Source organism: Erinaceus europaeus, chromosome 19 (genome assembly GCF_950295315.1).
Source record: "Erinaceus europaeus chromosome 19, mEriEur2.1, whole genome shotgun sequence".
In the NCBI taxonomy this organism is placed as follows: Eukaryota; Metazoa; Chordata; class Mammalia; order Eulipotyphla; family Erinaceidae; genus Erinaceus; species Erinaceus europaeus.
In genome coordinates, this window is record NC_080180.1 from 27,765,121 (window position 1) to 27,837,209 (window position 72,089).

Genomic DNA, 72,089 nt, shown 5'->3' on the forward strand with positions numbered 1-72,089 from the left:
ATCTCTCATGTTATCTGTGCTAGCAGGGCAGTGCCCTCTATTAGTGTGAAGCCCTAGACTGGGGTGCATTCCTTTTCTTTCCCTTCTTCCCCACCCTTCTTATGTCCCATGTTTGCCCCAAAGTTTTCTTCTGCCTGTCACCTTCTCCAGCACCTCAGCCTGTCACACTCTAGTCTACACTGATCCCTATCCCTGAAACCTTATGGACCATAGGCTTCCTGGTGGTTTTGATTCTCTCTTTACCTCTCTATACATTCCTGTCTCTTGCCACCTAAGTATTAGCTTTATGCACCTAGAATTTGAGCGCAAAGCAAAAGGGGATATTTGTTGCTTGTTGAGGTAAATAAGGCAGGCTGGCACTGAGAAAGCTGGACAGATGGCAGCTGTGGTGACTGTACCTTCCTAACTGTGAAGCCCTGGGGTCATGGTAACAATAGCCACTCTGATTCCTTGCCAGGAAGCCATATGCAATAGATCAAGGAGTTGGCTATTGAAGTGAGCAGCTGGAGGAGTGAGGCAGGGGAGGCCTGAAGAGTGGGGGAGGAGTTCTCTCATGGAGAGGCTCTCCTCTTGGTTTTCTTTTTGCCTTCCTCAGTCAGCCCAGGAATGATTCTCCGTTAAGGTCACTGGACTAGTGGGTGTCAGGGACTAGAATGAAATCCCCTTGATGTTAAGACTTGTGTTTTCCTACCTGCCAAAAGTGCCCTTACCAAGACTGTCCCCACCCTGTTTGTTTCATAAAGGAAACTTTTTTGCTCCCAAAAGACAAAATACACACCACAGTCAGGGTGGATTTGGTAGGTCAAAGTGGCTATGGAGGGCATGAGCAATGGCATTCTTTATTCATAAATAAAAACATAAAGTTACTAGAAATAGTTTACATAACAAAAAAGGGAAACAAGGCTATTAAAAGCAAAGCAAACCAAACAAAAAATCACTAAGAGAAAAATAATTCTATACAACTCTTCCAAATGCTAGTCCATCCAAAGTCAACCTCAGCTGGGGTTCAAGCTCTGCTTGGAGACACAGACCAAGGTCAGACACAGAGAGGTGAGAGCATCAGCTCAGGTAGGTGTGCAGGTTCCTATGTAGCAGCACTCACCTGGACACAGGGTCTATGGGAGAACCTCTCCCGTAGTTTCTGCTCTACAGCCCTACAGGGCTCACTCCTGGATAAGGACAAAAGTAGAAATAGGAAAGGGGTTCCTCAAGTGCTAGTCAAAGGTCTCAGTGCACATGGGGATGTATGTATGCCAGATAGGAATTCACCTGAATGGCATAGCAACCAGAGGAGATACCTGTGTGTGCATCCTGTGAGGATCTAGTCACTCCAAGATCAAGAGGCAGAGTCCCCTTCTTGATGGTGCTCTTTGAAGACAGCCAGAATGTTTCTAGGCCAGACATTCTTGGGGAGCAAAGGGGGTGGTTGTGATAAGTGAACAGGCATGCTGATAGGAGTGTTCAAAACGAAAGGGAGTGAGCACATACTGGCCTTCTGCCAGGTTTGCCTGTTCTGGGACCCAAGTTGGCCAACATCCCTTGCTCAGCTCCTGTGGTTCAAAGCCTCTTTCCAGAGGACTGGGTCTGGCATGCTTCAAGAACAGTTAAGGATGCTATTCCACAAGGAAGGAAAGAAAAACCTCATGATGAGAAGGTAACTATGTTACAGGATAATGTACTCTGCTGTTACTGGGCCGGTGTTATTCCAGAGGATATGAACTATGGCATGACCTTAGGGATGCAGGGCAGAGTTACACTTCAGTGAAGTACCCTCTCCTTGTCTTAGCACCTAGATCTTCTCAGATGAGGTCTCTAGAACACTGCCGGTCTACTTCTTGTGGAGAGGATGTTAGAGAGCATGTCCAGCTTGGGGAGTGGGCAGTCAGCCCCTTTATCCCATGTGGCAGTCTCACTGGGGGAAGAACTCAAACAAGGCACAAACAAGGCACAGATATGGAGAGATCAGGGGCTATGGCACAAGGAACAAGACATCTTTGATCTGAAGATTCCAGGTCTATTCTAACTGGAGGGCACTGCCCTTCAGGAATGTAGGGGGGCTTTTGGCTTGCTGATTCTAGATTTAAATCTAACCAACAACTAAAAACAGTAGTTTGAAATTTCAGAATTCTACTTTTGTCAGGTAAAATCAAATGACATGAGAAGTCAGAGCCAACTGCAGGGAAGGCCACCTTTCCCTCAGTCCAGATAGGAAGAAAGGAAGGAAGGTGGGGTGGGGGGTGTAGAAAGAAGGGAAAGTGAAAAGACAAATATGTAGTGCCCTGCTCCCTCACTAGAACCTAAGGACTGGAGTGGGAGACCAGGAGGCAAAGCCTCTGATTCTCCAGTTGTTAATTTTCCAAACTTTTACATCCTTCCTGCTAACTGTACCCCTCTTAGTAGGCAGGCAGGCAGCTCATTAATCCAGTAAGGGCTGGCTATCCTAAGAACAGCAGCTGTGCTAGATGCAAAAATAGAACATGGAACATCCTGGCTGCCTTCTAAATCTGTCTTGCTTTTGAACAGTCAAGAAATAAAGTGAAAAAGAAAGGAAGAAAGGGGGAAGGAAAAAAAAAGAGAAAGGGGGAAGAAATAAAATAAAAAGAAAGAGGGGAAAATTCCCTAAACAAAGCAACTAATACACTTCACCATTTTTCTCCTCTATCTCTGCACATCTCCTTAAGAGAAGTCCCAATTCCAGGTAGTTGCAGTTCTCTGGTTTCTTTAGGAGGAGAGATCAGGTAGAGGAGGACCAGCTTTGGGCATGCGCCTGGTCAGAGACTATATCTTGTTGCTGACTCTCCCTACCTGGAGCTCTGTCCCACAGGCTTGTTGAACTTAACACTGGAGATGCTAAGGAGAAGAACTGTCAGCTCACCCCTGTGCATCTTAGTGGAAATAGATTATTCTGTATCCAGAAAAATTATGATTCTTTGGAAAGAAAAACAGTTCAGAGTAGCTGCTGATCAACTTCATCCAGGTAGGGAAATCCCAACCTGTAACTTCACCAGGAAAAATTACGAAGTTCTTCCCGGAACAGGTGGAAAGTCACACTCTCCCTTATAATGATATTTTTGGTTTTCTCTTCCTAGCACCCACCCTAGGGCCTCAGTATCTATGGCTTAGAAAAAGTGAGTCACTAAGGTCAAAGGCCATGAGCTGTCCAGAGACCAAGCACCTCCAGTTAGCAAGACTCAGCAGGTCTGGCATCACTACCTAGCTACTACTCCTGAGTCCTGTCTGTTTCAATGAGTCTGCAGATTCCCAAACTGCCCAGTTTACCCTCCACTCTGTGGCTTGCCAGGGTCAGGACAGCTCTCAAGTTTCTTAGCCAGTTCTCCCTACTTTACTCTGAGCCCAACATATTTTCAGTCAGAGGAAGACAACAACTCAAATGGTAACTGGGCCAGATTCCAAGGTTCTCATCACAAATGGTTTCTTCCTATTCCCAGGGCATCCACTGTGTTCAACTAAGAAAAGAGGTTGTGGGAAGAGAGGTGAGAGGGAGTATCTGTCTTTAGGGTGGCCTTTGCCTTTTCAGTACCATCCCTGGGAAAGGGTATCTTTATACCTTCTGAATAAAATCCATAATTTAGAGAGCCCCTAAACAAACAATAAAGAGTATGGGCCTGCTTTTTGGAACAGAGAAGTCAGAGACAGGTCTGGTGGGCTACAGAGACACTAAGTACTGGAATATCAAAAGTGGTGGAGATGCTGTATAGTTCCTTCCTTCTTCTCTCCCTCCCTTCCTTCCTTCCTTCCTTCCTCCTCTCCTCAAAGCTCAAGTTTGTGCCCAAGGGTAGGCTCCTCACAGAGAATCCAGAGTAATTGAGTAAGGAATATGAGGAGACCTCACTACCCTCATCTCCCAGTAACAAGTCCTTGGCTTGACCACTCCCTAAATGCTCCTCAAATCTCTGTGGCTATGATGTCTTCATAAGGGATATCAGCCCCTTGAAGGTCAATCTCAAAAGGCTCCCCAGCACCTTCTCCATGAGCCAGCTGCTTGAGGGTCTTCTCCAGACACTGGTTACGTTGGTACATGGCCAGGTAACTCTGCTGTAGCTGCTTCTGATACTGGATCACTTTCTCTTTCTCTTCCTTCCACACCAGCCGCTCATGCTGGAAGCCTGAGGATATCTGGTCATGATCTTGTCGCTCCTCCTTCAGCTCAGCACGGAGTCGCTCTAGCTCCCGTCGCAGGGCAGGGATGTCCTCAGGGAATGTAGGCCCTAAGCTGGCACCATCATGCTGCATCAGGGCTGCCTGGGCCCGAAGCTCCAGCAGATCCTGTTCAAGCAGGTTCACCTTCTCCCGCAGGAGCTCTGACTCATTCTTTTTGCGCTGTAGTTCATTCTCACAGACCTCCAGTTCTAGCTCCTTAGTTCGCAGAGCACTCTCTAAGTCCTGGGTCTTCAGCTCTAGGGCCTCCAGCTTGCTCCGTGTGTCCTTTAGCTGTGCCTTCAGGCTGAGGATCTCACTGGCCTTGGTGTTGACTTCCATCTGAGACTCCTTTAGTTGCTGCTTCAAGAGAGAGATCTCACCTGACTTTTGGCACACCTGCCAGGTGGGGGAAAAGAGAGTCCAGAGGTAAGGCTTTCATCCCAGGGGAAAGAGCTCTTTAACCTAAAAGAATTAAGTTAGTTGTGATGTGGGGCCACACAGAAGTTCCCAAGCATGGCGATTTGGTGCTATTCTTTATCTTCTCTTTTACCTCTGACCTCACCACCTTCCCTCCCAAGTAGAGAAAGAACAAGTTGGCTCAGGTGCAGTGGTACATGCACAAGGCCCCCAAATTATAGTTATATATATATATATATATATATATATATATATATATATATATATATATATGACAAGTAGAATCCTGGCTCAGGTGATTCTGGATGTGCTAGGTGTAGTAGCAAATGACACAATGATGTGAACTCTCGGTTCAAACAGGATCATATTTTTACTTTGGTTTTTAATTATGAGGTGACATTGCACAAGTCACTTAGCTACTTATTTACTTTTTAAAAAAATATTATATTTATTTATTCATGAAGATAGAAGGAGAGAGAAAGAACCAGACATCACTCTGGTACATGTGCTGCCGGGGATTGAACTCAGGACCTCATGCTTGAGAATCCAAAGCTTTATCCACTGCACTACCTCCCAGACTACATGCTACTTACTTTCTATTATAACTTATTTTCTTCAGTTTCCTTAACAATAAACTGAGGATTAGTTGTACTGATTTCACAGGTTTGTAAGGATTAAATGAGAGAAACTAGGGTCTGGCACTCTATACATTATAATTATTGTAAATATATTTATAATGAATTTATGTATTACTATGAAAAATTGACACCTTACTTTCTTTTTTCTTTTGCTATAAAGCTTGACTATACAGCTTGGGAACAAGGTCACAGCTATGTCTAATTCAGCTTCAGATTGAACATAATGAATGCCTGCCTGATGCCAATACTACCTTGTATTTCTGAGATGCCTGTGGTGTTACTGAGCACTGGCTGAGACAATGGCAGGGGTACAGTCTCTGTGCTAATATCCATAGGAAGGAGGAAAGGTTCCTTGACTAATGGCCCATCTTTTTTTGAAGCCATATGAAAAGAGAGCATTTCCCCCTCTAATGTACCCACCCTCCATGTCTCTCTTCTGCTGAAAGTATCCTTTTCCACTATTTCCTGATAATACTGATCATCCTAATATCCTGGGTAAGTATAGGAAACAAGAACAGTGTCTTTGAGATTGTATCACCCCTATCTTACATTTGATCAGTCAAAAGAATCGTCAAACCTTTTCTAGAGTAAGAGTCTTTGATTGGAGTGAATAACAACTGTCCTGTACATGCCCCCTCCTGCCCTATACAGGGAGGATATGGGAGTTGGGTTGGTTCTCCAAAACACCAGATCCAGATGCTTCACTGCCAGTATGTCTGAATAAGTCTCTGTATCTGGATGCATATTGGTGTGAGTGTCTGCCTCATTGTCTCTGTTTATGTGAATATGAAAACCTTTATTCTTCCTCACCTATGCTTTCATCTCAACTGACCAGACAGAAGCTACTCTTACACTTTTGATAAGAGTAGTCAATTCCATTACTCAGACCTGTCACAAATGGGGTCACTTGGAGGCCAGATGGTGGTGCACCTGGGTGAGTGCACAGATTACCATGTGCAAAGATCCAGGTTCAAGCACCTGGCTCCCACTTTCAGAGGGGAAGTTCCATGAGCATCATGAAGCAGGTCTTCAGGTCTATTCTTTCCCTCCTCTCTCAACTTCTCTCTATAGATTCTTTGTGCTATCTCTGAGCCCCAGTGATAATGCTGGCAACAAGAACAACAACAAAAAAAAAAAAAAAAAAAAGAAAGGAAGGAAGGAAGAAAAAGGAAAAGGAAAAAAAAAGTGGGGATAGATAGCATTATGGTTATGTTCCAAGGTCCCAGGTTCAACTCCCTACACTGCCATAAGCCAAAAAAAAATTGCAGATGGAGAAATGGAATCAAATGAACTCAGCAAGACTTTAGAGCTTCCCTTCTCCAAATAAATGAAATGAGTAGGCTCTCATATAACATGGGAGATCGTACCTCTCAATTTTAGCTTTTTCAGCAATATCTCAGTTAGCAAACTCAATTTTGAGAAAGAATAAGAGAGTAAAAAGCTCAGCCTAAGTGTACCTATTTACCCCCAAATTTTCTAGGAGGCCTTACTCTGGAGATGAGGGCCACTAGTACCAAACACCTGACTACCACAACCCATGTACAGCGACCTCACCTCCCACTGGGTCTCCTCCAGTGCGGGGGCAAAGCTGGTCTTCTCCTTCTCATAGGACCTGAGCTTGGTTTCCAGGAGGTCCTGCTCCTTCATGAGGCTCTCAAGCTCCTGCTGAAGCTGCCGCTTCTCCTGCTGGAGCTGGAGCACCTGGAGGTGCAGTACCTGCTGGGTGCGCTGGATTTTCTGTGAGGCCTGCTTGGCTCTGCTGCTGCACTTCTGATCAATGCTCTCCAGCTCTTCCTTGCAGCGCCATTGCCGTTCCTCATAGACCTGGCTGGTGATCAGCTCCTTCTCTTCAAAGCTGCATTGCAGCTTTTGAAGCTCTCCTTTCCTCTCTAGCAGCTTCTTCTCCAGCTCTTGGATGGTGCATTCATCAGTGGAGATAGGGGAGCGAACACATGAGGAGCCCTTATCTGCCTTGGCTGGGTGGGCCAGCTTGCTGCCCCCATCAGAAAAAGACAAAGCCTTCAGACTCATCATGTTACTGTCATGGAGGATGATGCTCTGGGTGATGTTGTGGGCTGAACCCCCAAAACGGCTGGTGGGTCCCATGGGAGTGACCAGTGGATCCAGCTGGTAGCTGCTGCTGGTGCTGTGTGTAGGCAGGCTGGACATTGAATTGCGGCCAGAGTCAGATAGTGCCCCAGAGCACAAGCCAGGCTTCAGATCTTGCTCCTTGAGTTTCTCTGAAGGGACAGGGTGTAGCTGATGACTTGTGCTCTCTGGGGATGAATGGAGGATGGTTCCTGATCGTGGTAGCACAGGTTTAAATGCTGTGGGTCTCATGACACCTTTCTCAGAGCCCTGGAGAGAAAGAGGAATATATATATATATTATATATATTAATATATTATATATATTAATCCAGGGTCATCTCTCAGCAAGCTTCCCCACCCCCACTTTATCTCCATGTGTGATGGCCACATGGTCCTTGTTCTGGTTATGGCCAAAGGTAACCTTGCCTGTTGATATGAACCAATGATATGGTGATTCTCTCTAAGAACAAGAAATTCCCATGTTGTTGGGTGATAGCCATAATGATTTCTTAGTTCCGTGAACTAGCAAGCCCATCCCAGTTCTCTTGAGCTGATGAATCACTTTAAGATTCATGATTGAGAGCTCCATATCTGGATTCAGCTCTGGGTCTCTGAGTGGTATGGAATAAGTACACCAACGTGGGTAAGTGTGGCATCATTGAAAGAGTCACTCCTTCTTCATCTTCACTTCCCATTCTAGTAGGTTGAAGTAGGAATAGTGACCATGTCTTTCTTGAAGGTCTGGGAATATCAGTTGAAATAACAAATACTGAGCTGGAGAAATAGCTCACATGGTAGGACTCATGCTTTGCTATGTGCATGGCTCAGGTTTAAGTCCTGGAGCCATGTGGTCTTGTGGCATAGGGTAGAAGAAAGACTATCCCTGATGTCTCTTCCTCTCTCAATCTCTTTGTATTAGGGAGTGAGAATTTTTTTTCCTGCCAAAGCTCATTTAAATATTTATAACATCATTTGCAGATGACACAAAATTGTCAGCTTAAAAATGAGCACTTAATGCTACCATGAAAAAAAATCTCTAGTTGCTTTGACAGAACCAGACTAAATGATTTCATGGGTTAGATGTTCCCCAGCCCTGGTCTAGCTGAATGAAAAGGCAGTGAAATCATGATTGTGTGTAAGGCCCTACCTCCATAAAACAAAACACACATTAATAATGGCAAAAAAAAAAAAAAAACCCAAAACAAAATTTCTTGAAATTGTCATTTTCATTGATACTTTTAGTATGAAAAGCTTAAAGCTCTGTGCAGACACTGTTATTCATTGTCTAGTATATCAAAATATCAAAGCTGTGAATTTATTTTCCCAGGGGACAGGAAACTAAATAGGGAAATTGCCTGATATGGCATGAGTGCTAGACTTCTGAAGACAGAACTCTTTTGCCAGCATCCTGAATGAACTGATTCACTAACAAATTCACAGTCCTCATCTAATCAAGGTTGCCTGGGGAAGGCCCACCTTCATGAATCTGCTAGTGAGAGAGGTTGTTAGTTAGCTCTTTGCTGGGGACTCTCCATCTGCCCTTCGAAATGATAACAGACTTCTCTTCCCTTTCCATGTGCTTGCAAATACTGCTGTTGATCCTCTTGACAATCCAGAACTACATCCCTATAGAGCTCAGAAAGGCTTTTACTCTTTAACTCTTTGCATAAAAACTCATTCAAATACTGATTACACAAATTAACCAATGTTTTAATTCTTTTGTCCAAATTTAGATTTCTGTGGTGACTACCAGCACTTCTGTCCTAACCTACAGTCTTGTCTGTTGAAGATTTAAATGTTTACATTTCCAAGTCATCCCCTCCTCCACACCTACCACTCCCACCCTGCTTTCTCTTGACTCTCCTCCAACCCATTCACTCTTGCCACAGCCGCCCCCCCCCCCCCACTTACCATTTCCAGCTGATTGGAGAAGGGCATAAGCTTGGGTGGAGTGGATGGCCCAAAGTCCAGTCCAATCTGGCCCCCCATGTCTCCACTGGACAATGCAGAATATTCTGGGTGGTGGGAACCCCGGGCCTTTTGGGTAACCTTGATATAGAAGAAGTCTTCACTTTTGCCTGTTTTGGAGCTGGACTTGCCATGTCCTGAGTCTTGGGAGAAGCCAAATCTCAGCAGCCCATCTGAATACCTATTAAGCTTCTTGAGATGGGAGGACTTGCGTAGCTTGTACTGTGAAGCCCGGCAGTGCTTGCTATGGAAACTGTGGCCAGAGATGAGGCTGCTGACACTGCCCATGGTGACTCAAGGCCAAAAAAAGGTGGAAAAGAGTTGGTACTTGGTGTGGTTGTAGCAGCAAGGGGCAATCCTGGCTTTGAGAGGAGGGTACAGTCATAGCAAATGTCTTACAAAGCTTGGGAATATCATAGACCTGGAAGGAGACACAAGGCAGAAGTCAGCCTGGATAGGGCCAGTCACCACATTACCCTCAGTGGTAACCCGAAGAGGAGTCATTCTGACTGTTGGATCTGGGCAGTGGAAAATGTCTGTGGTAAGCCTGTTCCCATCTCTACTATTGAACTGTCAATTCATTCTTCCTTTGTTTGCTCATTCAATATTCACTGAGCATCCCTGTCCTAAGCACTGAGAAAGAGTAGTGACTAAACAGTACCAGTGTCTGAATTCACTGAGCTTGTGTTTAGTGTAGTGTGGATGGATTATCAATCAATCAATGGAATCTATGTAAGAGAAAGTAAGGCAGAATGGGTAGAATTGGATAGAATGCTGGCAGGGGGGTTGTTCTATATAACAAATGTAAGAGTGAGCTCTCTGCTTGGGTATCATTTTTAAAGGGATTTCAGGAAAACATGGGAGAAAGTCATGTGAAAATCAGAGTGGATAAGAAGCCCCAAGGAGTGCAAAAGTTCTGAGCCCCTATAGCAGAGTATGCTTACATGAGAGCACCAGGACATCAGGAAAGTAAGAAATGGAAGTAAGAGAGACACAGACACCAGGCAGCATAGACATTAGTCATTCAAAAGTACTTTGGCTCTTACATTGATTGAGATAAGGAGTTCCTGGCTTTCAGCATCCAAAAAGTTGTCATATGTAGGCTATGGCAGATCCTTCTGGTTGCTGGGTGAACAAGTTAAAATTATAGCATATAACTGGCTAGCATGGCTATTAGGATGCTAGGTAGTGATTAATGCATTTAAAATTAATGCATTTAAAATTGCATTTAAATGCAATTTTAAGGTGAAGTTCATGGGATCTGATTTAAGGATTAGATGTAGGGAGTGAGAGAAAGATAGGTAGCAAGATCACTTGAATTTTTTTTTTAATCCAACAAACTGGAAGAAGAGAGTTGCCATTTGAAATGAAAAAGACAACAAAAGGAGTAAGTGTAAGATGAGGTGGGGGTGGAAAATTGAGTTTGCCTTAAAACCTTAAATGTGAGGTCTGGGCTGTGTTGCACCTGCTTAAGTGCCCATATTACCATGTACAAGGTTGAGCCCCTACTCCCTACCTGCAGGGGGGACATTTCATGAGTGGTGAAGCAGGTCTGCAGGTGTCTCTTTTTCTCTTTCCCTCTGTCTCCCCTTTCACTCTCAATTTCTAGCTGTCCTTTCTAATTTAAGAAGAAGAGGGAGAAGGAGAGGAAGAAGTGGTGAAAAATAAAAACATTAAATATGATCTGGAGATGTTACCATGAGCTTTGGATTCTCCAGGCTCTGCCTCCTTCTCTGTCTCCACTCTCTCCAACCCAGACCCTCTTCATCTCCCACCCCTCTTCCTATGGAATGGTCCTGGGGAGAGTTAGATGGTCTGTGCTTTCAAGGATACCAGCTACACTATAAGATATTTTTGTGTTCTTCCTGAGGTTGTTCCTAGTGTGCACACAGGAAGGCCATAGAGTGTCAGGGAGAGTGTGGATAGGCACTTCCTCACTTGCAGTCTGCTCTGGCATGTGGGGCACACCAGGTGCTGCCCACTCCCAGAGCCTACCCAGCAGTGCATACTAGGTAGCTTCTAAACAATGCTGCCTATTGGCTGAACACAGTGACTGCAGTCAGATGAAGTTCTTTTGATTATTTATTCAATGAATATTTATTCAGTATCTAACATGCAAAGTACAGGGGGAAAGAAAGGAGAACACTAGGGAAAAAAACTAAAGAGACAGGGAAGGGCTTGTGTATGCATGTCTCTCAAGAGGTAGGTGTGTGTGTGTGTGTGTGTGTGTGTATTATCTGTATTGTATGTCTCTATGAGTGTATCTAGTATTTTAGTTGCAGTCATGTTACCTTATGCAATGACCCAGGTTCAAGCCCCAGTCCCCACCTACAGGAAAAAAGCTTCACAACCTATGAAGCACTGCTGCAGGTGTCTCTGACTCTCTCTCTCCCCCTCTCTACCCCTTCTCTCTAAATTTTTCTGTCTTATCAAATTATATAAATAAAGTTAAACAAACAAACAAGTTTTTTAAAAAAGTACAAAAGCCAGGGGGCCGGGCAGTAGCACAGTGGGTTAAGCGCACATGATGCGAAGTGCAAGGACCTGCATAAGGACGCCAGTTCAAGCCCCCAGCTCCCCACCTTCAGGGGAATAGCCTCACAGGTGGTGAAGCAGGTCTGCAGGTGTCTGTCTTTCTCTCCCCGTCTCTGTCTTCCCCATCTCTCTCAATTTCTCTCTGTCCTGTCCAACAACAACAACAACAATAATAATATTAACAATAACAATGATAGAAAACAAAAGGGAAAAGGTGGCCTCCAGGAGCAGTGGATTTGTGGTGCAGGCACCGAGCCCTAGCAATAACCCTAGACGCAAAAAAAAAAAAAAAAGTATAAAAGCCCTGGGGTAGGAATGGGCATGGTTTACACTAATGGTTACCAAATGTGGTAGCTGAGACAAATATGAAAAAGACACTTAAAAATATTTATTTGTGGGGGTTGGGCAGTAGCGCAAGGACTGGTGCAAGGACCGGTGTAAGGATACTGGTTTGAGCCCCTGATTCCCCACAGGTAGTGAAGCAGGTCTGCAGGTGTCTTATCTTTCTTTCTCCCTGTTTTCCCCTCCTCTCTCCATTTCTCTCTGTCCTATCCAAAAACAATGATATCTCTAACAAAAACGATAAAAAAAACTAACAAGGTCAATGAAGGGAAAAATATTTATTTTTACATTTATTATAGAGCATGGAAAAGGACCTGAGTCCTGGTAAATGCCAAGAATCAAACCCAGGACCTCATGTTTACTAACACTTTATCCACTGCAGCAACTCTAGGAGACATTTTTTCTGTCTTGACTATGGATACGTCTAATATCTAGTTAGGTAGATGTTAGAAGCTGTCAATGACACAAAACCCTCTGTTCCAAATTTTCAATAATGCTGAGTTTAGAATGTCTTTGAGCAACTAACTTAAGCTCTCTATAACCCTTTCTCCTTTTCCCCCTTCCTCCCTTCCATTCTTTATGAATTAACAGCATCTTACAGAATTATAAGATTCAGAAATATAATTTCACACCCACACAAAGAGTGTGTAAGTCACTGAACTTTCTATAAAAGTTTTGAGCCCCTTCCCCATTTTACCCAATAATCACCATAGTTCTCACAAAGACTGAGTCGGGTTATATTTTTTTTCTTTTGAAAATTCATTTACTTTAGCCATCTGTATCACATATATGAGTGAAACCATCTGATAGTTATCCTTTGTCTTTTTTATTGTTGAGTAATATTTCAGAATATTATTTCATTGAATGGGATGCATTGGATCGACCTTCTCGTGGTGCATCCCGTGAGTACCCATTCATTGGGGAAACTGACGATCCTTCCTAGCCGACTGAATCCACATGGATCCCAGTCACTTTCAAAGCCATTTAACTGGCTACGGAAGAAGGGCAAACGCTAGAAGAAGAAGAAGAATTTCATTGAATATATATCAAATAAAATCTTATCTAGTCATCTATTATTGGGCATTTTGGTTATTTCCATAATTTGGTTATTGTAAATAGTGCAGTTATAAAGATAGAAGTACATACATCCTTTTAAATTGATGTTTTCAGTGTACCTGCTTCTCTACTGATAAAATGTAGGTAACCACATCTGCTCTGCTATGAGCCTCATTATGAAAATGAAAAGAAGAGCTCAGAAAGTGTTGGAAAATCACTAATTCTGATTTTAACACTTAACAGTGTTAGTATTATTTTTCATTTTCCATAACACTTCTGAAACAGTCAATAATACAATAGATGGTTTGAGAAATGACCCAAGGCTGTACTCTCAAAATAGAAATTGGCCTTACTACAAAGGTCTCAGTCCTGCTGTTTGTCCTGTGACCTCTCTGAACTAGGGGAGCAGACAGACTGGGTTGCAAAATGTTATTCTCCTCACCAAGTTGCCTTTCCCAACTACATTATGAGGTTGGTTACCAACTATTTTGGCCTTTCTTTGAGATCTCTTTAGAATTTAATGAAAAGTATTGGCTTCCTTCCCATAAAAAGGTTGCTCCTCACAGTGTATGATATAGCACAATGAATAAAGTGTCAGACGAGAGGTCTGGAGGGCAGTGCATGTACCAGAATGTTGCCTGGTTCTCTCTCTCTCTCTCTCTCTTTCTCTCTCCCCTTATCTCACTAAATAAAAATAAAATATTTAATAAAAATGTATTGCCGCTCTTATCATTTCGGATATAACTTCTTAGGGTTCCTTTACTCTGAAATCTGTTGACCCAGTTTGAAAAGATAAATACATCATGCTCTTGGTGATCTCAGATGAGCTTTGGGACTGGAGGAGGAACAAATAACTTGGCCTTAAATTGTTGACTGAGCTTGAATAATGGCAGGCTTTGTTAAAGGGATGAGGAGGTAGGAGTGAGTAGAGGATGTGAAAGCAAAGAAACTGTATGTCATTTTAGTGCAGCCCCACTCTCCATGCTCAAACTCCAGGGTTGGCTGTGCTATTTCCCAAGATTTAGACTGATTTTAACCTTCTTCAAAGGGAGTTATAAGGTGAAAGGGGCCCAAGAAGACTGGACTGTGATAAACATGTTCCCTGCAGGAGAATCACAAATACTAAGTTCCTGACTTTCATATTATTGCTTTCTCCTTTTTTTTTTTTTTTTTTTTTTTTGCCTCCAGGGTTATTGCTGGGAGGTTAATGCCTGCCCTAAAAATTCACTGCTCCTGGAGGCTATTTTTCCCATTTTTGTTGCTGTCATTGTTATTGCTGATACAGGATAGGACAGAGACAAATTGAGAGAGGAAGGGAAGACAGAGAAGTGGAGAAAAAGACAGACACCTGCCGACCTGCTTCACCACTTGTCAAGTGACCCCAAGGCAGTGGGGAACCAGGGGCTCAAACCGGGATCCAATGCACGCTTAACCTGCTGCACTACCACCAGCCCCCCACTTTCTTCTACTTAATTCTGGTAGGTTTATAAAGTATATATTAGGGAGTCGTGCAGTAGTGCAGCGGGTTAAGCACATGTGGCACAAAGCACAAGGACCAGCAGAAAGATCCCGGTTCGAGGCCCTGGCTCCCCACCTGCAGGGGAGTGGCTTCACAGGTGGTGAAGTAGGTCTGCAGGTGTCTATCTTTCTCTCCTCTCTCCATTTCTCTCTGCCCTATCCAACAACAATGACATCAGTAACAACAATAATAACTACAACAGTAAAACAACAAGGGCAACAAAAGGAAATAGATAAATTAAAAAAAATAAAAAAACACTAAAAAATAAAGTATATATTAAAATGCTACAAAAATGACAAGGTAATAAATATATAATTCATAATTGTTTAACATGTTGTCACATATGTTTCAGAAATAAAACATCTCAAATTTAAGATTCCCACTCCCCAGTCTTTCTCCTTTCCCCCAAAAAATTCCTGTCATGAATTGTGTGGGCATACTCTCTAACCATTAAGAATATTTTCAACATAAAAGAATACTATTCTTATATGTGTTTTTTTAACCTTATATAAAAGGTATATATTGTTTTAAGAACCATACAAAAGATCAATGAAGCCAAAGGTTGGTCCTTTGAAAAATTAAACAAGATTGACAAACCGCTAGCCAGACTCACTAAAAAAAAAAAAAGGGAGAAGACTCTAATTAATAGAATTGTAAACGATAGAGGAGATATCACAACTGATACCACAGAAATCCAGAAAATCATGCAAAACTTTTATGAAGAACTATATGCCACCAAGCTAGAAAATCTGGAAGAAATGAAAGAATTCCTAGAAACATATGCCCTTCCAAAATTGAAGCAAGAAGAACTACAAAACCTAAATACACCAATCATAGACAAGGAAATCGACACAGTTATTAAGACTCTCCCAACAACAAAAGTCCTGGACCAGATAGCTTCACAAATGAATTCTACAAAACCTTCAGGAAACAGTTAATACCCATACATCTAAAGCTTTTCCGTAAGATCAAAGAAACAAGAACACTCCCTTCCACTTTCTCTGAAGCCAACATCATCCTGATACCAAAAGCAGATAGGCACACAGCAAAAAAAGGAAAGCTACAGACCAATATCTCTGACGAACATAGATGCCAAAATATTAAACAAGATATTGGCCAACCAGATACAGCAGTATATCAAAAAGATTGTTCATCACGAACAAGTGGGATTTATTCCAGGAATGCAAGGCTGGTTCAACATACGTAAGTCAATCAATGTCATTCAACATATCAATAAAATCAAAGCCAAAAACCACATGATTATCTCAATAAATGCAGAGAAAGCCTTTGACAAAATCCAACACCCATTCATGCTCAAGACTCTACAAAAAATGGGAATAGACAGGAAATTCCTCAAGACAGTGGAATCCATATATAGCAGACCTCAGCCAACATCATACTCAATGGACAGAAGCTGAAAGCATTCCCCCTCAGATCAGGTACTAGACAGGGCTGTCCACTATCACCATTACTCTTCAACATAGTATTGGAAGTTCTTGTCATAGCAATCAGGCAAGAGAAAGAAATCAAACAGATCGGAAGGGAAGAAGTCAAGCTCTCACTATTTGCAGATGACATGATAGTATACATAGAAAAACCTAAAGAATCCAGAAGAAAACTACTGGAAGTTATTAGGCAATATAGCAAGGTGTCAGGCTACAAAATCAATGTACAAAAATCAGTGGCATTTCTTTATGCAAACACTAAATCTGAAGAAGACATCCAGAAATCACTCCCATTCATTGTTGCAGCAAAATCAATAAAATACCTACGAGTAAAGCTGATCAAAGAAGTGAAAGACTTGTATACTGAAAACTATGACTCACTATTCAAGGAAATAGAAACTGATACCAAGAAATGGGAAGACATCCCATGCTCATGGATCAGAAGAATAAATATTGTCAAAATGAATATTCTCCCCAGAGCCATATACAAATTTAATGTGATACCCATCAAAGTTCCACAAAGCTTCTCTAAGAGAATAGAATAAAAACTACAATCATTTATCTAGAACCAGAAAACACCTAGAATTGCCAATAAATGGTGCTGGGAAAACTGGGTTGACACATGCAGAAGAATGAAATTGAACCACCTTATCTCTCCAGAAACAAAAATCAACTCCAAATGAATCAGGACCTGATGTTAGACCAGAAACTATCAAATACTTAGAGGAAAACATTGGTGCAACACTTTACCACCTAAACCTCAAGGACATCTTTGATGAAACAAACCCAACTGCAAGGAAGACTAAAGCAGAAACAAACCAATGGGACTACATCAAATTGAAAAGCTTCTGCACAGCCAAAGAAACTATCACACAAACAAGGAGACCTCTCACAGAATGGGAGAAGATCTTCACATGCCATACATCAGACAAGAGACTAATTGCCAAAATGTTAGAGTTCAGCAAACTAAATTGCCAAAATAAAAGAGCTAAATAAAATTAGAGCAAAATAAAATTATTTTGGCAAAATAATTGCCAAAATAAAAGAGCTCAGCAAACTTAGCACCAAAAAAGCAAATGACTCCATCCAAAAATGGACGGAGGATATGAACAAAACATTAATTTCAGAGGAGATCTAAAAGGCACATGAAAAATTGCTCCAGGTCTCTCATTGTCAGAGAAATGCAAATAAATACAACTTTGAGATACCACTTCACTCCTGTGAGAATGGTATACATCAAAAAGGACAGCAGCAACAAATGCTGGAGAGGCTGTGGGGTGAAAGGAACCCTTCTGCACTGCTGGTGGGAATGTAAATTGGTCCAGCCTCTCTGGAGAACAGTCTGGACATAGAACTTCCATATGACCCAGCAATTCCTCTCCTGGTGATATACCCCAAGGATTCCATAATGCCCAATCAAAACAATCTGTGTACTCCTATGTTCATAGCAGCAGAATTCATAATAGCTAAAACCTGGATGGAACCCAGGTGCCCAACAACAGATAAGTGGCTGAGAAAGCTGTGGTATATATATATATACACAATGGAATACTATATAGCTATCAAGAAAAATTAACTCACCTTCTCTGACCCATCTTGGACAGAGCTAGAAGGAATTATGTTAAGTGAGCTAAGTCAGAAAGACAAAGATGAGTATGGGATGATCCCACTCATCAACAGAAGTTGAAAAGTAGAAAAGAAAGGGAAACTAAAAGCAGGATCTGACTAAATTGAGAGTAGGGCACCAAAGTAAAAACCCTGTCGTGAGGGGGAGGGTAGACATTCAGTTGGTGGGGAGCGGGGATGGGTGGATGGAATGGGAGACAGTCTTTTGGTGGTTGGAATGGTGTTTATGTACACTCCTATTAAAGTGCAGTCATATAAATCACTAATTAATATGAGAGGGGAAAAATTGATTGTATGTCTTGAACTTTTTAAAACACAGATTGAGTCTTTTAATACATAAGCTGTGTCTTTGATATGTTGACTCTCTCAAAAGCCTAGACCAGGGAGAACAGAAGCAGCTGGTGGCACAGCTATATACAAGATGCTGGATATTAAACAGCAATCCCTAACAAAGGGACTTTTCACAGTTAACACAATTACCAAGTAATGTGATGATAACAATAACTATGCATTGTCTTCTTGAATGCTAAGACAGCAGGAACCTCACATTTCCACTTTAGAGCCTATATTTCCCCTAGTCCTGGAACCTTATTGTGGGGCACACTTTCCTGCATGCTTCTCTCAATTCATACCAAATAATATTGTATCTGCCGAGCACAACCTAATCAACCCAACGAGTGCCACTTCAGCATGCTTCACTTCAGACTATGTCCACAGACTTCAGGTGTGGAATGACAACCCTTTAGCTTCATTACTCGGGTGAGAACTTTCCTTTCATAGTATTCTCTAATTCCATTCCAGATGGTTCACTTACTAACAAAGTCCCAAAACCTAGATACAGACCAGGTCCCCTGAGATAGAGCATATGTTCACACGTATCTTTAACGCAGGGCAAAATATGTACCTGAAAGCAGAAGTACACAAGAGTCTGCAGTGAGTACCCCCCAACACTTCATCTGCACTATTCCAGCCTTTAGGTCCATAATGGTTCAACAATTTGTTTGGCTTTGTATGTTAACTCTTTTTTCAGCCACCAGGTTCCAGATGCCAGCATGATGCTGACCAGACTGCCCTGGACAGATGACCCCACCAATGTGTCCTGGAGCTCTGCTTCCCCAGAGACCCACCTTACTAGGGAAAGAGAGAGGAAGACTGGGAGTATGTATCGACCAGTCAATGCCCATTTTCAGTGGGGAAGCAATTACAGAAGCCAGACCTTCCACCTTCTGCAACCCACAATGACCTTGGGTCCATACTCCCAGAGGGATAGAGAATGGGAAAGCTATCAGGGGATGGGATGGGATATAGAGATCTGGTGGTGGGAATTGTGTGGAGTTGTAGCCCTCCTATCCTATGGCTTTGCTAATGTCTCCTTTTAAAATTAATTAATTAATTAAAAAGATATAATATTGTATGTTTTATTCTGAAATATTGATATTCATTCAGTATTTCCTATTTAGGATCTATTCCTGTTCCTTCTTTGAACTCCCCTTTAGTACTCCATATATATACATATATATCCTATTTCATATCTAGGTGCTTCTATTTTGTTGCTAAAATTCTCTTGTATAGGATTACTTGTCCACAAGTGTGATACTTTTTCTAAGATATTCTTTGGTCTTGTTAGATACCTACTTTCTAAAGGTGTATCCCTTAAATTGAATTCCCTAGAAGGTGGCATCTTATTGGCTTGTACACCAATGAAACCTTCTAAGTCTGACTTAACCTCTCCCTGCTTTGGGAACTTTGGCAGAAGAGGCCTCTTCTCTGACTCACAGCTGTTACTTGTGTTCATACAGTCCTCCTGTCTGCATAGTCCGAAAACAACTCTTGTTTTATTTAATTTGTTTGGGGGCATGGACTATCTCTCCAATTACCTTTAAATCTCTTAGAATGCAGAGGAAGTTCTTTGTATTCTACATACTGTTGAGTGCAGTGCTAAGACCAACAACACTTAAAATGTTTTTTAATAAAACCTCCTCCCAGAGAACACAGAGATTACTGATCTAATTCACAGAAGGAATGAGGGAGCACATGGAGGACATGCCATTTAAACTGGGGTCCCATGCAAGTAAGAAATCACACCAACAAAACCAGAAACCAAAATCAGCTTTCAGCCTAGACCTTTTGTCTCATAGAGTAATTAATCACCTTGGGGAAAGAAAACTTTCCATCATCTCCCTCGCTTCTTCCAATTCTACTCAAGTTCACTGGCATAAGTAAAAATAGAAGAGTCTTTGTTCTAAAGTTTGATTGGCAAGACAAGCACATACCTAAAAAGTTTCAAAAGCAGCACCAACGTAAGTAGGCAGCATGAATTAGCAGAAATTTGCTAAATTAGAGCAGCTCTCTGTGTTCCCAGAACATGAAAATTAATATTTTCCTTTGTACAGAAGTAAAAGCACCTTCTCTGTTCTCTGCCTATTATGGAATGAATGATTATGTCCCTTTAACACTCATATGTTAAATCTCTAGATCCCAGTGTGGTGATATCAGGAGATGGAGTCTCTGATGATATCAGAGATAGGTGGGCATAAGGGTGGAATCCTCCTGATGTGGTTAGCACCCTAATAAAAATACTCTACCTTTAAAAAAAAAGGCAAACACCAGAGATTATCTATTCTCTCTCTCTCTCCACTTTGCTCTTTCTCAGCTCCTAATATATGAAGACACAGCAAAAAAAAAAAAAAAAAAAAAGGCAGCTGTCTACAAGTAGGATGAGAGGTCTCACTAGACACCCAATCTGCCAGTACCTTTATTTTGGAGTTTCAGCTTCCAGATTATGAGAAAGAATGTGTGTTGTATCCCAGTCTGTGATGATTTCCTATGGCAACCTGATCCGGCTAGAATATTTAACATCACCACTACTACTACCCTGAAAAAGATGCTGCCTGCCTCTTCTGCCTGTTTCTATAATTATCCTTACATTATTTTTAAATTTTTATTTATAAAAAAGAAACACTGACAAAAATCATAGGATAAGAGTGGTACAACTCCACACAATTCCCACCACCTGAACTCCATATCCCATCCTTTCCCCTGATAGCTTTCCTATTCTTTATCCCTCTGGGAACCGAATTGAGACTTGCAGCACCATGTTAGGAGCTTCGCGGGGTCCGTGGAGTAGTATCGCGAGACCCAGATTTAAACCTGGATGACACTGGTTCGACCCTCGTGGGACCTGGTTTCGAGGTTGGCAGGACCCAGGTTTGCTCTACCTTTCCTCCTTTCCTTCATTCCTTTCTAGAGCACTGTTCAGCTCTGTCTTGTGGTGGTGATAGGATTGAACCTGGAACCTTAGAATTTCATGCATGAAAGTCATTTGTATAAATATTATTCTGTCTCCCCAGCTTGTATCTCTATTTCTTTTCTTATTTTTTGTTTTTATTTATTTATTTATTTATTTATTTTTTATTTTATTTTACTTTTTTATTTAAGAAAGGATTAATTAACAAAACCATAGCGTAGGAGGGGTACAACACACAATTTCCACAACCCAATCTCCATATCCCACCTCCTCCCCTGATAGCTTTCCCATTCTCTATCCCTCTGGGAGCATGGACCCAGGGTCATTGTGGGTTGCAGAAGGTAGAAAGTCTGGCTACTGTAATTGCTTCCCCGCTGAACATGGGTGTTGACTGGTCACTCCATACTCCCAGTCTGCCTCTCTCTTTCCCTAGTAGGGTGGGTCTCTGGGGAAGCGGAGCTCCAGGACACATTGGTGGGGTCTTCAGTCTAGGGAAGCCTGGCCGGCATCCTGATGACATCTGGAACCTGGTGACTGAAAAGAGAGCTAACATACAAAGCCAAACAAATTGTTGAGCAATCATGGACCCAAAGCTTAGAATAGAGGAGAGGAAGTGTTAGGGAGGTACTCACTGCAAACTCTAGTGCACTTCTGCTTTCAGGCATATATTTTGCTCTCTATTTCTTTATGTGTCAGGCAAGTACAGAAAATGCCTATCTCGGGAGTCAGGCAGTAGCCCGGGTTAAGCGCACGTGGCACAAAGCGAAAGGACCAGCCTAAGGATCCAGGTTCAAGCCCAGGGCTCCCCACCTGCAGAGGAGTCGCTTTACAGGCGGTGAAGCAGGTCTGCAGGTGTCTATTTTTCTCTCGCCCTCTCTGTCTTCCCCTCCTCTCTCCATTTCTCTCTGTCCTATCCAACAATGATGATATCAACAACAATAATAACTACAACAACAATAAAAACAAGGGCAACAAAAAGGAAATAAATATTTAAAAAAAGAAAATGCCTATCACAGAGCAATAGAAATCATATATGAACATTCTTGACTATAGTAAGCGAATGGAACTGGCTAGATTAATTTAAACTAAAGCTTGTATGAAATTATAAAGCAGTATATAAAGATGCTAGAACTTTATGTGTCTTGATGTTAAAAGAGCAGGTCTTTATGCAAGGATTAGCACTCTTACCCACCACCATGTCCCTGGATCCAGCAGGACTAAGTTTCTCTCTCTTTTTAAAAATTCTATTCTGCCCCCCTTTTTTTGCCTCCAGGGTTATTGCTGGGGCTCAGTGTCACTGCTCCTAGTGGCCACTATTAATTTCTTTTCTATTTCATTGGATCTGACATAGAGAAATTGAGAGGGTATGGGAAAATAGAGAGGGAAAAGAATGATAGACACATGCAGAGCTGTTTTACCACCTGTGAAGTGAACCCCCCTGCAGGTGGGGAGCTGGGGGTTCGAACCAGGGTCCTTGGGCAGGTCCTTGCATTTTGTACTATTTGAGCTTAATCCAGTGTGCCAGCACCTGGCTCCCAGAGGCTACCCCTCTCTTTAAAATATTTTATTTTATTTTATTTCTTTGATAGAGACAGAATAAAATCAAGACAGAATGGGGGTATAGAGAGGGAGAGAGATACCTACAGCACTGAGCTACCCCTCATATATTTTCCTCTTGCTAGCAAGCTGGAGGTTTGAACTGGGTCCTTGTACGTTGTAATGTGTGCTCAAACCAGGTGAGCTACCACTCAGCTCTGGGTAGGGTTACCTCTCTACCTCTAGAAGGGAAGATGGGAATTGCAAAAATGTGAGAGCAATCCTCTGTCATCTACCATCTGGAACTGGGGTGTTGGGTGGAGATTTAAGTGTATTAGGCCTGTAGGTGGGCATTTAGCCAGCTGCCCAGCAGAAATTTTTCTATAGCTAAATGGGGTATGTACCCAGAGTAAATGGCATTGATCTTTCTTTCCATTTCTTTTTTTTCTTCCTCTCTTTAAATTTATTTGTTTACTTTATAGGACAAAGGAAAAAATGAGAGGGGAAGAAGGATAGAGAGGGAGATAGAGACACCTGCAGCACTGCTTCACCTGAGGTGGTAGGGATGGGGGCTAGAACCTGGGTCTGTGGTAACATATGCACTTAACCATGTATGCCACACCACCAGGTTCATTGCGCTCCTCTTTCAAGATGCTCCTCTCCATGCCCCTTTATTCACCGCCACCACCCCCCCGACATTGGTTCAGCTTTTCTTATCTGCGATTTCAGTCCTTGATCTGTCCTCCCATTTGCTGCTCCAGAGAGGGTCAACGGGGTCATCAATGGGACAGGGGTAAGCATTGGTGTTAGTTAATCATCTCAGCCCAAGGTCTGCTTTGCTAGTGTTTGGAAGGCTCTATGTGCAAAGCTCTATACATATTTTCCAAGTGAATGGATGAATGAAAAAAAGGCGAGAATGGAGGAGGAAGTAGGTAGGGAGTGTGGGGAGCACGAGGAGAGGTTGAGTGTGCTGAAGTGCTTAGGGGGAGCTAGGGCCCACGCAGTTCTCAGTTAAGTTCTCCGTTAAGTGGATTCTGTGGAGAGGCAGAAAGTGAAAGGGAACTAGTTGACAGGTTGAGTCATTCTTTGAGATGAATAATTGGAAGAAATTGTGCTTCCCACTGCTCAGAAGTGATCAAAAGCCATTGTGCCTGGCAGCCCTTTATGTGCAGATTCAGTGTTCAGCTGCTGGCTGTGCCTTCTTTCATCCTGGGGGCAGTCTGCATCTCAGCAGAGCTGATTGACATTTCTCCTCAGGAACATGATTACCCACCAATCTCAACATGCCTTTTCCCCTTCCATAAAGAAAGCTGACCCTTTATACAAGCAAAGTTTATGCAAATTTAACCCTGCTGTTGTTAGTGCAGTGCTTCTCCCACCAGAGAGAGCAGAAGGCAAGCAAGCCACATCCACATTCATGAATCAGGTGCCACCAGACACCAGGGCCCACTTGAACTGGGTAGTACCAATGGTGATGGGAGCCACTTCTGCACATAGCAAGGGGCAGCAGCTACCAATCAGTGACTCATATCTTTGAGGAGAGTGAGGGAGATATCTAGAGGAGGCTGGGAATCTCAACAGACATCTCATCTGGTGATAAGGAACCCAGGACCACATAGGATTTTGGAGGGCAAAATGCAGGGGGCAAATGGGACAAATCCTAACCACACTGAAGTGTAGGTTAAATATGGCACACCTTGGGAGGATGAATTTAAAGACCTCAAAGACTTCAGGTTTTCATCTGAGACTGATAGAACCAGTAGGATCTTCGACAAGGAGAAGCACACCTACTTATCATATTGATAAGGTATTCTGCCTAAAAAAATCTGAGGTTAAACTGAAGTTCAAAATATGAGAATCTATACTAAATTGGTTATGCAAGTCACAGGCTCAGGAAAGGGGACTATCAACCCACTGGTCAAGGTATCAATATTGATATCAAGATAGTGTAAAGAATGAGGTAACACTGAGTCATGGCTTCACTTCTCCAAAAATTGACCCTTCCTACCTGCCTTCAGCTCTACACTGTGGTCCTCTTCATCTTCAGACCAGGTTCCTTGGTCAGAGAAAAATACAATAGAGAACTACTTCACCTTTCATTTCATCTCAGAAGTCAAGAAGAAGGAAATGGTAAGGGAGGCTCTCACTAATGGTGTGTCATTTGAAAACAGAAAAAGGGCTCTAGGATTCCTACAACACTATCACAGGGAAAACCACATAGCTATTCCAAGTGTGCATAAGGCTCCTAAAAGGGATGAACCTGAGGAAAAGCAGTAGGATTAGAATCAAGTGGCACCAGATAGACCAGTATAAAGGAAAGCTCCCAAAGCCCAGAGTTGCTGCTCAGTCCTTCATGATAAGAGGCCCAAAGAACTTGGGTAATTCTAACCTAGATATACACCAGTTTCTGTGAGAGAGAGCTTATGTGCACACGTATCCATAAACTACTGCAAAATATATACCTGAAAGCAGAAGTACACTAGAGTTTGCAGTGAGTACCTCCCTAACACTTCCTCTCCACTATTCCAAGCTTGGGATCCATGATTGCTCAACAAATTGTTTGGCTTTGTATGTTAACTCTCTTTTCAATCACCAAGTTCCAGATGCCACCAGGATGCTGGTCAGGCTTCCCTAGATTGAAGACCCCACCAATGTGTCCTGGAGCTCAGCTTCCCCAGAGACCCACCCTACTAGGGAAAGAGAGAGGCAGACTGGGAGTATGGAGTGACCAGTCAACGCCCATGTTCAGCGGGGAAGCAATTACAGAAGCCAGACCTTCTACCTTCTGCAACCCTCAACGACCCTGGGTCCATGCTCCCAGAGGGCTAGAGAATGGGAAAGGTATCATGGGAGGGGGTGGGTTATGGAGATTGGGTGGTGGGAATTGTGTGGAGTTGTACCCCTCCTACCTTATGTTTTTGTTCATTAATCCTTTCTTAAATAAAAAATTAAAAAAAAAAGAACTTGGGTAATTCATTCAAGGACATATAAGGCAGGGGGATCACTGATACTAGAAGTTTAGCCTCCTGGATCCCAATCAATATTCTTTCCACTTAAAGCTTTCTCTAAGAAGAAAGGAGAAAGGGCTGAAGTTGAAATATCCTGTGTTATGAGGTACTGCTTTAAAAATACTAAGATCAAGATAGACTGACCAAAGATGAAATAAAAAACTTGATGTTACATTTCAGAAAGTTAATTGATAAGTTATATATATATGTATATATATATATATATGGCATTTAAAAATATTTATTCCCTTTTGTTACCCTTGTTTTATTTTTTATTATTGTAGTTATTATTCTTTTTGTTATTGATGTTATGGGTGTCAGATAGGACAGAGAGAAATAGAAGAGGGGAAGACAGAGAGGGAGAGAGAAAGACACCTGCAGACCTGCTTCACCACTTGTGAAGCGACTCCCCTGTAGGTGGAGAGCCAGGGGCTCGAACCGGCATCCTTACTCTGGTCCTTGTGCTTTGTGCCACCTGCACTTAACCTATTGTGATACCGACTCCAAGTTATATATTTTTATTTTTTCCCCTTTTTTATTTAAGAAAGGATTAATTAACAAAACCATAGGGTAGGAGGGGTACAATTCCACACAGTTCCCACCATTCAATCTTCATATCCCACCCCCTCCCCTGATAGCTTTCCCATTCTCTATCCCTCTGGGAGCGTGGACCCAGGGTCATTGTGGGTTGCAGAAGGTATTTAAAAAAATAATCAATGAATTGGGATTGGGTATTGAAGCACCTGGTTGAGTGCACACATTATCATGTAAGGACCCAGGATCAAGCCCTTGAAATTTCATGAGTGGTGAAGTTACTGCTGCAGGTATCTCTATGTCTTTCTCCATTTATTACTCCCCCTTCCTTCTCAATTTCTCTCTGTCTCTTTGTCCTATCAAATAAATTTAAAAAAAGGAGGAAGAGAAAGAAAAAGTAATAAAGACAGAAAGAAAGAAAGAAAGAAAGAAAGAAAGAAAGAAAGAAAGAAATAAGAGAAAAACAAATTAGCTGCTGGCCATAAAGTACTTAATCAAATAGTTTCTACTTAGACCTAGATACCCTCATCACCTACTTCTTATTTCACTTCCCTCAGTCACTCTAAGACTAACCTTGTTAAAGTAAGGACTACAAAAGCTGGATTTGGGCAAGAGACCGGCATACTTCAGTGATGGCTGTCTTGGTCATTACCAGGCCACCCCAACATCTGGGCCACCCCAACATCTGGGCCCATAGATATTATGAGCCTACACCTCTAACACAGATCCCTCTCACTACCACTGCTGGTCACCTCCATCAGGAACAGTATCATGGACCCTCCTGTGGGCCTGTATAGGACCTTGCCCTCAATGCAGATCAACAATGGTAGGGACTGCCCCACTCTCTGAAGGGAGACTGGGTCAACATACTCTGCCACTAGAGGAAGACTGGTCCTGAAATGAGTGCAGCCTAGAATTTTCCTAGCTATAATCATGGAATGCAGGCTCAGACCTACAGGGATGCAGAGGTTACAGAAGCTCTTGTGCTTAATATGGGCCCCAGATTAGATCAGTGGGGTTTACAATGAACAATATTTATATTATTTTCCTATATCTGGGAGCTATTCTTTGCCATGATACAGCTTTCTAGTTCTATTCCCAACTTTGATACCATCTCCATACACAATATCTTTAGACTACTTGCATATTAGTTGTGGGGCTCAGGCAAAAACTGGTGAAGTCATAGACCCCTTGGAATATACCTAAAAGAGACTTTCTAGCTTCTTCTAAAATGGAGACCACAAATTTCATCTTCTATATTCTTGCCTTAAGGTTCTTGATTAATAAACAATTTGTTCTGCTTTATATTGTAATGCTTTTCAACCACTTAGCTGCAGACTTGACCATGATGCCACTTGACTTCCCTGGACAGAGCATCTCACCAATATGTCATGGAACCCCACCTCTCTAGAGTCACACTAGGGAAAGACAGAAACAGTCTGGGAGTATGAATTGATCTGCCAGTGCACATGTCTAGCAGAGAAGGAATTGTAGGAGCTAGACCTTCTACCTTCTGCATCCCATAATGATCCTGGGCCCATACTCCCAGAAGGATAAAGAATAGGAAAGCTTCCAATGGAGAGGATGGGATGCAGAATTCTGGTGGTGGGAATTATGTAGAATGGTACCCCTCTTATCCAATGGATTTGTTCATAATTAAATCAATAAAAAAAGAAAAAAAATTAGTTGCTAGGAGTAGTGGATATGTTGTGTAGACACAAAGCTCAAGCAATAACCCTTGTAATTATTTTCATAAAATAACAATGAAAAACTGGAATTCATAAGTTTAGTTGGAATAAAGGTATGACAAATGACCAACATAGTAAGACAGAGTAGAAAGAAGCATACAGAACTGAAAGTAGAAAGAAGCATACAGAACTGAAAGCCCCCTGCCACCTTAAAGGCACCTGGATGAGCTCTGCTTTGAATGGATAAGGGACATCTTACAGCAAAGTCACTTACTTCCCTAGGAGTTAGGTGTGTGAGGGAGAGGAATGGAGATGGATGAAGGGCTGGGAATAGGTGAGAGTTTGTCTTAAAGAGTCTGACCTCCCCTCCTCACCTCTACACAACTTGAGTTTTATAAACCCTAAGTACACAAGTATACGTATGTAAAAGGTTTGACAGAAATTCTGGTAGATTTCAGAATGCAGAAAAAGATTGGGATTGGGATTGATTAAACCCTGGCAGGGGGCAAGGATCAGGCTCTTAACTAACTCTCAATCCTGAAAATACCCTAGAGAATTTTGAAGAGTTGAATGTGGCTCCTCAGAAAATACTGCTTTTGGTTTTTGGAGTTGACCAGGCATACTTGAGTGTGTGTGTGTGTGTGTGTGTGTGTGTGTGTGTGTGTGTGTGTGTGTGTTTGATGGCATAATCTGTGGGGTCTGCTTGCATATTACAGGAACCCTCTGCTTGATGCACTCTTCTCTTAGTACCATCTGATGTGCCTGATTTTTGTGTCACCACTGCACTCTTTTTCAACCTTTCTGCTTGTGAATACAAGTAATTGCAAAGAAATTTCTAATGAACTTCAAATACCCCTTACCTGGGGGGTCAGGTGTAGCACAGCAGGTTAAATGCACATGGTGCAAAGCACAAGATCCTGCAGAAGAATCCTGGTTCGCGGCTCCCCACCTGCAGGAAGATGCCTCACAAGCAGTGAAGCAGGTTTGCAGATGTCTATCTTTCTCTCTCCCTCTCTGTCTTCCCCTCTCTTGATTTCTCTCTGTCCTATACAACAACGACATCAATCATAACAACAGTAATAAGCACAACAATGATAAAACAACAAGGGCAACAAAAGGGAAAAAATAGCCTACAGGAGCAGTGGAATCTTGATGCAGGCACTGAGACCCAGCAATAACCCTGGAGATAAAAGAAAAAAAAAAAAACCTTACCTGTCCTTTCAATCCTAATCTCTCTTCAGAAGCCATAAGATTCTGTAGGGTTATAGCATGACTGCCCCTTGAGTCCTGCTTACTGTTCCATTCACCTCTGTGACACATTCCTGGCAGAGGTTACCAGATTTCAGAATCAGAGACACATGGAGAGGCTCTGAAATACCAGAAAGAAGTGCTGGGGCTTGAGGATCACTCTAACTTCACTTCTACACTTCTTTGCACCTCCTACTACAGCTATGGTGCAACTCAGCTCAGTGATTTTCCACAGGCTCTTCCCTCTCTCTGGAATAACCTCTTTTGATTTTAGCTGCTTCTTGGGTGTAGAAGGGAAGCACTTTTCCCTCTTCCTGCCTTCCTTGATTGTGTCTAGACGAAATAACACTGATCATATACATTGCTAGGAAATCATATCCAAGACCATGAATTTCTCTCTGTACTCTGAGGGAGTAAGAGGAGTGGACACATGGTAGCTTCAAAGGATTTTGGAGATGAAGCTGAAGTCTTACCAGAAGGGAATACCAACAGAAATCAACAACAAGGCGTTGGGTCCTAATCCAACACATGAGGCCAACTAATCCCCAGTGCTTCTGTGGACCACAATTGTATGCACTTTATTTTGATTTACATGAGGATTAAATGAACATATGTCTATAAAGCATAACCCCCAGACCAAAAGTTTCATCAGGGATTCTGTTAGAAATAAGCAATCTCTACAACAAAAAACAAATCAATGGGACTACATTAAATTGAAAAGCTTCTGCACAGCCAAAGAAACCATCACACAAAGAGACCCCTCACAGAATGGGAGAAGATCTTCACATGCCATACATCAGACAAGAGACTAATCACTAAAATATACAAAGAGCAACAAAACAGCAAATGACCCCATTCAAAAACGGGCAGAGGAGATGAACAGAACATTCACTACAAAGAGATCCAAAAGGCTAACAAACACATGAAAAATTGCTCCAGGTCACTGATTGTCAGAGAAATGCAAATAAAGACAACACTGAGATACTACCTCACTCCTGTGAGAATGGCATACAACAAAAAAGACAGCAGCAACAAATACTGAAGAGGTTGTGGGGAAAAGGAACCATTCTGCACTGCTGGTGGGAATGTAAATTGATTCAACCTCTGTGGAGAGCAATCTGGAGGACTCTCATTAGGCTAGATATGGACCTTCCATATGAACCAATAATTCCTCTCCTGGGGTTATATACCAAGGACTCCATAACACCCAACCAAAAAGAGGTGTGTACTCCTATGTTCATAGCAGCACAATTTATAATAGCTAAAACCTGGAAGCAACCCAAGTGCCCAACAACAGATGAGTGGCTGAGAAAGCTGTGGTATATATAGACAATGGAATACTATGCAGCTATCAAAAACAATGAACCCACCTTCTCTGACCCATCTTGGATGGAGCTAGAAGGAATTATGTTAAGTGGGCTAAGTCAGAAGGACAAAGACGAGTATGGGATGATCCCACTCATAAACAGAAGTTGAGAAAGAAGTACAGAAAGGGAAACTCAAAAAAGAATTAGACTGAGTTTGGAGTTGGGCATCAAAAGAAAAATATCTGGGTTGAGGGCAAGGTTGGATGTTAGGCTTCAATGTGGGGAGGTTGCAGTGGGAGAGAATGGGATGGGACACAGTCTTTTGGTGATGGGAATGGTGTTTATGTACACTCCTATTAATTTGTAGTAATATAAATCACTATTTAATTAATATGAGAGGGGAAAATTAATTGAATATCTCAAACTTTTTAATGCAAAGACCATAGGATGAGTCTTTGAAATGTTGACTCTCTTAAAAGCTTAGACCAGGTAAAACAGAAGCAACAAGTGGCCTTGCTCATATTATTTGTATAAGACAAATGATATACAAATAATGTCAAAGTACATAAATAAGACAGTGATATACAAATAATGTCAAAGTACATAAATTGTATAAGACAGTGATATACAAATAATGTCAAAGTACATAAATAAGACAGTGATATACAAATAATGTCAAAGTACAGTGATATACAAATAATGTCAAAGTACATAAATAAGACAGTGATATACAAATAATGTCAAAGTACATAAATTGTATAAGACAGTGATATACAAATAATGTCAAAGTACATAAATAAGACAGTGATATACAAATAATGTCAAAGTACAGTGATATACAAATAATGTCAAAGTACATAAATAAGACAGTGATATACAAATAATGTCAAAGTACATAAATTGTGGAGATGTCCCTCACCTATGGACATCTAATCTTTGATAAGGGGGCCCAAAGCATTAAATGGAAGAAGGAGGCTCTCTTCAATAAATCGTTCTGGGATAACTGGGTTGTAACATGCAGAAGAATGAAACTGAACCACTTTAACTCATCAGAAACAAAAATAAACTCCAAATGGATCAAAGACCTGGATGTTAGGCCAAAAAAATCAAATACTTAGAGGAAAACATTGGTAAAACACTTTCCCACCTACACCTCAAGGACATCTTTGATGAAATAAACCCAATTGCAAGAAAGACTAAAGCAGAAACAAACAAATGGGACTACATCAAATTCAAAAGCTTCTGCACAGCCAAAGAAACTATTAAACAAAGAGACCCCTCAAAGAATGGGAGAAGATCTTCACACGCCATACATCAGACAAGAAACTAATCACCAAAATATATAAAGAGCTCAGCAAACTTAGCACCAAAAAAGCAAATGACCCCATCCAAAAATGGGCAGAAGATATGAACAAAACATTTACCTCCGAGGAGATCCAAAAGGCTAACAAACATATGAAAAACTGCTCTAGGTCACTGATTGTCAGAGAAATGCAAATTAAGACAACACTGAGATACCACCTCACTCCTGTGTAAGAATGACATACATCAAAAAGGATAGCAGCAACAAATGCTGGAGAGGCTGTGGGGACAGAGGAACCCTTTTGCATTGCTGGTGGGAATGTAAATTGGTACAGCCTCTGTGGAGAGCAGTCTGGAAAACTCTCAGAAGGCTAGACATGGACCTTCCATATGATCCAGTAATTCCTCTCCTGGGGTTATATACCAAGGACTCCATAACACCCAACCAAAAAGAGGTGTGTACTCCTATGTTCATAGCAGCACAATTCATAATAGCTAAAACCTGGAAGAAACCCAGGTGCCCAACAACAGATGAGTGGCTGAGAAAGCTGTGGTATATATAGACAATGGAATACTATACAGCTATCAAGAACAATGAACCCACCTTCTCTGACCCATCTTGGACAGAGCTAGAAGGAATTATGTTTAGTGAGCTAAGTCAGAAAGATAAAGATGAGTATGGGATGATCCCACTCATCAACAGAAGTTGAGAAAGAAGATCTGAGAGGGAAACTAAAAGCAGGATCTGACTAAGTTGAAAGTAGGGCACCAAAGTAAAAACCCTGTGGTGAGGGGTAGACATGTAGCTTCCTGGGCCGGTGGGGGGTGGGGATGGGTGGGTGGGATGGGACACAGTCTTTTGGTGGTGGGAATGGTGTTTATGTACACTCCTAGTAAAGAGTAGTCATATAAATCACTAGTTAATTAATATGAGAGGGGGAAAATCAATTGTATGTCTCGAAGTTTTTAAAACACATACTGAGTTTTTTTTAATATATAGGCCCTGTATTTGATATGCAGACTCTCTCAAAAGCCTAGACCAAGTAGATCAGAAGCAACCAATGGCACAGCTACATACAAGATACTGGGTACTATACAGCCAACCCTAACAAAAGAACTTTTCAAAGTTAACCCAATTACCAAATAATGTGATGATAACATTAACTATCCATTGTCTTTTTGAACCCTAAGACAGCAGGAACCTCACATCTCCACTAGAGAGCCCCTACTTCCCCCAGTCCTGGAACCTTAGGATAGGGCCCACTTTCCCTCATGCCTCTCCCAATCCATATCAAATAATATTGCATCTGCCGACCGCAACCTAATCAATGCAACGACTGCCACCTCAATATGCTTCAGCTCAGACCGTGTCCAGAGACTTCACGTGTGGAATGACAACACTTTAGCTTCATTACTCGGGTGAGACCTTTCCTTTCATAGTATTTTCTAATTCCATTCCAGGTGGTTCACTTTCTAACAAAGTCCCAAAACCTAGATATATACCAGGTTCTGTGAGAGAGCATATGTTCACACACATCCATAAACTAGTGCAAAATATATACCTGAAAGCAAAAGTACACTAGGGTTTGCAATGAGTACCCCCTAACACTTCCTCTCCACTATTCCAACCTTTGGGTCCATGATTGCTCAACAATTTGTTTGGCTTTGTATGTTAACTCTCTTTTCAATCACCAGGTTCCAGATGTCATCAGGATGCCGGCCAGGCTTCCCTGGACTAAAGACCCCACCAATGTGTCCTGGAGCTCTCCTTCCCCAGAGACCCACCCTACTAGGGAAAGAGAGAGGCAGACTGGGAGTATGGACCAACCAGTCAACGTCCATGTTCAGTGAGGAAACAATTACAGAAGCCAGACCTTCCACCCTCTGCAACCCACAATGACCCTGGGTCCATGCTCCCAGAGGGATAGAGAATGGGAATGCTACCAGGAGAGGAGATGAGATATGGAAATTGGGTGGTGGGAATTGTGTGGATTTGTACCCCTCCTACCCTATGGTTTTGTTAATTTATCCTCTCTTAAATAAAAAATAAATTTAAAAAAATTGTGGTGATGTTGTGTATGATACAGCAAATCCTAACAATGGGATTTTCAAAGTTAACCCAATTGCCAAATAATTTGATTACGGCAGTAACTATCTATTGCCTGCCTACTTAAACCCTATAACAGCTGGAACTTCCCACTCCTCTAGGGTGGGGCTCACTTTCCTGCATGCTTCTATCAATTCATACCAAATAATTTTGCATCTGCTGATCCCAACCTAATCAACACAACGAGTACCACCTCAGCATGCTTCACTTCATAGATGTCAGGAGTGGAATGTCAGCCCTTCAGCCTCATTACTCCGGTAAGACCTTTCCTTTCATAGGATTCTCTAATTCCATTTCAGTTGGTTCACTTCCCAAAACCTAGATATAGACCAGGTCCCATGAGATAGGGCATGTATTCATAAATTAGGGCAAAATATATACCTGAAAGCAAAAGTGCACAGTAGTCTTCAGTGAGTCAGTATATGCAAAAAACAAGTAGAAAAACCTAAAAAGACACCACAAAGTTCATAATGAAATAGTGTCTACTTAGACTTACATACTGTCACCTACTCCTATCATACATCCTTAAGTCACTCCAAAGTAACCTTATCAAAGTAAGGACTGCAAAAGCTGAATAAGGGCAAGAGACTGGCACACTTTAACGATGACTCTTTAGTCACTATCAGGCCACCCCATCATCTGGGGCCCTAGTAGGGGAGTCCTGATATTCCTAAACAGACATGATGGGCCTAGACCTCCAATAGATCCTTCTCTCCATTGTTACTGGTCATCTATATCAGAAGCAACACAAAAGACCACTTTGTGGGCCCCCATAGGACCTTGCCTTGTTCAACATGGATCAACAATGGTAGAGAATGTTCCATCCTCTGAAAGGAGGCTGGACAACATACCCTATTTTCCATCTGAGGAAGATGGGTCCTGAAATTGGGGCAGCTTGGAATGTTCCTACTCAGGACCACAGAATGTGAGCTCAGATATACAGGGATGCAGAGGCTACATAGGCTTCTAAGCTGAATATGGGCCCAGATCAGATCAAATTGATGGGGTTTACAGTCTACAATATTTCTACTTCTTTCCCTTATTTGAGAGCTACTCTCTTCCCTGATCCAGCTTTCTGGTCCTTTTTCCAGCCATGACATCATCTCCTCAGACAATAATTTGGATCCACCGGCATATCAGATATCAGATTCAGAAAAAAGAAACCAAAAACTAGTATAGTCATGGGCCCTTTTGAATATAACTAAAATAGGCCTACTTACTATCTACAAACAGAGACCGCCCCAAATCTGAACTTTTCCAGCCTTTAGGTTCATGATTAGTCAAGAATTTGTTTGACTCTATATGTTAACTCTTTTTTCAGCCACCAGGTTCCTGAAGCTACCATGATGCTTACTGGACTTCCCTGGATATAGGGCCCCACCAATTTGTCCTGGAGTCCAGCTTCCCCAGAACTCTGCCCCACCAGGGAAAGAGAGAGACAGGCTGGAAGTATGAATCGACCTGTCAATGCCCACATTCAGTGGGGAAGCAATTACAGAAGCCAGACCTTCCACCTTCTGCATCCCACAATGACCCTGGGTCCATACTCCCAGAGGAATAAAGAATAGGAAAGCCACAAAGGGAGGGGATGGGATATGGAGTTCTGGTGGTGGAAATTGTGTGGAATTGTACCCTTCTTATCTTATGGTTTTTGTCAGTGTTTCTATTTTTTACCCTCCAGGGTAATTGCTGGCACTCAGTGCCTGTACTACGAATCCACTGCTCCTGGAGGCTATTTTTTTTCCCTTTTGTTGCCCTTGTTTATAGTTGTTATTACTGTAGTTGTTGTTATTGCTGTCATTGTTGTTCGATAGGACAGAGAAATGGAGAGAAGAGGGGAAGAGAGAAAGGGGGAGAGAAAGACACTTGCAGACCTGCTTCCCCGCATGTTAAGTGACCCCTACAAGTGGGAGCCAGGGGCTTGAACCAGGATCCTTATGCTGGTCCTTGCATTTTGTGCTATATGCGCTTAACCTGCTGTGTTACTTCCCAGCCCTCCAGTGTTTCCTTTTTATAAATAAAAATAAAAAAAAGAAATGCACAATCTCAGCCTCTCCCATCCAGATTGTTGGGGTCCAATAGCCTGTGTTTTAATGACTCTCTAGAAAATTCTGACATAGGCTCAAAATTGAGAACCATTCCCTAAGAGGTTTTACAGGTTGACATGTTTGATTTCATTTGATAAGTTCCAGATTTTCTGTGTATTCTGTCATTCTGTCTGAATTACTATGAGCTCACTGAAGGTAAGAATCTTGTTTGTCTGTTTGCTTTAGTGCCACCAATGTTATCACTGGAATTTGGTGCCTGAAAGACAAACCACCACTCCCACCAGCCATTTAATTTTTTTTTTTTTTTTTGTATATTACACCAGAGCAAAGGACTCTGGGAAGGGAGGGGTGGGGGAATAGGAAGAAAACTTTGGGGCCTATTACATAATGAAATTGTATGCATATGTCAATGATTACACTGTAAAGCATTAACACCCTTAATTAAATAAATAAATTGTATGGAGACAGAAATTGAGAGAGAAAAGGGAGATATAGAGAGAGAAACAGAGATACCTTCAGCACTCATCAAGCTTCCCCCTTGCAGGTGGGGACAGGGGGCTTAAACCTGGATACCTGAACATGAAAACCTTGGAACCTTCTTTTATATCTTAGGAAATACCTGGTAAATCCTGTGAATTCGAGTTAGATGAGCATTTTAACTAGATTTCATCTAAGTAATTCCTAACTCCTTTTCTGTCCCCATCTCCTAAATCTCAGCCACCCAAGACTCGGGGGGAAATCTTACCTACTCTCAGAATGGAAGACTTCCTTACTCCCTCCTTCCACATTTTTACCTTTTCAATGCTTTTGCTTATACTATTTCTTATCTGAGGCACAGTGCTCTCCCAGATCTAGCTCTTTTTGGTTTCTCCAGTTCAGCAGGCTATCTCGCTGTGTAGTTCTTTTGTAAAATATATAGTTAAGCAAAGATTCTGATGGGTGAATTAAATAAACATGATATTGTTTATCTAGGCCTGTAATGCTGTCTTTTGTACTTCTCATGTCCTATCTAATAAAACTTCTTCATTCTCTGAGTACCTTACTTCCTACTGGTAACCTCATCTCTACAATAGATGAATGGATGCATGGGAAGAAACTCTCAATCCCTTTCACACAAAAAGTCATCTGCAGGCAATGGCATACTTGGTAGAGTGCACATATTACCAGTCATGAAGACCAGGGTTAAATAATGCCCTTCCTGGCCTTCACTTGTATGGGGGAAGCTTTGTAAGCAGTGAAATAGTGCTGCAGATGTCTTTCTCTTTCCCATTCTCTCTCATTCTCTATATCCTCTGAATCTATCATAAAAAAGAACTGCTTCCAAGAACAGTAATGTGCATACAACAAGACTAACCAATAACCCTATGGGAAAAGAAAACAGACAGACAAACAGAAAAACTCACCTGAAGTTGAAATGACTCCTACCTACTTTTATTAGGACAATCCTTTTGAAAATAATAGATTAATCAATTCTGACTTTCTAATAGTTCTTTTTTTCTTTGCATTTTATTGGATAGGACAGAGAGAAATTGAGAAAGGGGAGAGAAAGGTAGAGGAGGGAGAGAATGACACCTGCCCCTCTGCAGGTGGGGAACCAGGGGCTTGAACCAGGAGATCCTGTGGGTCCTTGCACTTTGTACTATGTACACTTAAGTTGCCATCACCCTGACCCTGAGATTTTGTTCTCTTCCTTTTACTCCTTAAAATTCTTGCTTTCTACTTTGCATGCAACAAGACTGAGCAATAATCCTGATGGGAAAAGAAAACAAACAAAGAACACAACTATAGTTGAAATTAACACAAATATTTAAACATACAACAGGCTGGCAATTCAAAAACAAGATACTCTCTTCTAAACTCCATCTTACCCTTCAGCAGCCATATTTTCCCTTCTGTTCACACCTAAATTTTTGGGTAGAGAAGGCTATACTCACTATTTCTATATATTTATTCCCCACTTGTTCTTGTTCCACAAAAGCCTGACTTCTGTCCCCTCCGGCCCACTGAAATTGTTCTCAGGGATGTTATTAAATTCAATCAACACTGTTCCACAGCTATTAAGCTTGACCTTGCAATTGATCTGTTTTCCTCCTGCTTCAATATTCTTGAATCATTTTTCTTTGGTTTATGTAATACTCTTGGTTTTCCTTCCAGTCTCTTGGTTTCTCTTTGTCTGCCACTTTTGAAAATTTCATTCAGAAATGTTGGTGTTCTTTGGGGTTTAACCCTGGCCCCTTGCCCCTCTACTCTTTGTTGGCTCCTCTCTCTTCATGATTTCAGCTGCACATATATGGAGATGACTGCCTTGATTCAGGTCTACAGATGAAACCTGCTACCTTTATGGATGGGCCTCCCATAAACTCAACATGTCTGAAATGGAATTCACCATTCTATTTCCTTTAGGGTATTAACGGGCCTTTGATTTACTCTTTCCTAAGTCTTCCAAGGATTACCTTACTATAACCACCACCAATCTAAATCATCTAGCATGGTAGAGAAGACCTCATGAAAAGCCTTTCATTGTATTCTTACTCATATAAAATAAATTACTCACTCCTCTCACCCTACCCTCCATCCATTTTTATTTACTTGAATTATGCAAATCTGCAAGATCTTCCACTGACTTCACATGCTACTACTGCCCATGCCTAAATCCCTTAGTTTTTGCTAAGGCAGACTTCCATGATGAAGCCTTCTCATTTGTTATCGATATGTACTTATTCTTATAGCAGAATAATCACAAGGTAGTTTAGGCCCTCGTTTTATCTCTTTTATAGGTAATAAGACAATGCTTTGCTCAAAACTATATTCTAATTTCTAGCATAATTCCCATACCAGAGCCCAGAAAATGTTTCATGAATGACTATACATGTGTGTAAGAATCATATATATTTGATGACAAATGGGTTCTAGGCACTACACTTTTATAGCTGCAACATCATAAAACACTAATATGGTAGGTGTTTATAAATGCTTCTGCTCTAATCCTCAATGTAGGTGACTACATGGAACACACCAGGTAGCCTGAAGCACGGTCAGGACACTCTCCATTCCCTGTTCTATAGAGAGGGCTTTTTTTGGGCCACATGTGCTTCAGTGGTCCCCTCATCCTAGCTGCTGGTATAACACTATAGATATTCTGGAGTTTATAGGTCTTTGTGACTTTCATCATACTAAAGGATACAACTAAATAACAATCTATTGGTGTATATGTGTGTGAGACTTCCCTATGAGCATTAGCTCTTATTTTTTAAGTTTTATCTATTTTTTATTATTTTTAAATATTTACTTATCATTTTATGTGATAGGGCAGAAATTGAGAAAGAGACAGAGAGCCACCCGAAGCACTGCTTCACTGATCATGAAACTTCCTCCCCAAGCAGGTGGGGATCAAAGGCTTGAGCATGTGTCTTTGAGCATGGTAATGTGTGCACTCAAGCAGGTGTGCCACCACCTGGCCCCATATTAGCTTTTTCTAAGTCATCTGTACTCTAGGTTCCATTTTAAGAGAATCCAAAGTTCACAAAATGATCAATTGTCCTGATTTGCCTAAAACTATGGCAGTTCTTGAATGGTGAGACTTTAGTATTAAAATGTGGGAAGTTCTCATCAAATCTGAATGAGTTGGTGGCATTATCTTAGTTTGGAAGTAGGGATTAGGACAAAACACGTACACACACATACACACACTTAATGTCAGTGATATCCATAGTCTTGGTCCTTCATTGACTGGCTCTTTTGGGTGACATGTTAGAAGAAAAAGTTATTGTGACTGCACATGCATATTTTGAAAGGGGTTGTCTATAAGGCATGTGAAGGACTATGGGGGGCAAAAAGATGTTTATGGGGGAAATGAGGGAATCATTAAGTTGTAGGTAGAAAGAATTAAGCACATTCAGTATTGCTAAGCCTATCTCCAATACTCCTGACGAGAGAGAGAGAGAGAGAGAGAGAGAGAGAGAGAGAGGAAGAGAGAAAGAGGAGAGGAGAGGAGAGGAGAGGAGAGGAGAGGAGAGGAGAGGAGAGAGGAGAGAGAGAGAGAGAAATAGGAGAAGGTGTTTTAAGAGGGAGAAAGAGAATAGGAGAAGGTGATCTAAGATGTTATGATAGAGGAGAAGGTTATCTAAGATGTTACGATAGAGGAAGAACCTAAAAGGGTGAGGGGAAATATGAAGGGAAAAGAGGAGACAGGCAAGGAGGGGGGGGGGAAGATGGGAAATGCCTGTGATAGCAGAAAAAGGAGGGGCCAGGCTGGTAGGGGGGGAGAGAGCCTTCTTTGTGATATAAATGGAGTGACTTGGGAGGGGGAGCAATTTGAGGAAGTGGGGGTGTGCAGCAAACTAGCAGAGGAGATGAATGCAGAGATTATATCATATATTATATCATAGCTGCTGGTTATGGAGATCTGATTTCTTTTGTGTGGATGCCACATGCTGAGAGAGCTGATACTAATTAAAAGAAGTCAGGGCTTAGAAGTAAAGAGGTATGCATTTTAGCAAGGTTAAAGAAATCATGTAACTTGCTGAAATGAAAGTGGTTTTCAGGAACTGATGCATATTTTAATAAGAAGAGAAGTTTCTAAAACTAGTGCTACCTATCCCTTCTCCACTACCACTATCATTAAACAATAATTGTAGGAAATAATATAATCCTGGGATAGATTTGTACTGTTTTATTCATTTTAAAATGCAATCACTTAAAGAATGGGTAATTGTTAAAGGCATCCTCAGTATTAGACTTTGAGGTTGATGATAAGAGCATAAGGGTGGTATTAATATTTTAAAATGCCTTTATTGGGGGATTAATGGTTTATAGTGGACAGTAAAGTACAATAGTTTGTACATATGTAACACTTCCCGTTTTTCCACATAACAATTCAACACCCAATAGGTCCTCCTCTGCCATCATGTTTCAGGACATCAACCTTCCCCACACCCCCACAGTCTTTTACTTTGGTGCAGTACACCAACTCCAGTCTACTTTCTGCTTAGGTGATATTGATCTTAATAACACAAACAAACAATCACCCAAATGATTTAAGAACTGAGCAATTTTTTTGTCTCCAGGGTTATTGTTGGGGCTCAGTATCAAGCACCAATCCACTGCTCCCTGTGGCCTTTTTTTTTCCATTTTATTGGATAGGACAGAGAGAAACTGAGAGGGAGGGGGAGGTAGAGAGGGACACACACACACACACACACACACACAGAGAGAGAGAGAGAGAGAGAGAGAGAGAGAGAGAGAGGCAGAGAAAGAGAGACCTGCAGACTTGTTTCACTGCTTCTTAAGCATCCCTACCTGCTGGTGGGGAGCCATAATTCTTATTTTTAATATTTTTATTTATTTATTATTGCCTAGAGAAACTGAGAGGGGAGGGGAGATAGAGAGGAAGAGGGACAGAGATACCTGCAGACCTGCTTCACCACTATAGGTGGGGACCAGGGGCTTAAACCTGGGTCCTTGAGAACTGTAATGTGAGCACTTAACCAGGTGTACCAATTCCTGGTCCTTCTGTAATTCTTAATAGCTGAGATAGTCCATTTTTTTTCTCTTCTCCCTTTCTTCCCCCACTGTTTGCTCCCCTCTTCCAAATACCACTAATTGTATAACACTCACAAAGCCTTTCCCAGGCTGTTCGTTTAACTTGCCCATCTGCCACCAATATTCATCACCATTCACTCTCCCTGGTCACCTCCTCCATGAAGTCTTCCTATGCCTATCTCCCTTGATAGTAAGTCTTAAAAGACTAACTCACAACAGGTAGACTAAACCTACAGCAGTTCTGATTTCATCCTCTCTAATAACTAGTTTGTCCTGTACCAGTTTTCTAACCTGCACTGATTTGAGGACTGATTTGAGATCACTGTGTGATCTGTCTCGACCCCCTCAGCAGAAGGTCTATTTAAGAAAGAAGAAAGGAAGGCAAAAGAGGATCCATAAGGCTATAAGAAAACATGTTGGTGGACTGTTGTTAGGAAAAAAAAAAGGCAGAAACCTAGCTATTTAACTAAGAGTTGCTATAAAGGCACTGAACTTCTTTTTCTCAATTTACATCCCAAGATGAAAAATGGGGTAGGAACAGGCAGGAGAGAGGAGCCCTTGGTCTTCCTCTTATAAAAGAGGTAGTAAAACTCTTCTCATTTAGGTGCCCAATAACCCATTCCTCAGAGAAAAGAGGAGGTTCTATTTCCCTCCTTGTCTCAGTTCTTTCTTTCAAAGAATTGGCCCTGGTCTCTTTAGAGGCCCAAAATAGGGGTGCACCCTTCCTCCTGTTTTAATCTGCCTAGTAATAGTGCTAATTGGAGGGACTTCAGCTCCCTGCCAGCCTCGCTCTGTCAGGTGTAAAAGTCCTCTCTAATTTTCTGGGTGTGGATACTGTTCCTGCTGACATCCTTCCTTTGGAGATAAATTGTCATTCAGGCTCATGAAAGGCCCCTTACAACTGGCTCATTCACTGTACCTCATTGTGCTTGCCCATTCATTGACATTCATTGGGATAATTCTTCCTGCTGCCACATACACAGGCTCGTGCACATGTGTTCAGACCCCATGTCCCATTAGCAGTGAGGACACTTGAAACAAATGGCAGTGCTGTCTGAACGTAGAGCTGCTCTCTTCCTCTAGTAGCTAGGGAGTCTATAGTACTAATGTTATTTCAAGAAGTACCAGAATTGTTCCTGGGAGGGAACAAGCAATTCCTTCTCTAAACACTGCCAGCTCCCCCTCTACAGATAGATGCTTCTTTCCCACCCTACTTCTCCCAGAACCACTGGTTATGGAGATCCAATCCCTACTTTCTCTGAGCTATCTACCTTAGGCTGATTTCTTCATGATGCTAGGACCCAAATTCTCCTGAGAAATGAAATCCTGTGAACAGGACTTCTAAGACTTAACTCTAGTCCCACTTCCATGAGGAAGACATTCCCTGATCACCATTCCAAGGCCCACAGTCTTGATGTCTATGGATTACTTGACACAAAGGTCTTCTATATGAATGAATGAATGAAACTTCTAGGGGGCCAGGTGGTGGCACACTTGGTTAAATGCACATAGTGGACTTGCACAAGGATCTGGCTCCCCACCTGTAGGGGATATGATACACAAGTGGTGAAGCAGGGCTGAGGTATCTATCTTTCTCTCTCCTTCTCTATCTCCCTCTACTCTCTCAGTTTCCTTCTCTGTCCTACCCAATAAAATGGAAAAAAAAATCACCACCAGGAGCACTGGATTCATAGTATTGGTACTGGCATTGAGCCCCAGTGATAACCCTGGAGGCAAAAGAGAAAGAAAGAAAGAGAAAGAGAAAGAAAGAAAGAAAGAAAGAAAGAAAGAAAGAAAGAAAGAAACTTCTAAGAGGAAGTCCAAAATTTATGCAAGGAAGAACTGAGACTCACATTTCTGTAGTCCTCCTTCTGGACTAAACCCTTTTTAATAACAGTCACACTTTAGCAGCTTGAATTTACACAGCTTCTGACACTGTTAGGGTTTATCAGTAATGAGTGGGAGATCTCTCTCTCTCTCTCTCTCTCACACACACACACACACACACACACACAAATACAATTGTAAATTGATGTTCCAAGAAGCTTAATCTGTATTGACTGGAATTTACTGTGGAAATGGTTATTTTTAATTTTTTTCAATATTTTATTTACTGATTGATGAGAGGGATAGGAGAAAGCCAGAGAGTAAGAACTAGACATCACTCTGGTACATGTGCTGCTGGGGTCAAACTCAGTACTTTATGCTTGAGAGCACATCATTTTACCCACTGTACCACATCTGAGACCACTGTGGAAATATTTAAATCTTCACCATTTTAAAGAGAAAATAAAATGGCAATTAAAATAAAAAACAAATTGGCCTCGGTACCGAACTGCATGTTTTAATTACATTTTTTCAAACACAGTGTCACCTACCCATTTCCTTTTTTAAAATTTGTTTATTTATTTATTTATTTTCTCCTGGGTTATCACTAGGGTGTGGTGCCTGCCCTACAAATCCACTGCTTCTGGAGGCTATCTTTTTCCCTTTTGTTGTCCTTATTTACCATTATTATTGTTATTATTGTTGTTGTTGTCATTGTTGTCGGGTAGGACAGAGAGAAATCGAGAGAAAAGGGGAAGACAGAGAGGGGAAGAGAAAGACAGACAACTGCAGACCTGCTTCACCACCTGTAAAGCAAACCCCCTGCAGGTGGGGAGCCGGGGGCTCAAACTGGGATCCTTATGCTGGTCGTGTGCTTTATGCCATGTATGCTTAACCTGCCCTGCTATTACCTGGCCCCCACCTACCCACTTTCATCTGTGTGATCACAAAATGCCATGTAATTATGAACTGACCAGTGATGAATGATGGAAGCAGGGCAGGGGTAGGGGTTACAAGGTCTTTAAAAAGGGCTCCTTTATAGGATAAAACTTTCATTATTATTATTATTATTATTTTTATTTTTAGATAGAGACAGAACAGGGAGAGATAGGGTGACAGGATTTGGGGAGAGAGATGAAGGGGAAGAGGGAGAGAAAGAGAGATTGACAGTTCACAGCTCTGAAGCATCCTTCAACACTGTGGGGGCTGGGCTAAAATCTGCATCATGCACATGGCAAAGCAATACACTATCCAAGTTAGCTATTTTGCCACCCTTGGGCAAAGCTCTTCTGTTGCTGTCTTCTCCATGTGAGGTCCTCTGAGAGCATCTCTCCATCCCTTTACCTTCTTCCATTCCTCTAAGATATTTCTTCTTAAAAATATAAAGGTATAAAAGCTGGACAGTGGTATACATGGTAGAACACACACATTACCATTCACAGTGATTTGGGTACAAGCCTTTAGTTCCCATCTGCAGGGGGAAACTTCAGGAACAGTGAAGCATTACTGTCGGTATCTCTCCCTTCCCCTTCACTCTCAAATCCTCTCTTTACTATCAAATAAAAAATAATAATAAAAGAGGGAACGTGGCCACTGTGAGTAGTGGATTTGTTGTGTGGGCACTCAGCCCCAACAATCACCTTACTGGCAATAAAATTTCTTAAATTGGGGCGAGGTGGTGGTGCACCTGGTTGAGAGCACATATTACAGTGCACAAGGAACTGGGTTCAAGTCTCTGGTCCCCACCTGCAGGGGGAAAGCTTTGCAAGTGGTGAAGTAGTGTTGCAGGTGTCTCTCTGCCTCTCTCCCTCTCTATCACCCTCTTCCCTCTTGATTTCTGGTTGTTTTTATCAAACAAAATAAAGGTAATAGTGGTCTGGGAGGTGGCACAGTGATAAAGCTTTGGACTCTCAAGTATGAGGACCCGAGTTTGATCCCTGACAGTACATGTGCCACAGTGATGTCTGGTTCTTTCTCTCTCCTCCTATCTTTCTCATAAATAAATAAAATGTTTTAAAAAATTAAAAACAACAAAAAACCAAAATAAAGATAATAAAAACTTAAAAGAGTTAAATTAATTTTATTTATTTTGGACAGACATAAATTGAGAGGGAAGGGAAATATAGAGATGAAAAGAGAAAGAGAAATACCCACAGCACTGCTTTACTTCTCTTGAATCTTTCCCCTGCAGGTGGGTGTCAGGGGCTTAAATCTAGGTCCTTGTACACTGTATTATGTGCACTCAACCAGATGTGCTACCACCCAGACCCAGCAGTAATTTTGTTTAAAAAATATTTAAACAAACAAAAATATACAGAGATTTGGAGAAAATGTCCTTTGTAGTTCACAGTTGTTAAATGTAAGAACTATTTAATGACTCATCTATATTCTTCTCATTGTTATGGAATTTATGTTGCCCTCTATTTAATAAGACAAGTTCTTTTGCATTTAACCAATAAATAGTTTACTTACTAGACTCTTGTGTCCCTATCTTTGTAAAATAACCTACAAGATTAGAAAAGAAAACACAAGTCGAACCTGAAATGGAATTGGAGTATTACACCAAAGTAAAAGACTCTGGGGTGGGTGGGTGGGTGGGGAGAATACAGGACCATGAAAAATGATGAATGAAATAGTGGGGGTTGTATTGTTAAATGGGAATCTGGGGAATGTTATGCATGTAAAAAAAAAAGAAGTAGAAACGCAAAGCAGAAATTGACTGAGTTTGGAGTATGGCACCAAAGTAAGAAAGCAGAAGTATACTAGAGTTTGCAGTGAGTACCTCCCTAATACTTCCTCTCCACTTTTCTAAGCTTTGGGTCCATGATTGCTCAACAATTTGTTTGGCTTTGTATGTTAACTCTCTTTTCAGTCACCAGGTTCCAGGTGTCATCAGGATGCCGGCCAGACTTCCCTGGATTGAAGACCCCACCAATATGTCCTGGAGCTCAGCTTCCCCAGAGACCCACCCTACTAGGGAAAGAGAGAGGCAGACTGGGAGTATGGACCGACCAGTCAACGCCCATGTTCAGTGGGGAAGCAATTACAGAAGCCAGACCTTCTACCTTCTGCAACCCACAATGACCCTGGGTCCATGCTCCCAGAGGGATAGAGAATGGGAAAGCTATCGGGGGAGGGGGTGGGATATGGAGATTGGGCGGTGGGAATTGTGTGGAGTTGTACCCCTCCTACCCTATGGTTTTGTTAATTAATCCTTTCTTAAATAAAAAAAATAAAATAAAATAAATAACCTACAAAATGGGGCAAGAAAATATTATTATCATTACTTATTATTATGTGTTTTTCCTGGTAACACAACTTGGTTGTAATTTTGTTTCTCTGATTTCATCAGACTTGGTAACAGTACCATGTTTGCTTGTCTAGTGAGAAACAGTGACATTTGCCCTTTTCAAGGACAGAGAGAACCTGATGGGCACTTGCTCTTGAATGAGTGTATTTTATATCCAAAAGAGCACGGGCTTTCAGGCCAGACAGATGTAGACTTTAACACAAATCAGCCACTGGCTGCAAACTTTTAGGGAAGATATTTAATTGCTTTAAGCCCCAGGTTTGTTTCACTTTTCCTTTTTTTGCATTCATAAATTGCAGTTGGGTTTCTTAGTCACAGCATTTTTGAAAAACTGAGTTTAGATAATCTTGTTTTAAGGGACTATCCTGTATGTTGTAGGAAATTTAGCAGCATCCCTAGTCTCTATATACTAGATGACAATTGCAATGGCTCTGCCCAGGTTATGACAATTAACATCATTTAAGACATTGCTAACTGGAGGGTGAGTCTTTCCCAGAACTAATATACACAAACTAAGACTGCTCTGAAATGAGATGAAGTGATAGCATATATTGTGTCTCATGTGACATATAGCATATAATAAATGCTTGCTAAATGCTAGTTTCATCTTCATCCACCATGGAATATCTATGGAATTTCAAACGTGGAGTGAAGTAGGGAAGGCTATAGAAAAGAAGTGTCTGAGTTCTGTGGTCTCTCTAGGATGGAAAGAGGAGACATTTCATGGATCCTCAAGTGTTTCAAAATCACTTGATAGGAAACGATGGGATATAGCTGGAAGCCCAAAAAGGAACATCAATTTAGCACTTTACACAGTCAAGCTAAACCTTGTTTTAGCTTCATTTTCTTCTCCCATCCTGGTTGTTCTGGGGAGACATATGGCCCATTCCAGATGAGGGACTTAGCAAAACAGTAGTTTGCGTCAGAAAGCAAAGGATGTGGAAGTACTGCTGAGATGCTCACTTGGCCCAGGAAGAAAAAAATGATTCTAACTATAGATCCTGGAGCTAAGGGTTTTCCCACCCTGCCTTTAGCATCTGGTCATTTAGATTTCATAGTTACTTACCCAGCTTCAGGCCTCTCCACTAGAGAGGAAATATAGAGGAAAAAAGAGGCCTCTGGATGTTGTGCTTTATTCAAGACCATGATCCATCTATGCAAATTTAACTGTATAGCCAAGCTTTCATAAGAGTTGGAAATCTCACAGAAACTGGTGTATATCTAGGTTTTGGGACTTTGTTAGACAGTGAACCACCTGAGATGGAATTAGAGTATACTATGAAAGGAAATGTCTCACCCGAGATATACACCAGTTTCTGTGAGAGAGAGCATATGTTCACACGTATCCATAAACTAGTGCAAAATATATACCTGAAGGCAGAAGTACACTAGAGTTTGCAGTGAGTATCCCCCTAACACTTCCTTTCCGCTATTCCAAGCTTTGAGTCCATGATTGCTCAACAATTTGTTTGGCTTTGTATGTTAACTCTCTTTTCAGTCACCAGGTTCCAGATGCCATCAGGATGCCGGCCAGGCTTCCCTGGACTGAAGACCCCATCAATGTGTACTGGAGCTCTGCTTCCCCGGAGACCCACCCTACTAGGGAAAGAGAGAGGCAGACTGGGAGTATGGACTGACCAGTCAACGCCCATGTTCAGCGGGGAAGCAATTACAGAAGCCAGACCTTCCACCTTCTACAACCCACAATGACCCTGGGTCCATGCTCCCAGAGGGATAGAGAGTGGGAAAGCTATCAGGGGAGGGGGTGGGATATGGAGATTGGGTGGTGGGAATTGTGTGGAGTTGTACCCCTCCTACCCTATGGGTTTGTTAATTTATCCTTTCTTAAATAAAAAAAAAAGTTGGAAATCTCAGAACTGTCAGTGCCTATGGATTTGTTTATTAATTTTTTGGTAGATTATAAATCTTATGATGGACCATAAGGAATTTTCCTTCCCTAAACTATTCCCACAGCACTTGAGATGTTGTTAGATCCATGTTAAGGTATTTCAAATCCCCTGCAGGGAATTCAAATCCTCCCCTTCTTTCCTTCATACACATGAAGCAAAAACTAGTGAGAATAGAGATTTGCTTTGAGCACCAAGTTTCCGTCTCAGGACAGTTGGTACACACTCATCTGCCTAACAATTTCATAAGCCAATGTTGGTTTAGTCAAACAACAAATGTAAGTGGAGATCCAGAATAAAAAAAGGTAAAAGTGATTCCTCCAATATTCTTTTCACATACAACTGTCCCCATTGTCAGAATAATCAGGGGAAAAATGTTTTCACAGGCAGAATTTCCTGACCCCAAAAGTGTCCTTCCTTGACCCTCTGAACACCACCAGTACAAGCGCTTATGACCTTCCAGCATAGACAACTCAGCTTCATCCTCAATTTCCTTTCACTGGAACTGATGGAAAAGAGGTAAGACAAATATAAATTGAGTTCTTGCTGTATTTCACATGCTTTAATTTCAACTGGCTCATATGATTTTCATAAAATTTCTACATGGGCCCCAACACATTTCAAATATGAGGAAACAGGTTTTGAGAGGATAAGTGACTCACCCAATGCCATACAGGTAGTAGTAGAACAGGGACGCAAGCCTACTCTATCTGACTCCCAGCCTCCCATCTTTCTGGTATTCACTCCCAAATTCATCCATAGGGTTGAAAAGCATAAAAAAGCACATGTCTTACCTTCTGGGTATATCTGGTCTCTCTACCAGGGCTGTCAGGTGAGCAGGATCTTTTGTGGAAGACTAGGGGACACAGAATGGGTGGAAGTACTTCCTGAAGAAGGCTTTTTCCCCAAGTCTCATCTCACTGGAGATTTAATAAGATATTGTCACAGACTTAGTGACTTGGTTTTTTTAAAAAATATTTTATTTATTATTGGATAGAGATGGAGAAATTGAGAGAGGAAGGGAGATAGTGAGGGAGAGAGACAGAGAGACACCTGCAGCCCTGTTTCACCACCCATGAAGCTTTCCCCCTGCAAGTGGGGACCAGGGACTTGAACCTGGGTCCCTGTGCACTGCAGTGTGTGCACTTAACTAGGCATGCCACCACCTGTCCCCATGACTTGGGTTTTTAGCAAACATGAGGGGAGTTTTCAGACAAGTATTAGGTTAAGGAATCTTCCAGAGGCAGAAGGGGAATAGTGTTTTAAGAACATCATAGCTAAGAGCATGCGGACTTTCATATCTAGTCCTTCTGAGATAAAAGGATGCCTGCATATGAAATGACCTGCCTCCTATCTGGGCATCTCTGGTTAGCATGGCTGACTAGCACCCACACTTCTCCTTCTGTTCAGGCTTGGTTTAAACTAATCACACATAAGATGGAGGTAGTTAATTTGCTTTTCATTTTTGAAAAAATATTGAGTGGTAGGTAGTACTTTGCCTATTACTTTGAGCCTCTCACAATTCCTAGAATGAAGGGAAAGGCAGAGGAACAGAAGGAAATAAAACATCTAAAAGCATCCCAAAAGACATGAAAGAAGATATAACTGGAGGTCATGGAAATCAGTTACCACTGAAATCCAGGAATGCCCTTCACTTGGGTGGACAGCCTATCTCATTATCAACTGTTAAGTGCCCAAAGCAAGCCTATATAACAATCAAGATTTGGGAGTTTGATAAATTCTACTGGACCTCAGTTCTAGTCCACTATTAGCAGTGGAATGAGTGAATAAAGGACTCTGAAATGGGAGAGCAGTCTTAGTTTAGTCACTAACCAGCTCCCCCACTGGGGGCCTCTATGTCTTCATCCACTTGTCTACCTATCTATCACACACACACACACACACACACACACACACACACACACACACACACACAGAGAGAGAGAGAGAGAGAGAGAGAGAGAGAGACCTTCTTCCAGATTCAAAGTGAGGAAGTTTTGTCCATATATCCTATTAAAATACACTGATCCCTGACCTTTTATATCAGATTAAAAGCTTTCTTGTCCTTGAAACTTCTGCAACCTATATACATGTTCCTAGGCTGTCTGAGATCTCTGGGGACATGTGTTATCAACTAGGAGACAGAGAGGAGGAAAGCTTTCTAATAAACAATGTTACTTCCAGAAAAAGATCTGTCTACTCTCAAATCCATACTCCATTGTTAGAGTAACATCTTAAAACTAAAGGACTCTATTACCTTAGTGACTCCCACTGACTAGCATAACAACACAAAAACATCAGAGCCCTTCTTTCATCTGACCTAACTTGTACTCTTATGTTTGTTTCTCAATTACCTATTGTCCCTATCTTTGCCATCTCCTTCCTTCATCAGCCTGCAGGGTCATTTTCAAATTCTACATTTCCCATGAATAGTTTTTAGGCCCATTTGGCATTGGATAGTGACTTTATAAATGTACCTTTCTATCTCTAAAACAAAACAACTTGCAGAAAGATCTCCCTTTCACTCATTTTTTTTCTCTCTCAGGAATTTAAAGAGAATCAAGCATCCAGTGACCTTACAAGAATGGAACTAAAATAAGAAGAACTGAGTTCCTGGGGTCCAGAATGGGAGTTCTTGGTGGTGAGTAGAAAAGAGACAACTTGAAGAGGGATTTGGAGATATAGGAGCAGAGAATAGGTAGAATGGAACTTAATGTCATGGTATGATCCAGAGTTAAGCCCATCCCTAATATTACTAAAAGAAGTTTTGGTGCTATAGTGTCTTTCTCTCTGTCTTCCTATCTATCTTTGTCTCTGTCTTTCTATGAAAAAGTCCAGCTGCAGTGGTAAATCCCCAGTGACAAACTAGAAGGGGGAGGGATGTAAGGGTCCTTTTAATTCTAAGATTTTGTATTCATGCATTGTTTTGGACCTATATTCTATGTAGGCTTTCTAGTGTCCTGTTAAATCTTGGAAGTATGGATTTAGAGGTTGTGTTGGAACTCTAGCACAGAAGAAACTCCAACATCAAGAGAAATGTCTAAGCTTCAGATAACCCAGGCATTGTTAGAAGAGCCCAGAAAGGTGAAAGCCTGGTACTCATCCTTGTAAATAAGGAAAGGTCCTTTCTGGAAATCCAATTCCCCTGACCAGTCTTGCCCCACAGCTTTATTGGGAGCCTTTGGGCAGGGGCAGCTGCAGGACCAAGAGGGGAAGAATGCAGGCAGCTGCAAACTCTGGCCTGCCCACCTGCCCTCAAAGAAGCGCTGCCTTTCAGTGCAGGTGGAGGCTGGGAGCTCCACCTGGGGTTTTGTTTTCCACACCTGCTTGCAGTGTGTTTTACCAGTGCCAGTGCCACTAAGGAGCTGGGGCTGAGGGAACTTGATCAGCAAAGTGGGGGAGGTTACCTTCTCAAGATAATGAGTCTATATAATCCTCTTCACCCTCCCTACAAGAGTAGATCAAGCAAGGCCCAGCATAAGCTACCTCTTAGCAGTTAATAGGTCAAAAGCAGCCTGGGCTCTTCCTCATTCCCTCATACTCTGGAAGAAGATGGAGAGAGAGAGAGAGAGAGAGAGAGAGAGAGAGAGAGAGTCCAGCTTGTGTTGGTGCTGTATTCCCCTTCCATCATCTCCCTAGGAAACCAAACAAATGTTATCAGTGACTCAGAGAACCTCCCTGTCAAGGTTACTCTGCTCTCTGCCTGATGCAGTCTGACATGAGAACTTGCTCTGTTTTCTGCCTCCTGTCAATCCCAGCACATTGTCCAGGTGCTGAATGAGTTATCAGGCCTTTAGTGACACCAAGACAGAAGGTCTCTATGTTTCTGCTTTCCTAACTGATCTGTTCTGAGATGTAACCCTTTCCCTCCCTAAAGATACCTCACTGAGATAGTGAACCCAGTTCCCCCTTGTTACTGTTTCTCCTGCTTGCCTAGGTCCCTAAGCCTTGTGACCTCTAGCCACACAAGATCTGAAATGTCTGGGTAGGGAGGGCCATCATCTGTCCAGCATGGATTGTGACCAGAAGCACACACTTGAGGTATAACAGACTTTCTTTTTCATTAGGGTTTATCTCCTATGCAGGGAGGAAGGGTAGAGACTAACTGATACTATTGATACAAATAGTCAATGGGTCTGACAGCTATATTATAGAATTTAAAGAACAGGGAGTTGATAGGAAAATCTTTCTTTCTCCACAGCTCATGGCCTTTCCTCCTTCTAGACTAGGCAGGTGCAGAAACTCAGCTGTGAGTGCCCCAGACAGTAGAATTTCTGTCCTTCTAAGCCAGGACCCACCTACCTACCATGGCCCAGCTGTTCTGTGTCTTTGTAATCACTAAGCTTTGCTTCCTTGAATCCCTCATCCTTCACTTTCTCTTGCCTCCTTTCTTCCTTCCTGGCATGCCTATACTCAATTCTCTTTTCATCAGGAATATAATGTTTGGCTGCTTTACACCCACTCTTTGAATGCTGCCAGTGAATAATGACTAAGATGGTGGGTGGAAGTACAGCAAGTTGAGACTAATTTAGCAGTCCAGGGTGCTAGGAGGAGGGTGATTTAGCAGCAAATGGTTTTGCAACAGCAAGAAAGCAAAGATAAACCTAAAGTCAACAAGCCAGGGATTCAATTGCAGAGCCCTGACCTGGCACCTCACTCAGGAAATGTTTCCACCTGGGACTCTGTACATGGAGTCTAGACTCTGGGTTGAGAAAGGAGTGTCCTTCAGCAATGTCCATCCCCACCCCTGACTTCATCTCTACTTTAAAGCTCTTGAAGGGCCCCATCCTAATACATCCTTTGATCTGGGAATCTTATCTAGATTAGTTCCTCCTTGCTATGTTCTGGGAGCATGTGCAGCTCTGAAGGGCTGATGGAACACAATAGACTGCTCTGAGCTCAGGAGAAACTGAGTTTCTGTGGTGTCAGGAGGGGCTGCCTGAGCACCATTCAGATCTTGTCTTAGAGAGGTATGGATATTCGGGGTCTTAACTTGTGAAATCTCTTAGTACCCATATTATGCTAATGTTACTCTGAGTGTGAGATCAGATAAAAGCATGTCTCATGGGGAGAGATAATGAAAATGAATGAATGAGAAAGAGGGGGGGGGTCTTCTGCCAGACATACTAAGGTATCTGTTCCCATAGTGACTGACCAACAAACATAGAAGCAAATCTATGGGAGATCTGAATATAGTAGCTCTTTATTATCTTTGTTCCAGGTAGTACATGAAATTCATAGCACACCTGTTAAGTTAGCAGTTTAGCCTGTCAATAAGAAAAACTGTCTTTCTGATTACAAGATTTTGGCTAGTGACATCCCCTCCACTTTTTTTGTCCTGTCGTTTCCTTCTGTCCTTTCTTAACTATCCACTGCACCCTCTTTTTCACTAATATTACAACCGATTCTTAAGTCATTTCTCATCTGGGAATAACCCCTAGGTATAAACACACATTGTAGTGTGGTTTCCATACAGTATTTATATTACTGCTGAAGAAATGGTTATCCTATTTTAGTTTGGAATTTACCTTTTTATGAATAAGGTGAACCCCCTGAAATAAATTATGGAATTAAATTTGCATTACAATGACAGAGGAAATATCCTTGATTCAGATTTTGCAAAAGCAAAACATGCTATAATTACAATGAGGAGTGGACTGAGCCTTTTGAATTGACTAGCTATAAGGAAAGAAATATTATATGATAGTGGTCTGGGAGGTGGCATAATAGATAAAATACTGCACTCTCAGGCCAGAGGTCCAGAGTTCAATCCCCAGCAGCACATGTACTACAGTAATTCTCTTTATCTGTCTCCTCCTATCTCTCTCATTAATAAACAAAAAATAAAAAGAAAAAGAAATAATATATGGTAAACTTCATTCAATGAAGAAACTCCAGAATGATATTCTGTTTTATTACCTTGCCTAATTTATATGTATAGTAAGTTTTCAGAAATGGGAAGTGGGCACAAAGTAAATTCTTAAGACTCTCATCATGCTTGAATTTAATAATTATGAAAGTAACCATATTCTTGTAATTTTAAATATCTCTATTCCAGCACATTAAACATCTGTAAACAATTTAGTGAACCTAAGTCAAATTAGTGAAGTTTAATAGTTGGGTCATTATAGCCCCAGATTGCGAATCAAGGTAGGTGAGTTTTCACTCTAGCTTTCTACTTAAAATCTTGGGTAAATTCCTTTGCCTCTGGTAGACTTAATTTTCTTATTTGCCAAGCATATAATAGAACATAATATAATAAAAGAATATAATATATAATAGACTATAACAATAATAATAGAAACTATTAATATTATTATAACTAATAATAAAACAAAGGTTTATTCTAACATAATAATCCCTATGTAAGAAGGTTATTAAAATCACCATTCCAGGAAGGCTAGAATCAGTGGAAACCATCAAGTGGAAGTTATCTCATGAAAGCAAGAGACAGAGAAGCAGAGTGTAGATACAGAGTTTCTCAGGTAGAAAGTAACTACCCCAAATCTAACTCATAAACATGTGACTTTGTTTAACATGTTCCCATCCACTTTCCTAAACCCTTGGAAGTGAAGATCTGAGGCCAATTTGCACACTCATTTAGCTGGAGGTAGTTGGAAGAAGTGAGTTACTTTCTCAGCTGTCTGGGGGACTGGCCAGGGAGGTTATTAGGTTTCTATTCCACCTGGAAGAGAAAGTCCCATCTCATCTACCTGCATCTTGGAGCTACACCTTTGGCAGTTGCTACACCTCTATTCTCTTTATTAGGTTCATTAGGTTCAAGTTCATAGTTTCTAAGGTGTAATACATGACTACTTTCTCCCTGATGTTGTCTAGCTCACCTTCTCATCATGGGCAGATATTGTGTTTAAAGTTAACACTTTGCAATTCACATATACTGCTTCATCTTCTTAATTCTTATCACAGGTGTTAATCTAAAGCTATTCCAGTCAATTTATACATCCTCCATTTTATTGGCCTCTTACATGGATTAAACCTATAATAAATAGCAAAAAAATTTTTTTCAAACTTGAGTGATCATCTCTGAAAGGAAAAATTAAAATTGCCATAGAACTCTGAGAGGGCATGTGGCAACCACCATATAAAAAAATAACAAAGTTAACTCTCTTTTCAGTCACCAGGTTCCAGATGCCATCAGGATGCCGGCCAGGCTTCCCTGGACTGAAGACCCCACCAATATGTCCTGGAGCTCCGCTTCCCCAGAGACCCACCCTACTAGGGAAAGAGAGAGGCAGACTGGGAGTATGGACCAACCAGTCAACGCCCATGTTCAGCAGGGAAGCAATTACAGAAGCCAGACCTTCTACCTTCTGCATCTCACAATGACCCTGGGTCCATACTCCTAGAGGGATAGAGAATGGGAAAGCTATCAGGGGAGGGGGTGGGATATGGAGATTGGGTGGTGGGAATTGTGTGGAGTTGTACCCCTCCTACCCTATGGGTTTGTTAATTTATCCTTTCTTAAATAAAAAAAAAAATAACAGTAATTCAAAGGGCATGGGAAGGGACACACCAGACCCTGTCAGTGTGAAATTCATTAAATTATAGTCAGATTATTTCCACAAACTTAGTAGCAATTCATATTCCACCAATAGCAACATAAGCGTGCCTATTTAAGATTTTTAAACTAGGGGCCAGGCAGTGGCACATCTGGTTAAGCACACATACCATAGTGTTCATGGACCCAGGTTCAAGCCCCTTCACAAGTGGTGAAGCAGGGCTGCAGGTTTCTCTCTCCCTCCCCTCCCAATTTCTCTCTGTCTCTAATAGTACATAAATAAAAATAATAAAAAATTTTCAAACTATGATTATACAAAAGTCTATTCAAAAGTAAATACAAAAACCTAAAAGCCTAAAGATTTCAACTGGATACTTCTTTGTTGGTGAAACTGCAGAAATATTTCCTTATTACTCTGGTGCTACTGCCTTCATAGATTTCAAATGTGCAATTTTAAAATCACAAGTCTAAACCCTAGCCTAGCACCTCCCACTTAGCAGTGTGACTGGCGGAAAACTCTGTCCCTCTGATACCTTAGCTCCTTCACTTGTAGAACACAGAAAGCCCTGTTTCCTGCTAACCTAGTAGTTATAAGAATAAAGTAGATAACACATGAAATATGTCTGTGATGTGCAGAAGCAAGGCGCTGGGTAAATACAAGGTGTGTTTAAACATCTGGTCTGATTAGTGTGAGTGCCTCTACCTACAGACTTCCACCTACATACTCTTCTTCTCCACCCTTCCTACCTATAAATGCCTATATTTGCATGCATTTATACATACATGCATATACACACACATATACAAAAAAAAATTAAACACCTCCATTTTTATCACAGCAGAAAAACTGTTTTTGAACTTAAAAGAAGTTTGGGATATAAACAGTTTCTTTCCAAAAATCCACATATCTATTTCAGGGCCTGTGTTGCAAGAAGAATTTCCAAGCAGACAGCTCATCTCTTTGAAGCTGGGGCTGTTCAAATCCCACCATAACAATTAGTTTGCACTTCCAGCACAGCAGGAGACTCTAATTTGGTACAGCTCCTGCCTAGAGCTCTCTAGAACACAGTATCTTCTGGTTTTCCAGCACTCAAGATCAGAACAAAAGGTTGGTAGTCACAAAAGAATGTGGATAGAATGGAGGAACTCAGAACCTTATGCTTAGGTCCCCACACACTCGTATCTAGAAAAATGAGGATCCTGAAGGTAGGAAGTCTAGAGCACTTTCCTAGGCCTGCCATAATTGTGATAGAAAAGAACTCTTATTTGTCCCTCTGTTCCATCCTTTCTACAGAAACATCACCTGGCCTTTGGTGTTAGGGAGCCTGTTGTTGCTAAAGTGTTAACTTTCCAGGCTGGGATAAGCATGTGGAGTGGTGGTGGTGGTGGTGGTGGTGGTGGTGTGTGTGTGTGTGTGTGTGTGTACACGCACATAGGTAGGAAGGGAGGGTTACTTGGGGTGATGAAAGAAGTGAATGTCAAGTGTGTGTAGGTGTGACTGGTGGAGAGGGTGTAAAAGAAAGATGGACACAAAGAGACGATACTTTAGGCATATCCAGTAAGTATTGAATCTGGTTACCTGAGGCTTCAAGCACCACTTAAACACTCCAATCCATCACCCCATCTTCTAGCCACTAAATCCAGTATGACAGTTAGTGCAGCATTACAAATCTCTAACTGCAACGGTGTTCTTTCTCCCAGCGCTGACAAAGCCCATCCCAAAGTTCCTCAAGGCAAAGTTCAGTGATCCCACTCCAGCTGTCAGACCTCACTGTCTGGGGCCAGGGCTCCTCTGCCTCACACCTGCCTCCTTCTTTTCATCTCCAACATCAGTATCACGGAGCACCCAAGTCCATCACAACGAGATTCAGGGCTGGAAGGAAGTACATCTCGTCTGCATAAGACAAAGATAGAAGGACAGACACACCATCTTTTCCTTGGTGTTGGGACCAGATCAGTAGTCTCCACCTCGGCAGAGGGGGCAAGTCTGACAGTCGCATCCACAGACAAAGATACCTAGACAGACTCGGGTAAAGACAAAGACGTGAGGACACGGGGACGCAGTGCCAGGCTCCGACAGTAGCGCTCTCAGCCTGGGCTCCGGATCCAGGAGGCAAAAATTTCTGCGGAAAGGCAAGACCCGTGGCCACCGCACCTTACCTGCCCTGAGCCACCGCAGACCGCGGGCTCTTCTACGGTGAGTTTGCAGGGCTTCTCTCTTTTTCAGAGTTGCCAGACGGGACAGGTCCCGTGGCCGCCTCAGTTCTAGTCTGGATGGATGACGCAGGCAGAGAAACTTTCGGCCTCCGTTTGCTCCGCGGTGCCAGGCAGCCGGCCTGTATGCGGTCCGCGGGCCCCGCCGGGCAGCTGCAGTGCCACTCACAGGCCGGGGCGGGGCGGGGTGGGGCGGGGCGGGCCGAGCTGAGCCCGGCCGCCGCAGGGCTGCTCCAGGGGGTGGCCATGAGGGGCGGGGCCTGAAGGGCGGGGCGGGCGTCCAGCAATGCTCATTGGCGGCCGTAGAAGCAGCCCCGCCCTCACGCTCCTGGGCCTTTGTTTCCAGCTGATAGCTGGGGCTTCTCTGACCTCCATGGCCCTCAGCTGGTGGTGCCAATGCAGCATTGTTGGCCCACACCTCTCTTCTGACTTCCGAAGAAATCCACTGGTGCTCCTATTTACTGAGATTTTTTCTCTCCTCGCTCCCTTTCTATTCATGCTGCTCTCATCCCCTCCTTTCTTCATCACCTGTATTCTTTTATCATTTCCCTCTCTTCTCCATGTTCCTCAGGTTCTTTGTCACCCTTTTCCTCTTATTCACCAATGTTCTTTTCTCAGAACATCTCCCCAGTTCCTACTCTCAAGAACCGCAATAAATAAATAAATAAATAAATAAATAAAAAAAACAGGTTTTTAGGTTCAAAGACTGGACAGTCAGTCTCGTGAGAGACATAGCTTCCTTCAGCAAGCTAGGATGACTGAGATGAGCCCAGTGCAGGTACACTCCCACTCCCAGGGCATTTCAAAGACAAACTTTTCCAGTTCATGGCTAGGAACTGAGTTTCAGGTGAGAGCTGAGGCCTGCTTCAAGTTTATAGGTATTAATCTTACCTTTCAAACAGTGTCATTTTGTTTGTCATCCTCATTTTCAACTTCTAGGGATTGAAATAAGAGATAAATCAAACTTAAAAGCTTTGGTCTGACGAAAGTCCAGGTAAATGGAGTGCCAGGTGAACATGAAACTTAAGTTCCGAGGGCGCAAAGGCTAATTCTCTAAAATCAGAGATGAGACAACCTCATCTGTAAAATGTCTATATGTGTGGAGGAAAAAGACTGAAGTGACAAATCTTTGATTTTTAAAAAATATTTATTTCCTTTTGTTGTCCTTGTTTTTTTATTGTTGTAGTTATTATTCTTGTTGTTATTGATGTCCTTGTTTTTGGATAGGACAGAGAGAAATGGAGAGAGGAGGGGAAGACAGAGGGGGGAAAGAAAGATAGACACTTTCAGACCTGCTTCACCGCTTGTGAAGCGACTCCCCTGCAGGTGGAGACCGGGGGGCTCGAACCCGGAAACTTAAGGGTCCTTGCACTTTGCGCCATGTGTGCTTAACCCACTGTGCTACCGCCCAACTCCCCAAATCTCTGATTCTATGTGGAATGGGGAAGAGAGAGAGACAACTCCAAGGGGAAGCCACCTTTTTACTCTGTCACTTGCCTGCTTAGAGACCCCTGTATTCGTTCTCAAGACCACTAATTCTGAACCATAGAGATTTCAACGGTCAATCCCAGTATTCCTAGAAACACAAAGTTAAGAGGATGAACAGCCCCTCATTTAGGAGGATGATCCCCCCCCCCAGCTTAGACTGAGAGTGACTCAGAAGTTACTCAGGTTTCTGTGCTAAATATGCATATATATGGGACCTAGGTTAGACTAATGGGGTTAACAATTAATGGTATTTATATATTTTCCTCATATTGGGGAGCTACTCTCTGCCCTAATCTAGCTTTCTAGCCTTATTCTCTGACACTATCTTCTCATGCAATACTTTAGTCTACCTGCATGTTAATGGCAAGCACAGGCAAGAATTACTGAAGTCATAGGCCACCTGGAACATGGACTAGACTTCCTAGCTTCTTCCCATATGAAGACCCATAGTTTAATTTGCTCTATTCCTACCTTTGGGTTCCTGTTTATTCGACAGTTTGCTTTATCTGTTACTTCCTTTTAAGTCAACAAGGTGCAAATGCTACCATAACTCCATTCTGACCTTCCAGGGCAGATAACCTCACCAGTGTGCCCCAGAACCTCACCTCTCTAGAGCCCTACCCCATAGGGAAAGACAGAAACAGTATGGGGGTATGAATTGACCTGTCAATGTCTATGTGCAGTGGAAAAGCAATTACTTAAGTCAGACCTCCCACCTTCAACATACTCCCAGAAAGGAATAAAGAATAGGAAGCTTCCAGTAAAGAGGATGGGAACTCTGGTGGTGGCAGCTATGTGGAATTGTACCCCTGCTGTCTTGCAATCTTGCTAATAATTATTAAATCAATAATAATAATAATAATAATAATAACCCCACAGACCCTGACTCAGGGCCTTAATGCCTTTATATCTCAGTTTGTTCATTGATAGCAATTTCTAGAATGTAAATTCCTTGAGGGAAGAAACTTACACATTTTTTGTTCAGGGCTGTTGGACTTACTCTGTTTTGTTCGTTCATGTATTCTCAATACCTGTAAATTTCTTGGCATATAGGAGGCACTCAATACATATTTACTAAGTGTATCTCTAGGTTACAAATTTGTGAGAATTAAATTAGAACTCCTGGCATGTGTATGAGTACATTGTGTATGAGGAGTCTTGAAAGTAAACCTACAAATTTCATATGTCAACTCCTAGGATTATGCAGGCTTCTCTGAAATACCACCCTATTTTTCCTACCTCCTGCATGTTCCTGTACTCCTTTGGTTTTCCTTTATCAATTTTTTTTCCTCTTTCTCCTTTTCTCCACATTTCTCAGGTTTTCTGTTACACTAGTGGGTGTCTATATCCCTCAATTTTAAAATATTTTTCTACTACTCATAATTTGATACCCAGAATTCAATTTGTACTCGTGCTTTCTGTGATCATCTTCAGCAAAATGATAGCTCTTTTTTTCTCTGAAAAGAGCCTCACTTACATTCTTTTTTGCTTCATCCACTGACACCATACATACATATTTGCTTGCATAGTGGCTGTGATTGCAAATCTGTCTTTCCCTACTGTGTGAAAAATCTGGGTTCAGGACCTGGTCTGTATCTGTCATCACAGACAGTTGTGGTACTACAAAGGTAAGATTTTCTCAGACTCTTAGGAAATAAAGAATGGGATTGGATGGGTTCCAAACTCTAGTCTGACTCATTTTTGTGTCTTCAGATATGGAATATTATCAAAGCAACAAAGTTATCTTGGACACCTGTTCCTGGCTCTATTCTTACAACTACTCACTGATAGGCCTCAGTTTTCTCACCTGCAAGATAGGCAGTTTGGAGGGGATATTCTCTACAGGCCGGTATTAACATACTGTGACTCTGTCAGAAAATTCTAGGTAGATATGGGACTTGACATAAAGCACTTCTTTAATTACTTAGGCCAAGGGTGTGTGCAGTATGTTGGTGTGTGTGTGTGTGTGTGTGTATGTGTGTGTGTGTGTGTGTATCAGAATCAAGATATATTATGAGACATCAGAAACACTGTGCAGGGGATACATTGAAGACAAAATGTGGTGTGTTGACTGTGAGGCTGGAAGTAAAGGACAGAATAAGGGGAAGAGAACTGTGGTGGTATATGTGTTTATAAAAGCCTCAGGAATGTCTCCAGAATTACAAAGCCATAATTAGCTTCCTGATTCAACTGTTGGGTATGGAAATGCACAGGCTGGGTGTGTCCACTCCTAACTCCCCTGTTGGGACTGCCAGTGTAGTTCTCTTTCCTTTGTTTAGTAATGGAGCAATGCCTCTTTTCACTTTTCTTCTTTTCTTTTCTTTTCTTTTCTTTTCTTTTCTTTTCTTTTGTTTACCTTTTCTTTCCTCTCCTCTCCTCTCCTCTCCTCTCCTCTCCTCTCCTCTCCTCTCCTCTCCTCTCCTCTCCTCTCCTCTCCTCTCCTCTCCTCTCCTCTCCTCTCTTTTCTATGGAGCAGTGTTTCTCCTCTTTCTATTCCTTTTCTATTCTTTCCTTTTCTCTCCTTTTATTTTATTTTATTTTTTATCTAGGCTCTTCCTGAGCCTAGGGTATTCCATCAGAATGTTTGTGTCCTTGTCTGAGCTGAATCTAGATAACTGGGACACAAAACACGATTTTATATAGGAAAAAAAAAAAGTCCTGTTCATCTCCTCATTCTTCAAGCAGTTTACTGTTCTGTTTATTCATTCTGTTCTTCATCTGTAGGCCTGCAAATTGAGTATATTTGGACCTAGTCTGTGGACCAGTTAGTACAGCATCTTGTTTAAGTTAGAAAAAACACTACCTAGGGCTGGGTGGTAGCGCAGCAGGTTAAGCGCATATGGTACAAAAGACAAGGATCGGTGCAAGGATCCTGGTTGGATCCCCCAGCTCCCAACCTGCAGGTGGGCTGCTTTCCAAGTGGTGAAGCAGGTCTGCAGGTGTCTATCTTTGTCTCCTCCTCTCTGTCTTCCCCTCCTCTCTCGATTTCTCTCTGTCCTATTCAACAAAAACAATAATAACAACCACAACAAGGGCAACACCAAGGGTAACAACACCAACAAAAAAAGGGGGTAGCCTCCAGGAGCAGTGGATTCATAGTGCTGACACTGAGCCCCAGCAATAAACCCTGGAGGCAAAAAAAAAAAAAGGAAAAAACTACCTTCCACTAGGGATTTAGTTTCATGGTAGACATATGCTTTGCATATATATATATATGCTTTGTTCCATCCCTATCATAAGGAAGAAGAAAGGAGGGAAAGAGGAAAGAAAAAGCAAAGGAAAAGGAAACATCTAACATTCTTAAGGTACTTTAACTTATCTGTCATCTTGCTTGCTTTCATCTTTTTGTAAATTTCATTTTCAAAGATTCATGTTTTCCTCTTCAATTTTATTCATAGAAAATTGTAGGTAGACAGAAAGCACTAAAATACATAAACTCTATGATATTTCAGAGAAAGGCATGAACAGAAGATCTACTCTATTTCTACTTCTTCAATCTGTGGACTTTCTTTCTTTTTTTTTTTTCTATACTTTTTTTTTTCCTCCAGGGTTATTGCTGGGGCTTGGTGCCTGTTCTACGAATCCACTGCTCCTGGAGGCTTTTGTTCTGTTTTGTTTTCGTTTTTTGTTGCCCTTGTTGCTTATCATTGTTGTTGTTATTATTATTCTTGATGTCATTGTTGTTGTATAGTACCAAGGGAAATTGAGAGAGATGGGGAAGACAGAGAGGGGGAAGGAATGATAGACACCAGCACACCTGCTTCACCATCTGTGAAGAGACCCCCCCCTGCAGGTGGGGAGCCTGGGGCTCGAACTGGCATCCTTACACTGGTCTTTGTGCTTTGCACCATGTGCACTTAACCTGCTGAACTACCACCCAGCCCTCACAATCTTTCTGAGATTCATTTTTCTTATTGACAAAATCAGGCCAATAGCATTTGCCCTATGTGCATTGTGTCAAAGATTAAAACATAGCAAAACCAATAAAGTAAAAGGTAATAGAAAAGTGAAATTTTAAATAATTATTTGATTACTTTAAGTCTAAAAGCCCAGGACTTGTGCCTTGGGAAATAAGAAAGGTTGATTATTATTTTTTTATTTAAAAAGGGGACATTAACAAAACCATAGGGTAAGAGGGGTACAACTCCACACAATTGCTACCACCAGATCTCCATATCCCATCCCCTCCCCTGATAGCTTTCCTACTCTTTATCCTTCTGGGAGTATGGACCCAAGGTCATTGTGGGATGCAGAAGGTTGAAGGTCTGGCTTCTCTAATTGCTTCCCTGCTGACTATGGGCCTTGACTGGTCGATCTGTACTCCCAGCTTGCCTATGGGAGCTCTCTTTCCCTAGCAGGTTGGGGTTCTGGGGAAGCGGGGTTCTAGGACATATTGGTGGGGTCATCAGTCCAGGGAAGTCTGGTTGGCATCATGCTAGCATCTGGAACCTGGTGGTTGAAAAGACAGTTAACATACAAAGCCAAACAAATTGTTGAGCAATCATGGACCTAAAGGCTGGAATAGTACAAATGAAGTGTTGGGGGTTACTCACTGCAGACTATTGTGGACTTTTGCTTTCAGGTATATATTTTGCCTAGTTTATGGATATGTGTGAACCATATGCTCTATCTCATGGGACCTGGTCTACACCTGTTGTTGTAGCGGTCTGGTGTCGGGCTGCACTGCGGAGAAGAGAGTGGACGTCCAGAGCAAAGGGGTACACAAATATTTATTATAGGATGGGGGGGGGGTGGTTCAGACCACGTGGAGCCAGCCGGCAATGGCCGTCCCCACTACCTGACCACAGGGAGAGAGAAGGGGGCGAGATCTGAGAAAGGGGGAGCTGAGAGCCCAGAGAGAGAGGGTGGGGTGAGGGGGCTTTTTATTGAGCGACAACCAGGGGTGACATATGGGGCCAGGATTGGTTGAAGGGGGCACTGCTAGGATTTTGCGGGGCATAGTAAAACCTGGGGGCGGAGACTGCATCAGAATAACTCCTCAGCAACATACACCTAGGTTTTGGGACTTTGTTAAGAAGTCAACCACCTGGAATGGAATTAGAGAATACTATGAAAGGAAAGGCCTCACCCAAGTAATGAAGCTGATGGGTTGTCATTCCACACATGAAGTCTCTGGACACAGTCTGAAGTGAAGCATGCTGAGGTGGCACTCATTGCGCTGGTGAGGTTGGGATGGGCGGATGCAATATTATCTGGTATGAATTGGGAGAAACATGAAGGAAAGTGTGCCCCATCCTACTGGTTCCAGGACTGGGGGAAATGTGTGGAACTATGAGGTTCCTGCTGTCTTAGGGTTAAAAAAAATAGATAGTTATTGTTATAATTACAGTATTTGGTAATTGGGTTAACTCTGAAAAATCCCTTTGTTAAGATTTACTGTATCATACCCAACATCACAATAATTTATGTCCTTTGATATTATTTGTATATAGCTGTGCCACTGGTAGCTTCTGTTCTCCCTGGTCTAGGCTTTTGAGAGAGTCAACATATCAAAAACTCAGCCTATGTATTAAAAAGATTCAGTCTGTGCTTTTAAAAGTTTGAGAGATACAATCAATTTTCCCTTCTCATATTAATTAAATAGTAATTTATATGATTACAAATTAATATGAGTATACATAAACACCATTCCCACCACCAAAAGACTGTGTCCCATCCCTCCTACCCACCCCACCCCACCCCATCCTCGCCGCCCCGGGAAGCCGAATATCCACCCTCACCCTCACTCCAGGGTTTTTACTTTGGTGCCCTACTCTCAATTTAGTCAGATCCTGCTTTTAGTTTCCCTTTCTGTTCTTCTTTCTCAGGTTCTGTTTATGAGTGGGATCATCCCATACTCATCTTTATCTTTTTGACTTAGCTTACTTAACATAATTCCTTCTAGCTCCATCCAAGATGGGTCAAAGAAGGTGGGTTCATTGTTCTTAATAGGTGCATAATATATATATATACCACAGATTTATCATCCACTCATCTGTTGTTGGGCACCTGGGTTGCTTCCAGGTTTTAGCTATTAAGAATTGTGCTGCTATGAACAAATATCTTTCTGTTTGGGTGTTATGGAGTCCTTGGGGTATAGCCCCAATAGAGGAATTACTAGGTCATATGGAAAGTCCATGTCTAACCTTGTGAGAGTTCTCCAGACTGCTCTCTACAGAGGTTGGACCAATTTATATTCCCACCAGTACAGAAGGGTTCCTCTGTCCCCACAGCCTCTCCAGCATTTGTTGCTGCTGTCCTTTTTGATGTATGCCATTCTCATAGGAGTGAGATGGTATCTCAGTGTTGTCTTTATTTGCATTTTCTCTGACAATCAGTGACCTGGAGCAATTTTTCATGTGTTTGTTAGCGTTTTAGATCTCCTCTGAAATGAATGTTTTGTTCATGTCCTCTGCCCATTTTTGGATGGGGTCATTTGCTTTTTTGGTGCTAAGTTTGCTGGGCTCTTTGTATATTTTGGCAATTAGTCTCTTGTTTGATGTATGGCATGTGAAGATGTTCTCCCATTCTGTGAAGGGTCTCCTTGTTTGTGTGATAGTTTCTTTGGCTGTGCAGAAGCTTTTCAATTTGATGTAGTCCCACTGGTTTGTTTCTGCTTTAATCTTCCTTGCAACTGGGTTTGTATCATCAAAGATGTCCTTGAGGTTTAAGTGGGAAAGTGTTCCACCAATGTTTTCCTCTAAGTATTTTATAGTTTCTGGTCTAACATCCATTTCCTTGATCCATCTGAAGTTTATTTTTGTTTCCGGTGAGATAAGGTGGTTCAGTTTCATTCTTCTGTATGTTTCAACCCAGTTTTCCTAGTACCATTTATTGAAGAGAGCCTCCTTCCTTCATTTAATACTTTGGGCTCCCTTATCAAAGATTAGATATCCATACGTGTGGGGAAGGTTGACTATCTTAACACAACTATATTTCTCATCTCTAAAAGTAGATGAGAAAACATGTAGACAAATAAGCAAAACTTCAAGGAAACAACAGTCTGGCACTACTCAATCTATCTTCCGCTAACTCAGTAAAGAAAAGAATGACTGCTTTTCCTATAGGTTTCCTGATTTTTAAAAATACTCCTATGACTCCCAAAGGTACAAGATCTTTTTCAGAGCTACCTTGGATGTGCAGCTCTTATAAGAGATACAATCTCTTACTTATCTGTGGCACATCTTACTTACCTCTGGGTTTCAGTAAATTTACCTTTGCGCTAGGAAGAACATTTCTTCCTTGACATATCTGGGTTTCACGAATAATGAAACTGTACTCAGATTGTGAGACCAGAGAAATTGTATAACTTCCACTTAAGTAACCTGGGGAGAGCATACTGACATCAGAGTTCCTGTCTTATGCCAACTTATTGCCTTTTATGTAAGCAAGTTACCTTAGGAAATACATCCATACCACTGTTAAATTGAAAGGAAAACTGAATCAAAGATCAAGATAAATTAGCCAAGCTGGGACTGGGAGAAGCTTTCCTGGTGAATGTGGATGCTTTATCATGCATGAGGCCTTGAGTTTGAATCTTAGAACCACATGGTTAAACCATGGCACGAAGGAACCATGGATGGTGGAACAGTATGATGATGTCTTTTTCTCTCTGTGTGTCTGCCTCTGGAAAAAAAAAAAGAAAAGAAAAATTCAGCCTAGGATTAGTAGAATCATGCTGGTACAAGGCCATGGCACTGCAAATAATACTAATACTATTACTAATACTTTAATCTAGATTTACTATATTTGGGACTCCAGAAGTTTGAACTATATATCCCATACCTGTCTTAGAGATCATGTAACAGATGCATTGGCTGACTGTTGCTTGATTTGACAGTGAGACTATAGACAGACAACCTTTCCTTGAGCAGAGAATAGTGAACTAGTCACTTTCACTTATGTAAAACTAGGGCTCAAGGGGCAATAACTAAATGTTTGTGTCAACAAATTTTATTTAATAGTCAGCTCTCTGTTATAAACCATTCAATGTAAACTCAGAATTGGTTTAATTATGGAGGAATGTAAAAGAGGTATTCTAATTTGACTTTTCCTACTCCTTTAACATTTTCAATAGGATGCAATAGACTCTTTTTAAAATATTTAATTTATTGGATAAAGACAGAGAGAAATCTATAGGGAAGGGGAGTATGAAGAGGGAGAAAGACAGACACCTGCAACATTCCTTGTAAAGTTTTACCCCTACAGGTGGGAACTAAGGGCTTGACCTGGGTCTTTGCACAATGTAGCATGCATGTTGTGACAGGTCTGCCACTGCTTGGTTTCTCAATAGACTACTTCTAATTTAATGGTTTAACTGTTTAGATCTGGAAAGTTTCTGAGTGGGCTGGGGATATATAATAATTAGTCAAAAAGACTTTCATATTGGAGGCCCCAAATGTCCCAGGTTCCATCCCCTGTACCACACCACAAGCCAGAAATGAATACTGCCCTGCTAATAAAATAAAATATAAAATAAAATCTGGCCTGTTACCTGTTCTAGACTCTTTTTCATCTACTATTTTGACTAGTTTGTCTAAAACTAATAATGTAGGTTTTTTTTTCCACTTAGGAGTAACTGAAAAGTCTACATCAAACTGGCTTAAACAATAGAAAAACAAACAAAAAACCAAAACAAAACAAAATGACCACATGAATTAGTAAAGTAAGATGACTGATGTTCACAGCTTAGTTCTTTCCTTGGCTTCACAATGTCATTGAAAAGTAGATCTTTCTTTGTTCTGCTATTCTCAGAATATGAACTTGGCCCTCAAGATAGTTGCTTGATGACTACAGGTTGAGTTTGTTTAATTGTAATATCAAGAACCAGGAATGGACAGGAGAATACAGAACCTTAGCCTTGCATCTCTTTCTACAGCCAAAAGAATCTTCCTGAAAAGATGACACTGGATGGGCCTGGTCATATCATCTAACAATCAGTAACAAGATTAATAAGGTTACTATGATTGGTTTTCATCAGGTGGCTAGGGGTGAAAGAGATATTGAGACAATTGCATATCTCACTTTTGGATTTAAGGGAGAAGAAGAAAAGAGATAACGTCACTGTTTGTTAATTATGCAGCATGTCTTTTTGGATATTTTTACCACTATATGCTACTTAATAACATACAAATTCTTAACTTATTTGCAAATGTGAAGAAATGTCATCTCAAAGTGGTAAAATAACTACCACGTCTTACAACTAGTAAAGAGAGGAAAAAGGACTGGCATATAAGTTTATCCAAAAACCACAGCACTGAAGATTCAACTTCTGGAGGCAGAGCTACGAGCAGCAGATCGCTTTCTCTCCTCTCCTCTCCTCTCCTCTCCTCTCCTCTCCTCTCCTCTCCTCTCCTCTCCTCTCCTCTCCTCTCCTCTCCTCTCCTCTCTTCTCCTCTCCCAGATCAACTAGGAATACCAAAGACCACTGGAACCGAAACAAGACAGGACTAGAATGACCACAGGAACCCAATAAATCACCAGTGAGTACAAACACATGTGGCTGGTGACAGAGAGGAGAGAGGAGCCTAAGGAGAGATTAAGTGACTGCTAACAGTTCAGCAGTTTATCAGTTGAGACACCACCTCCAGTCTGCTCCACCAACAAGGGGACAGCTGAAGGGAGGAGAGGACTCCCCAGAGACTCACCAAGTGCAACTCTGAGTCTCCATTGCTACTACCCTCAGAATCTGGAGCAGAGAAAGGGAGGGACACCAGGGGACAGAGATCTAACCCAGAAACTCAGGAGAAAACCTATACCTTGGTGGCATAGCTGAGGGGCTGTGAAAGTCTCTTTGCATAACCACTGGATTATCTTTGCCACACCCTGCTTTATCTCTTGGTCAGGAGTCAGTGATTAAGCTAAGAAGCCTATTGATAGTTTAAAAGCCCTCAGGCTCCCATAGCCTACAGGGAAGAAAAAAAAAGAGGCTTTTAAACCACTGAGCTCCTACTCAGGGATTGAAACAACTGTTAATTTCCACCACTGTAAACCCTTTAATTAATTTATTTAGACACAAGTCAATCCAGGCAATAGTGATCAATAATTTGAAAAGTACTGATAAAGGGAACTCATAACATAATATATAAAATGGTTAAAACAACGAGAAAAAAATATTGGAGAATCAAACCAGGACAAGAGTCCAGCTAAAAGTCCTCCAGAGGGTGAAGCACAAAATAACAAGTTCAACATCCAAACATTAGCTAAGGAAATAATAATAGGAGTGAGTAAAGAATTTGAAAAAATTGTAATCAGAAATACAGGAACAACAAATGAGAATATGGAAGATAATACTAATTATCTCATGGTCATTAGAGAGCTGAAAGCTGAAATCACTGAGCTAAGAATGCAACTAGCTGAACAAGCTAAAACAGTATCAGAACAGGGCAACAAAATAGATGAACTCCAGAAAACAGTAGAGGGCAGAGAGACTAGAATAAATGAGGCTAAAGACAGAATTGGCAAGATTGAGGATGAATTAGAGACAACTAAAAAAGAAGTAAGAGATATCAAAAAGAGATTAAGAGATGCTGAAAACAACAACAGAGTCCTATGGGATGAATTCAAAAGAAATAATATACACATTATTGGCATACCAGAGGAAGAAAGAGAAGGAGAGGAAGAAAGCATTTTCCAGGCCATAATAGCTGAAAACTTCCCTAGTCTAGACAACATCAAAGACATAAAGATTCAAGAAGCCCAGAGGGTCCCAAACAGAATTAAACCAGACCTAAAGACACCAAGACATATCATACTTAGAATGGTAAGGAATAGGATAAAGAAAGGATCCTGAAGGCTGCAAGAGAAAAACAAAGAGTAACCTTCAAAGGAAAACCCATAAGATTAGCAGCAGACTTCTTCATACAAACACTACAGGCCAGAAGAGAATGGCAAGATGTCTATCGAGTGCTCAATGAGAAAGGCTTTCAGCCAAGAATACTACATCCTGCTAGACTGTCATTCAGACTAGATGGAGGCATCAAAACCTTCTCAGACAAGCAACAGTTGAAGAAATCAACCATCACCAAACCTGCCCTGAAAGAAGTTCTAAAAGGTATCCTATAAACAATCAGACCACCAGAAATAGGCCATATATCAAAACACTCTAAAACTCTACAAGAAAGGCGTTAAAATATATTCAATCTTTGATATCAATAAATGTCAATGGCCTGAATTCACCTATTAAAAGACACAGAGTAGGAAGATGGATCAGAAAACACAATCCAACAATATGCTGTCTACAGGAAATCCACCTAACTCAACAAGACAAACACAGACTTAAAGTGAAAGGATGGGGAGTCGGGCTGTATTGCAGCGGGCTAAGCGCAGGTGGCGCAAAGCACAAGGACTGGCATAAGTATCCCGGTTCGAACCCCGGCTCCCCACCTGCAGGGTAGTCGCTTCACAGGTGGTGAAGCAAGTCTGCAGGTGTCTATCTTTCTCTCCTCCTCTCTGTCTTCCCCTCCCTCTCTCCATTTATCTCTGTCCTATCCAACAATGACAACAATAATAATAACTACAACAATAAAACAACAAGGGCAACAAAAGGGAATAAATAAATATAATAAATATAAAAAAAGGAAAAAAATGATTAAAAAAAATAAAGTGAAAGGATGGAAAACTATCATACAAGCCAATGGCCCACAAAAAAGGGCAGGAACAGCTATTCTCATATCTGACATGATAGACTTTAAAATAGATAAGATTAAAAAAGATAGAAATGGACACTGCTTAATGCTCAGAGGATCAGTCAATCAAGAGGACTTAGCAATTATTAACATCTATGCACCCAATGAGAAGCCATCTCAATACATCAAACTTCTACTGAAAGAGCTACAGCAACATATTAACAGTAACACAATCACAGTAGGGGACTTCAACACCCCACTCTCTCAACTTGACAGATCATCCAGGCAGAAAATCAATAAAGACATAAAGGAGCTAAATGAAGAGATAGATAAACTAGAACTATTGGACATTTTCAGAGTCATTCATCCCAAGAAACTGGAATACACATTTTACTCAAATCCACATGGGTCATTCTCAAGGATAGACCATATGTTAGGCCAAAAAGACAGCATCCGCCAATTCAAGAGCATTGAAATCAAACCAAGCATCTTCTCAGACCACAGTGGAATTAAACTAACACTTAACAATCAACAAAAGATGAGTAACAGTCTCAAAATGTGGAAGCTCAACAGTACACTTCTTAACAACTTCTGGGTCAAAGAGGAAATCAAGGAAGAAATCAAAATGTTTCGAGACTTCAATGAAAATGAAGACACAAGCTATCAAAATATTTGGGACACAGCTAAAGCAGTCCTAAGAGGGAAGTTCATAGCTATACAAGCACACATTAGGAAACAAGAAAAAGCACAAATAAACAGCCTGAATGCACATCTTAAAGACCTAGAAGAAGAACAACAAAGGAACCCTAAAGCAATGAGAAGGTCAGAAATCAC

At 41.6% G+C, this 72,089-nt stretch overlaps 1 protein-coding gene across 1 annotated transcript; it reads right to left on the minus strand.

The window, feature by feature from the left end:
- Positions 1-3,752: 3,752 nt before the first annotated feature.
- LZTS1 (leucine zipper tumor suppressor 1) lies at positions 3,753-58,305 on the minus strand. The gene is made up of 4 exons (XM_007536222.3): positions 58,087-58,305; positions 9,218-9,695; positions 6,771-7,574; positions 3,753-4,557 (listed from the first exon to the last, which is right to left on the minus strand). The coding sequence occupies exons 2-4, from the start codon at positions 9,560-9,562 to the stop codon at positions 3,907-3,909; spliced, it is 1,800 nt and encodes a 599-aa protein (XP_007536284.1). The 5' UTR covers positions 9,563-9,695; positions 58,087-58,305; the 3' UTR covers positions 3,753-3,906.
- Between the last annotated feature and the right edge of the window lie 13,784 nt (positions 58,306-72,089).

Bases quoted from the DNA above. Each gene is read 5' to 3' on its own strand.
- LZTS1 (XM_007536222.3), bottom strand. From the start codon at position 9,562: ATGGGCAGTGTCAGCAGCCTCATCTCTGGCCACAGTTTCCATAGCAAG. The intron at 7,575-9,217 runs GTAAGTGGGGGG...CTTTCTCTCCAG, and splicing joins TCTCCAATCAGCTGGAAATG to GGCTCTGAGAAAGGTGTCAT. The intron at 4,558-6,770 runs GTGAGGTCGCTG...CCCACCTGGCAG, and splicing joins TGGAGGAGACCCAGTGGGAG to GTGTGCCAAAAGTCAGGTGA.